Source organism: Podarcis muralis, chromosome 5 (genome assembly GCF_964188315.1).
Source record: "Podarcis muralis chromosome 5, rPodMur119.hap1.1, whole genome shotgun sequence".
Taxonomy (NCBI): domain Eukaryota; kingdom Metazoa; phylum Chordata; class Lepidosauria; order Squamata; family Lacertidae; genus Podarcis; species Podarcis muralis.
In genome coordinates this window covers 64,707,221-64,768,010 of record NC_135659.1, presented here as the reverse complement: position 1 = coordinate 64,768,010, position 60,790 = coordinate 64,707,221, and the positions used below count along the sequence as shown (strand labels likewise).

General features: G+C 42.7%; 3 protein-coding genes and 1 pseudogene across 3 annotated transcripts; 3 read left to right on the top strand and 1 right to left on the bottom strand.

Annotated features, from left to right (window-relative positions):
• The first annotated feature begins 974 nt into the window (after positions 1-974).
• CIMIP3 (ciliary microtubule inner protein 3) lies at positions 975-10,253 on the top strand. Its single transcript, XM_077929056.1, has 3 exons — positions 975-1,275; positions 4,437-4,506; positions 6,686-10,253. The coding sequence occupies exons 2-3, from the start codon at positions 4,492-4,494 to the stop codon at positions 7,079-7,081; spliced, it is 411 nt and encodes a 136-aa protein (XP_077785182.1). The 5' UTR covers positions 975-1,275; positions 4,437-4,491; the 3' UTR covers positions 7,082-10,253.
• A 2,639-nt stretch (positions 10,254-12,892) lies between these two features.
• On the top strand, positions 12,893-24,372 carry GUCA1A (guanylate cyclase activator 1A). Its single transcript, XM_028734478.2, has 4 exons — positions 12,893-13,946; positions 21,711-21,860; positions 22,180-22,270; positions 23,169-24,372. The coding sequence occupies exons 1-4, from the start codon at positions 13,749-13,751 to the stop codon at positions 23,318-23,320; spliced, it is 591 nt and encodes a 196-aa protein (XP_028590311.1). The 5' UTR covers positions 12,893-13,748; the 3' UTR covers positions 23,321-24,372.
• A 12,577-nt stretch (positions 24,373-36,949) lies between these two features.
• LOC114582511 (serine/threonine-protein phosphatase PP1-gamma catalytic subunit A pseudogene) lies at positions 36,950-38,861 on the top strand (annotated as a pseudogene).
• A 2,276-nt stretch (positions 38,862-41,137) lies between these two features.
• GUCA1B (guanylate cyclase activator 1B) lies at positions 41,138-57,030 on the bottom strand. Its single transcript, XM_028732039.2, has 4 exons — positions 56,603-57,030; positions 49,258-49,407; positions 43,447-43,561; positions 41,138-42,401 (listed from the first exon to the last, which is right to left on the bottom strand). Exons 1-4 carry the CDS (start codon positions 56,804-56,806, stop codon positions 42,280-42,282), a joined length of 591 nt encoding a protein of 196 aa, XP_028587872.2. The 5' UTR covers positions 56,807-57,030; the 3' UTR covers positions 41,138-42,279.
• Between the last annotated feature and the right edge of the window lie 3,760 nt (positions 57,031-60,790).

The window sequence follows — 60,790 nt, the reverse complement described above, 5'->3', positions numbered from 1 at the left end:
AGTTACATCTGTTATTAGACAGTAGTGTTGAGAACTGTACAGTGGTACCTCAGGTTAAGAACGTAATTCGTTCCGGAGGTCCGTTCTTAACCTGAAACTGTTCTTAACCTGAAGCACCACTTTAGCTAATGGGGCCTCCTGCTGCCGCCACGCCTTAGGCTTAGGTAGAAGACATTTTGCTGCCTGATGCAAGAGAAGATGGTGTCTCTCACCGCTTCCTGCCATTCCACCTACAAAAGCTGACAGGACTGGTAGCTTTAATCTCATTTCAACACTGGGAACCGGAGCATGTCCTGCAGCACACCTAAGGTCAGCTTTAGGCGCACACCCTGTTGTCCAGTGCTGCTCTCTGCCCATCTGTTCCCTTGTTCTGCCTAACAGTATTAGAAACATGAGGTAAGTGTTGCGTGGATGGCTGTGTGAATCTATTTCTCCCAGGTCCAAGTCCAGCAGCACGCATTCTATCCAATACATCGGACTCCTCGTGCAGTAACATGGAAGTTAGCGCAAAATGCCTCCTGATTCGAGCAAACACTCTTAAGGTGACTTAACGCCTCCAGCACGTTTGCTGCACGTAAGGAATGTCCTTTGACCGAGGCAAAAAGTTCATTAAGGGCTCGCCCAATGTACCCCTGCAGCTTCCCGCTGAATAGCGAGCTGCGTAGGAGCAAACACGTGGGCGCAACGTCACATTGCAAGCGAGCACCACTGCGCGGCATCCTAAGAGAACTACGGATTTGAGGGGGCGGGCAACGACGCCTGACTTGGCTTCAAACCCATCCATGGAGTAGGCTCAGACCAACTGGCCTTAGCTCTAGAATACGGTTTTTTCAAATAAAATAAAAAACTGTCTCTGAGCATGTCTGGAGTTTCTCATCGCATGCGCCGAGCCTGGAGTTGGGTCGCGCACGTGGCTTCCCCCAAGGCGAGGGCGCTTCTCCTCCCAAGCCCCGATCGGCCACGGGATCCCTCGCCCCAGGATCGCCCCGCCGCTCGCTTCCCTTTTAGGGATCGCCCGGCTCTGCGTGGCCGGCTGACGCCCTGCCCGAGTCACAATGAGCCGTCCCCGCAGGCCGCGGCGCCGCGCTCTCCCGGGCTGCAGAGGGTGGCGGCACCAGGCGGCGAAGGTCACCATGCGCCCGGGCGCAGCGGCCCAGCCTTCCCTCCTCCTCCCGGGCGGCGCTTTTCCCGGCGCTTAGGGAAATCGCGAGGTGGCGGAGGAGGAGCTGCCGAGTGACGCGACGGGAGAACACCGCGGGGAGGCTTCCCTCGAAGGTAGGCGGCGGCGGGGCTGCTGGGCTCCGAGGAGAGAGGGGCGGAGTCCCACGAGGGAGTCCCTGGAGCATCTTTCCAGGATTGGAGAGCGCCAACGCCGGTCCCTTGAAGGTGTCCAGTCCAGCAGCTTATCCGGAACACCAGCCGCTGCGGGACGTGGGCTACGTGCCTAACTCAAATCCACCTTATCTGGAATGCATAGGAAGGACGTTTGTCTTCCCATAGTGTAAAATGCCCAAACACAGAGAGGTTTTCTCTGGCAGCAAAAAAGGAAGCAGCTAGGCGCAGGATGGGAAAGAGGGGACCCCATAGGAGGGACTGTATTTAGAAGAGTTATTGGGTGGAGCTCAAGGAATGGTGCATTTGGATAGCTAGTGGCTCATAACCACCGTCTGTGTGTTTCTGAATGCCAGTTGCTGGAAACCCCAGAAAGAGAGAGATCTGATGCTCTCAGGTCTTTCTTGTTGGCTTCCCACAGACATCTGCTTGGCCAAAGTGAGAACAGGATTCTGGGCTATATGGATCACTGACCTGTCTGATCCAGCAGGCTCTCCGTATATCCATTCATACTTGTATGGAATTTTGGGAGTCACCAGGTGGTGGGAATTATGGAACTGTGTTGCCTTCATGGGGGAAAGATCCAGCTAGCAACAGTCTAGATAGCCACCAACTTATTGACTCAATATTTACAGCCACAGGCATTTTGGATCAAATAGTTGGTGGAAGGTCTATTTTGCCCTATACCCTCAACAAGGACCCTGCTTTTATGTACTGTGGCTGTAGTGCAGTTGGGGGGTGGGAGCATGTATAAATTTGAGTGTACATGTATAGATCCCTGTGCAAATGAAACCAAGATATATGAAGGTCAGGAGAAGTGCCAGTGTGGACGTGATATTGATCTCTCCAGGGATGGTTTTTCTTGGTCACAAAGATTCTGATCCATGCTGTCGAGCGGCATGTTTGTTTCCCATAAAGCAGGTGATGAAACAGTAAACCTAATACAGTGGTACCTCGGGTTAAGTACTTAATTCGTTCCGGAGGTCGGTACTTAACATGAAACTGTTCTTAACCTGAAGCACCACTTTAGCTAATGGGGCCTCCTGCTGCTGCCGCGCCACCGGAGCACGATTTCTGTTCTCATCCTGAAGCAAAGTTCTTAACCCGAGGTACTATTTCTGGTTTAGTGGAGTCTGTAACCTGAAGCGTCTGTAACCAAGGTACCACTGTATGAACCTAAACATTGTCTATAACAAGCACTTCAGCAGAGGCAGGCAAAGAACAAATGCAGGAACCGCGAGGAAAGAATATAGAACTCATCAATAATGTAAAATGATGAGATGGAGTCGAGAGAAGAGCGACCTGGAGGTGTAATTCAGGCTGTTTCTCAGCTTGATCTCTGCCCTCCCTTTGAACTCTGCCTGGAGGTTACTCTGGAAGCTAGGGAGCTGATGGTTTAAGAATGTCTAGAACCTCTCTGTTGCAATTCAACAAACTATCTGAAAAACGGAGGTGTCATTTAGCCGTACCAGCTTATAGCTCTTGACAGAGGTATCCTTCATGAAATTTTTCTGTCCTTCCTCAAAGCCTTCTGAGCTGGTAGCCATCAGAATCCCCTTGTGGGGGTGAATTCTATGTTAAATGTGCACTTGGTCAGAGGTCATCAAGACAGCATCTTGGGGCACCAGAACCAGTGTGCTCACCAGAATCTGCTGTGTCACCTGTGAAGGGTACCGTATTTTTCGCTCTATAAGACGCACCTAGTTTTTGGAGGAGGAAAACAAGAAAAAAAATATTCTGAATCTCAGAAGCCAGAACAGCAAGAGGGATCGCTGCACAGTGAAAGCAGCAATCCCTCTTGCTGTTCTGGCTTCTGGGATAGCTGCACAGCCTGCATTCGCTCCATAAGACGCACACACATTCCCCTTACTTTTTAGGAGGGAAAAAGTGAGTCTTATAGAGCAAAAAATACGGTATTTGCAAACATCCCCTCAGAAATCCACTGTGCATGGGAGACTGTTTGCTCTCTCTGCTCATTTTCTCTCTGCACTGGTTCAGCCTCTCCTTAAACATGCCCACATTTCATTGGACGGAAGAAGGGCACAGAGCTTCTCCCTGGGAGTGAGCACTGCACTAGCTGATATAGGTGCCTTTTCCAACACGCCTGTACCATTTTGTGGCCATCTCTTTTTCTACCCTTTAAGATATGGCAGCCATTTTGAGACTGGCACAAACACTCCAAATGTACCAACTGCATTAGGGCAGTTGCATGTGCGTTTGCAGGCGCAGGAGTGCACAGCGGGCCAGTAAAAAAGGTGACAGCCTTATTTATAATCCTGGTGTGGATCATTTCTTAGTTCCCATGACTTCATCCCTGTGTTTCTGGGAGGTTTGTTGCCCATGTCACTTCTTATGGGCACATTACTAGTTGCCGCAGGCGTTGAAAAGGGTTGACAAGACGGCTTTCTAGTTAATCTGGAAAATATGTCGTGTGAGGAAACACCCAATATTTTGCGCCTCTATGAGAAGCTTTAATGAATACAGGAAGGCTGAGAACCATTTCCTTTGCAATTGGGTCCTATGGAGCACTTTTAAAACAGAAACAAGGGAGGGGAAAATCTTTGAAATTTGGCTTTATTTTATTTTTGCTTTATTTATCTTCTTTATTAGCCGATCTCAGTGTTTCTTACTGGAGTGACTCAGCATTATTTTCGGTATCTGAACGTGGTTCCAGTTGGGTGCATGTGAGGGAAGCATAAGGTACACATCCCTCTCAGCTTATGGATTTTGAAATAATTCTTCAGAACGTTAAAATCATGGCATGCTATTCTACAGAGTGTAAGTGTTCTACTAGAGCTAGGGTGGGGAAACGTTTGCAGCCCAAGAGGCTATTTCCCTTCTGGTCCACTTTCCAAGAGCTTCATGCTAGTGATGGCAAAGCAGCTGAGACATCAAATTTAAAATTTGCATTTATATAGAAGACTTATTTCTAGAGTTGCCAGGTCAGGAAGACCCCAGCCTCTGAAACTTGATATCTTGGGATGGCCTCTGGAGACAGAGGTTAATTGGAATGGAAGAGTGTCTGTGCTATAATTTGAAGCAAACTTCTGAGGTGTGCAAGCTGCACACTTGGCCTTCTTAATTATTTTTATTTTTTATTGCAGGCACCCTTGCCCACCTAGAGATTCAAGCACTCCATTAGCCACCTGGATTTAAAAGATGCAAAGGCAGAAAGTAAGTGACCATTTGCTCTGGTATAGCATGCCCTGTCAAAAATAGGGGCATGCTTGCAATAATTCTATTTTCATAACAGAGACTACTGCCTAATACCCATTATTAGACATTGCTGGAGGTTTTGCTGTAGCCTGATTTAAAATATGCCGGTGTTTGTTCTTTCGGCTCAATAAACAGTCAAAAAGTAGAACTGTCCCACAGCAGTTGGTACCCTCCCAGCTGCAGCGTGTGAAGTTGCAGATTGTGCTTTAGTGCCCATGTACATACATTTGCTTGCACCAGAGAATAGATGAATCCTTCTCATAAAAACGTTATTCTACATGCCACCCCAAACTCCAAGTGGTGAGACTCCAGGGATACCAGCACTTTCCTGGGGCTCAGGTTCCTTGGAAAGACAGCAGGGACTATGGTCTCTTTAAGTTATATGGTTTTATTTACACATATATACAACCTGAGCATAGGATGGAGGGGCTTATAGCCCCAAAAGATCTTGCTTCCCCATTAGTCACAGCTTTGGATTCATTACAGAGCAAGACATGTCTATGTCCCCAGTTCTTGTAGCATCTCCCCTCCAGTTTTCAGCTAACTGTTCTCTAGCCCAGGCCCATTTTTTTTCTCTTTTGGTTGTTGCAGCTATTGCAACCCAGTTTATCCCTCTGGAAAGCCCATGAGGGCATGATGTGGCCAGTTGGTCTTCATATCCAAAGAAACTTTATTACTGGTTGCCCAGCTTCCCCCAAACACAGTGCTTTTTTCGGGGGGAGGGGTACACTCAGTACCAGCATCTCTTTTCTCTTGTTAAAAAGTGTGGCACTTACTGTAACAACTTTGTGGTGAGTACCGGCTTTTCTAGAGAAAAAGCACTGCCCAAATGTATAGCAATAAGAATAGGCCTGTTAAATCCGGCCAGTGACCAGTCTAGTCCAGTATCCTGTTTTCACAGTGGCCAACCAGGTGTCCATGTCACTCTCCCCTCCTACAGTTTCCGACAACTGGAATTCAGAAGCAGAATGTCTCCAACAGTGAAAGTAGAACCTAGGCATCATGTTTAGTAGCCACCTCCCCAATTAATGATTAAATTCTGGGGGAACTGGGCAGTAACACTAAAGAACGACTGCTCTTAGCATCTCACACTAAAAAAATTCCAATGGAACATTTCTGAAAAGGCAAATGGGGACAAAACAGCCAGTGATTCGGTTTCTCAGACACAGGTGCCACAAAAGAGGGTCTGTCTCCCAAAAAAAAAATAATAATAGAGGCAACTGGTGTGTTTTGATAGACAATGAAGCCCTACTGGGATAGCTGATTGTATCATGAGTGCACTTTTTATGAAACCGAAGAGCTTCCTTGCAAGAAGAAATCTGGATCCTATGTATCTGTTGCTTGGTAAACCATTTATCTAAAAAAGGCCGAAGGCTCTGTCCCCCTGTTTGGAAGAAACTGTTGGTTATTTCATTTCACTGACTCCCTTGGCGTCATAGACATTCAGTGATTTACATGAATGGTTGCCGATTCCCCTTGTTACAGGATTAATAGCTTTACAAGCCAATGGACAGAGCCAGATCTAGAGGCCTAAAATAATGCAGCCTAATGAGCTCAGAGCATCATGGAAAGTAGAAAGCCCGTTAACAGAGTTTAAAAATAAGCTCAAGTGCCGTCAAGAGTTTAAACAGGATAATCGACACAGGTTTCCATTCAACAATTACCTGGAGCACCGGTGTCACTGGCAATAAATAAAGCAGCTATATTGGAACTAGCTGGTTAAGTAACAATTAAAAAATAGTTCTCACACAAATATTTCTCTCCAAATGACTGGCACTAATAGAACCGGCACTTGAACTGAAGAAAGAGACAATTGGGTTATAGATTGCTGGCTATTGTTTATTTAAAAATCATGTATGCTTATGCACACTTATCATCAGAGGAATTTCCATACCTTCAGTTTGGAAAGATGCATTTTCTTCCTGTTATCTCTATTCTTTTTGTTGATGTTAAGTTCAAAATGCTTTTAAATCTTCATCTAATCCAATTGGATATGAATTAAGGATTGGGCCAGGGGAGAGGTGTTGATTTGTGGGGAGGGGGCAATTAGATATCCGGGGGGGGGGGGCTCATGCAGTTCCTTGTATAACAAATTGACTCAACATGTCCTTCTTCCATGTGGCTTTTTTCTTCACAGACCAAGGCACCCATGAAACCCAAAGTATGTATCTGTGCCTGCAAGATGTCACAGGAGAAGAATGCAGCCAAAGCTGCTGCAAACAAGCATCAGAAGCCATTCCCAGTAGCTCTGGGCTACAAGATGGAGCAGGCTTTAGTTTCTCAGTATGTCCCTGTTGTCCTCCATCCTGGAGGACACAAGCGTGAGTCTCTCAGATATGCTTTCTACAACCCTAACTACTCCAACACGTACACACCATTTTACACTTTGCAAAAACCCACCTGCGGTTATCGGTATTGTCGGGACACAGATCACACAAGGAAGGTGATGGATGTTGAAAGAGTGGATTTCTCAAAGTGGAAACCCATTTTTGGGAAGAAGCCAGGCTTGTCTGCAGCAAGCTCAAAACACTGAAATCGCCATGCAGTTAACCCGGGACTTCCATTCAGAGGCTTGAGCTCACTCATTTTCTAAGGCCACTCAGAAGGAGATTGTTGTAGGAACTTCAGAAGAAGCAGATCTGCCTTAACAAGAGCTTCTGGGATAATTTGCAACGAAGTCACCCAAGTGCCACTATAAAGCGGGTACCAAAACCCAGGTTTTAGTTGGCACTTTAAGCTAAGGCTCATCCTGGAGAGAAACAATAAAGGCACCTGGCTTTCCACCTTTTGACGTGAGTCAGCAGAATGCAAAAAGTAGCAAAGCAGATGATCAAAAACTGTGAATAAAACACCAAAATGCAAAGCCTGTTGAGGAGATTCCGTTTATCCTTGTGGCCTCATGCACTCTGTGTTTTTGTTCCCCACAGTAATGGTAAGGGCAGAAGCAGAAATAATTTATGCTGTACTTTCCTCAGTTTTGCTGTAACATGGGGTGTCAGTGGGGGCTTTTGGATCTCACGCATGGAGAGTTCTGTCTTCTGAGTTTCAAACAGCCACTGGAACAGGGAAGGTTGATACACAACTCTGTTATACCTTCTCCACTTTGGTATAGCATGTGAATGGACTTTCATGAGCTGAAGATGTCACTTCTAAGGCAGGTGAAGAAGGTAGGCAGCCAGTTTAGCGATCTGGAAATTTGCAAAGATGTTAAGGTGGAAGCATGAGAGGGAAACCCACAGTATCCTAAGCAAGCAGACAGGTCATTGCTGCAGCAGGGCTGTGTATCTCCACAGCTTTGTTATACAGTGGTGCCTCGCAAGACGAAATTAATCCGTTCCGTGAGTCTCTTCATCTTGTGGTTTTTTCGTCTCGCGAAGCACGGCTATTAGCGGCTTAGCGGCTATTAGCGGCTTTAAGAAAAAGGAAACAAACTCGCAAGAACTCGCAAGACGTTTTGTCTTGTGAAGCAAGCCCATAGGGAAATTCGTCTTGCGGAACGACTCAAAAAACGGAAAACCCTTTCGTCTAGCGAGTTTTTCGTCTAGCGAGGCATTCGTCTTGTGGGGCACCACTGTATAAGAAGTATCCACCATTCTCTTGAAACCTGGGGTGCACCTGAAATAAGGCTCTGCTGTAGTCTAGTGACACGTTGAGAACATTGGACTTTACACAACCTATTTGTGTGTATCAGAAACATCTTGGTTATCAGGGATGTTATTTGAGGGGCAGAATCAGTATGTGCTTACCACATTTGGATGTAAGTGAAATGATACAGATTACCATGTGAAGAGATTGTGTGTGTGTGTGTGTGTGTGTGTGAGAGAGAGAGAGAGAGAGAGAGAGCGCATTAAGCCCAGAGTCTAAAATTATTTGTGGGCCCACACAATTAGGACATCTTAAGTACTGCAGGGGGGAGGAAGACACAACAACACAAATGCCTGGGACCTCTAGGTGTGCACTCACTTTGTAGAGGATGAAACTGGAGTCAGGATGACTCCTGCTGGGGAAGTCTCCAGCTTCTATCCTCTTGCAAATGCTGAGCTATTTATTTTTCTGTTTGTTTTACAGTATGTGTGTTTTCCATCTGCTTTAACATGGCTGAAGATATTTTAGATGTTATGCTGATGCTGTGTTTCCTTCATGCAGATGTCATTGGGTTCCCACACATCCCTATTTGCAAGGAGGAAGTAGCACGAGAAAGCATCCATAGTTGGTTGCACTTTATCCAGGTCCAGTTATTTTAAGAAGTTCCACAAGGGCTGCCTGCTGCACACACTATAAAGTATGCATTTCAGTCCTGATACTTTATCTGCATGGACACAGGCAAGTTACATTCATGCATTGCTAACCGTTCTACGACAGCTCAGGAGTCTTACTAAGGAGCATTTGCCACACTTGTTCATTTTATGCCAGGCTAGGTTATGTAAGTGACCATTGCTGCTGGAATGTTTATTTTAGGGAAACTGAAATGATCCCAAAGCAAAAAACAACCCCGGCTGGACTCATTGCATGGAGCGAAATTTAAAACTGTCCCTATCTCTGAAAGAACAGGCTAAATGCCAAGGGGCTTTCTGAAAGAGATGAAGGCAGCCCAGGATGATCAGAAGTAAATCCTTAGATGTGTCAATGCAGAGGAGCTTCTAGCAAAAGCCAAATTTAGGTCAGGCTAACTAACTGCTGAATTTCAACACTTAGTGGGTCTGCAGCAGATAGGAGGGAATCCCCTGAAATCCTCTAATTGCGTAGGGGCTATCCCTGGTGCTTAGCAGACATGGTATTTCCTGTGCTATAAACAGGTGTTTCCTCCTCGTCCTTAATATTAATCCACTTACACAAGCTGCAGAAGTGTGTCACGAACTGCCTTGCACTGGGCTGCAACTGATTCCTTGATCTGACTTGCTCTTTCCAAAGACACAGTTTCTAGAAACATATAGAACAAACAACAGAGATCCAGGGTTTTGGGGGAGTGGGCGGAAGTGGCAAGACTCACCGAATTTAGAACTGCGTTGTTTTGCTCTGGCAACCCAGAAACTTCTTGGCAAAAGTTGGCTTCAGTTTTCATGGATTCTTGCAAGACCTGCTAGCTGAGATCTTCTATAATTTTATGTATTTGTCTCTTTAAGTTCTATGGGGTGCTGCTGGGAAAGCATTCCATGTGGGCATATAAGGCAATAAATGAAACAATGCGATCATTGGAAAATGTGGGTGACTTAATGGCACAATCCTATACATGTATACGCAGAAATATACATGTAAATCTCAGGAAAGTGTGCATAGGATTGCTCTTACGGTTGCTATTTTAATAATATTTCAATCAGATTCAGGGCAGGAGTTTTTCTAGGCACTTCAAGGATCCAGGCACAGGCCAGTGACACCAATGTGCATATCGTTTGCGTGTGCTAATGTATAAGTGAACCAATTCAGATGGCAAGTGCCAGGGCCTCACCAGCACTGTGCTTTTAAAAATGGAGAAAAATCAGGCAGGAGACTGGGCTGGTGCAAAAGATTCAGAGCTCGGACCTGCTAGGCCACCCTTTAAAGCATTCCTGATTCAGGGTAAACTGCAATGTAGTGAAGATAGAGACAAATGGGAAATGAGCAATGGAGATGAGTTTGGGAAGCAAAACTCTATGCTTTTTTTCTTTAAAAAATGTTTAGGAGTACTCTAATTTTCCTACTCATATTGAAATACTGCCCCTCAATGAGGCCAAACTCAGATTCACAAAATGTTTAGGGGTATGCGTCCCCCTGTGCAGTGGCGTAGCGTGGGTTGTCAGCACCCAGGGCAAGGCAAGTAATTTGCACCCCTAACCCGTGGATTTGCGCCCCCTAACCCGTGGATTTGCGCCCCCTAACCCATGGATTTGCCCTAACCCCAGATGTTGCGCCCGGTGCGGCCGGCACCCCCTGCACCCCCCATGCTATGCCACTGCCCCTGTGTCCCCCCAGGAAAAAAGCACTGGCAGAACTGATACAGAAGTGGTGAGGAGCATTAGGCAGGTGTGGCCTGAAGCAGATATGTGACAAAATGTGGAGGAAGGGCAGAATAGAAATAGAATAAGAAGAAAGTTGCAGGCCACCCACAATCTCTTAGCGGAATGAGATTCTAGGAGGTTCCAGGTACTTTACTCAGGGTCCGTGTCTCCTTTTGGAAATGTGGCGCAGCTGAGACTATGGTCTTTTTATGTTATATGGTTTATTCACAAATCTATACAACCTGAGCCTACAATGGAGGAGTTCATAGTGTCAGCACTCCAAGAGGGTCTTGTTTTCCCCAGAGGTGCACCCTAGGGTAGGACTCAAGCACAGCTGCTGCAGCTGCCTGCTGCTTTGCGTTTCAATCACATAACTCCTAACTCACATTGCTTCTAACTCTAACCTCTCTAAGCTCTGCTTTAAGGCTGTCCCAACCATTTGCCATCTCATACTGAGTCCCTCTGATCCTTTGTCCTCTTAATTGCTCATCCCCCATGCTAGCCCCTCACGAGAAAGTTAGCCTAGCTTAATTAGCTTTTAACATTTGCTGATTCCAGGGGTTAAAAGTGTCTGGCACAACTTAAAACACACTGCTCTGGCCTCCAGTTTTAACACTCCAAGCCTTGATTAAATTCTAACACCTACTGGTCCCAAAGAGTTTAGGGTGTCTAACACGCACAAATTCCTCATAATAATAAAGAGGAAAGCTGACATGTGGAAAGACATCTCCCTTTCACACTGGGTTGCTGGAAAAAATGGGGCTGTGCAGCTTAGTGTTTTTCCCTGTTGGATGGATACAAGTATGACTTGGGGAGATGAAGGCTATGTACACACTAGTAGCTTAAAACAGTGTTTCCCAACCGGTGTTCCGCGGCACACTAGTGTGCCGCCAGGCGTTGCCTGGTGTGCCGTGGGAGGGAGGTGGGCGAGTCGGCGGCGAGAGGCGGGGCGGCGGCGGCGAGGAGAGGCCGCCCAGCGTGGGGCTCTCGCCGTCTGCCTGCCTGGCTGCCTGCCTGACGCGCAAACCCCCGGCGCAGGCGCCCCGCTTGTTGACACGGGAGGGGAGGGGGGAGAGGAAACGCTGCTGGTGCCGCTGCTCCTCGGCGGCGGCTCCTCCTCTCAGCCCGCCCTGCCTATATTTGCGCCAATCCCCGTCCACTAAACTTTAGCATTCGCGCCTCCCAATGGGAAGCCTTGCCGGGCGGCGGGCGCTGCTGCCTGAGAGTTCTGAAGCCACGCCCACTTTCCCAGAGACTGGCGGTTCTGAGGGATTCAGGGCAGGGCCGGCGCGCGCGCTTCTTGCTGCCCGGGCGCTTGCTCTAATCCCGCCTTCCCTGGGAGGGAGGGACGGCGGTGGCCGCGAGCGTCCGGGGTGGGGCGCGCGCTGGCTCTCCCTGGCGGCCCCCGTGCCTGGCGTTCTATCAGTGCGCCTCCTCTCTCTTTCCCCACCCATCCTCCACGTGCTGCGCTCTAACCCGGAGTTAGAAGCGAATTAGAACACGCCCCCCGTGTGTGGTGTGTTTTTTTTTGCTGCTCCTCTTTTTTTAGGGCTTTTTGGCGGCTTTTGGGACGGCGTCGAGGAGTGGCGCCCACGCTCCTTGTGCGCCCGCCCCAGAGGCTCGCCCGCGCGGTAGTGCTAGAGGAGGAGAGAGGTGGGCATGGCGGCTGTTTTGGAGCTGTTGCTGCAGGACGAAGTGGCAGCCAGCGCTGTCGTGCGGTGGCTGAAGGCGAGCCAGAGCCCCTGCGCCGTGGAGGTAAAACGCGCAGCGCCGCCCTTGCTTCACCCAGCCCTCGGTTCGAACGGGAAGTATCCGGGAAAACGGAGTTGATGCCGGCCTTCAAAACTCTGCACTCCAAAAGGGAGGCGGGAGGGGGGAAAAACAGGTCGACCACTTGAGGTTTCCTCCTCTGGCGGGATGCTAAGTAGGAAGCTGCAGCCTTCAGGCCTGCGCTATGTGAACTCCTGAAGGGCTCTTGCGGTAGCTTTTCGGGAGCCCAGGTGTATATATGTGCCCCCCTGAGGGAGCCCTTCACTGAACCTGAGAACCCTGCTGTGGAGTTGGTGGGACTGAGTTGCTGTGCGCCCTTACGAATCCTTCCCAAATGCAGCTTTAATGATTCAGAAACAAGACCTACAGAATTCGTTGGAAGTTACTATTTTTTTATTTTTTTTTACATAAGTAAAAAGTGACCTTTCCCCATCTGGCATGGTGGTGTGCCTCGAGATTTTTTTCATGAAACTAGTGTGCCTTTGCCCAAAAAAGGTTGGGAAACACTGGCTTAAAATACAGCAAGGTCTACCCCCCCACACACACTGTGTTTCAAGTCTGTTTGCATGCTGCTGTACACACCAGAGAGGGGGCTGGGATGTCTTCTCCAGATGAGCATTCCCTGTTTGATTTCCCCTTCACTGAAGAAGAAGAAAACCCTCCCAACTCCTATTTGTGAAGCTATCACACACTGTCATCCATGTATATACCATGGCTGTCTCAAATGTACACACCTCCGCTTTACTGCAAAATGAATGTGGCTTATGTTTTCTTTTTGGACTGAAAACACATCAAATGGCAGTATTTCTCAAGAAAGTTGACAAGACTGAGGTGACATGATAGAAGTTCATAAAATTACTCATAGCCTGGAGGAAATGGACCAAGTAAAGTTTCTCTCATAACTTGTGGACACCCAATGATGCTGAATGTTAGAAGATTCAGGACAGATAAAGTACTTGTTCATACAGCACATAGTCAAAGTATGGAGCTCATTCTGTCCTGTATGCCATATCTGCACATGGCTGATAGAATCAAAAGAGAAGTGGATTAGAAGCTTACGATGTCTTCAGGTAAATCCTGCCATTTTAATCTCCTGGGTCCCATAATCTGCCAAACGCTTTCCCATTTTACCACCTTTCTATTTTTTGCCCTGAACTTCCCATGCCCCTTTTGGGATCCCATCATAGGACTCTTCTCTCATTGGCTGGAGGAGGATTTAGTGGGTACTTAAACATCAGGTGCTTCTTTGAAGAGGCTTTTGCAATTTTAAAACTCCATCAGAGTGTGAAATTTTCTCAGGAAGCTCCCCCAATCATCCCCGCTCTTTAGCAAGCCTTTTGCTGTTTTCTTTCCCTTATAAATCTCAAACCGCCTGCTTCTGAATTGTAACAAGGGGGAAGCCTCTAGAAGTCCTCTGCTGTTTTTGAGAGACGTGCTCACCTCTTTTGCTTTACAATGGGGAACATGGATGGAAAGTCTGTTGAGGAACTGAGCGCTACCGAGTGCCACCAGTGGTACAAGAAGTTCATGACAGAGTGTCCCTCCGGTCAGCTGACCTTGCATGAGTTCAAGCAGTTTTTTGGCTTGAAAAACCTGACTCCAGCATCAAATGAATACATCGAGCAGATGTTTGAAACATTCGACTTTAATAAGGTGGGTATTTAGCTGCGGTCAGACAACATTCTGTTTACATATGTAATGCCCATACATATAAGAACATGTGGTTCTTATCTAAAATACTATGAAATAACATCTATGAATAATCCTCACAGTGTTTATCTTTGCCGTTTATACTTTGCTTGGTATAGAACAGTAATTTCTGTCTGTCTTATGATATTGCACACTTTCTATTTTTTTGAATGGAATGTGCCTTTCTCAGTTTTGAATTGCTGCTTATGAACGTGCTGTATGTGTTGGATCTTTTTCAGAAGTAGTCTGGTTATTATGGCTAGTTTAATCATTTACCTTTACTGCGGGGTTAGATGGAAATTTCAAAGCCTGCGTTTTCAAAGTCCTGCACCCAGAACCCCATCACATGAGCATTTCTTAAGATTTGTAACAAAAAAACTCTTGTTACCTGCATCTGCAAAGCAAATTTCCTATTACTGCTGATGCTCTGAATATTCTGATCACGCAACACTCCTGAGGAGCTTCTAGTCTCATTTTAGTCTGGTGATCTTCTCCAAGCCTTTTTCAGGGGGAGCTGGAATATTGGTTACTGCTGCCCCATGAAAAATACTGCTATTCTGATTATGTGCCGACAGTGACCTGTTTAACATCAGTGGAGTTGATACAGGGTCATCACATGTGGAGTGCTGGCAAACCAGGAGCAAAGCTGCATAAGAAGCTTTCAGGACCTAGGGGCATGTAAAGCTTATTTTCTAGGCAAAAGGCCCTAGGGTCAATTCCTGCTGTCATTCAGCATGTGTTAAGTATAGAATTGATCTGCAGATGTCAAAGGAGGCAGCCCTGTCTTTACTCTTAAGTCAGATGTGTTCTAGATCCGTTTAACAGGGGAGCTGTAAGGATCCCAAATCTTTTTCTAAGTGCCCCAAATATTTCTGAATATAAAATGAATTTGAGGGAAATTGTGTTGTGGGGTGATCTGGGTTGGGGAAATCATTTAAGATGATTTCATCTGGAGATAATTTGGGGGATAATGAACGGGGTTTAGGCATGGTATGCTAAGGTGGGGTGTTGTTATTCACCTGTCCTCCTGACTGGCAGGGAAGCACTGGATTCATGGCAGCAAAGGCACACCCTCTAACATTTCGCTGATGAAAATAGGGACATCCTATTTAATAATGATGATGATGTTATTATTTATAACCTGTCCATCTGACTGGGTTGTCTCACTCTGGGTGGCTTCCAACATATGTAAAAACATAACAAAACATTAAATATTTTAAAAAACTTCCCTATACAGGGCAGCCTTCAGATGTCTTCTAAAGGTTGTGTAGTTACTTATTTCCTTGGCTCGGAGGTCGCATACTCTCCAACATTTACCTGCTGAAAATAAGGACATTCTACCATACCCTCCACTATTTTGTCTGATGAAAATAGGGACATCCTAAGGAAAAGTGGGACACTCCAAGATCAGATCAGAAACCGGAACGGCTTCTGTAAATGCAGGACTGTCCCTGGAAAATAGGGACACTTGGGGGGTCTGCAAAGGTGCTCTTTCAGGGTGTCTCCAATGAGGTTTTTTTAAAAGCCTTGTCACTAATGAGGCTCTTTCAGTGGATAGCCAAAGACAAATTGAGAATTGCTATTATTTTATTATTTATTAATTTGTATACCACTTATATGCCAAAATGACATATAAGGACTGAACCAGTAACTGAGCCAGAGAAGTGAAGGTTAGTTATAGAGACATGGATTATGATCAGTTATTCTGTAGCTCATTAAATTCTGAACCACAGAGTCTGTAAGCCTTTTCTATACCTCTCTGCACCACCCTAGTTATTTTAGAAAAACGGGGCAACAGTGTTCAGCAGTGTTCAACTGTGAAATATTTAGGACAAATATTAAATGATAGAAACATCCCGTGCTTGCAGAAAGTCGTTTTTAATTATTAGAGAGTATTTCGTAGGAGAGAGAGAGAGAGTGGGAGAGAGAACTTTGTCTGAAAAGTATCATCAGAGACAATGGATAAAGAGGTTATTTAACTGACCCCAAATGCTTCATACCTGTGTAAGAATGGCTCCCCCAGATATTAGTCTTCCCACAGATGAAAGATGAAAAAGATGTAGAGTGTGAGAGTGATCCAGCCAAAATTGAGTACTATATAGTCTTATTGATTTTACTGTAAAATACTTTAAGTAACTGCTTAACTTTCCCACTGACATCACTATGCAGCTAAAAGTGCCCAACTTTGGCTGAACCTGTGTGTGCACTTAAATGTGTGTTAAGTGTGCATCCTTGTATTAATTATAAAAGTTAAGTGTGTGTCTCTGTTAAAAGTGAGTGTTAGCTGTGTGCTTGTGTGTTCAGTGTGTGTCTGGGGTGTGTGTGTGTTCTCTGTAGTCATTAAAAAAACCTTGCTGTTTGGCACTTAAGCAGTCATCCCTTGTGTTTGTGCATAGGTTAGTGTGATCATGTGTGTGTGGCTGTGTGTGTTTCTGGTTCTGTCCACTTTGGGGCCTGGCCCACAAACCTTTGGAATGCTACCCCCAATTACTTTCCACCAGAGGACTGTAGCTCTCCGCCTGAAAATGCGAAACATCTATTCACTGTCCGCAGTCATTTGAAAGTATTAGGATTTGAGCTATTTATACAGAAGTCTACAGAGCAAAACTGACCTTACCTCAACTACTTTAGGCTAAAGGGTGCTGCTAAGGTCACGTGATATTAGAGATGCCGAACCAAAGTTTTGCCTTCCACCTCTCATTGTCTGCAGCCACTATGGCTAGTTGCCAAGGTTAATAGGAGCTATAGTCCAACAATAGCTAGAGGGCCACAGGTTCCCCATCTTTGTATAATATTTCCTGTTGAGGAGACCTGCTATTTAGTTTCAACAATTGGAGAATGTCCCAGGAAGGCAATGTTTTGTTCCATCTGCCTCCCATGAAATGTCACCCCAAATGAAAATTATTCCAGACTTTCTCTTTAGTCCCTCAATTGAGTTTTAACTTCAAAGCAAAAAGTTACGCAGGCAAAACGATTAAATGATATATTGTCTCGTTTTTGTTGTGGTAAGAGCTTGCCGGACATTGCTTCTAATAAAGATAGATTTTAATAACGACATTTCAATTTGGAAAAATGGTTCTATCCATTTCATCTTGTGGTACAGAGCTCATAATTATCAATTACAAATATTCAAACCGACAATGATAATTTTGTTTAAAAGAATGGCCTTATCATTAAATTCCTGCTTCAGTTTTCACAAAAAGCAACAATGAATTTTTAATCAGGCATTTGTTCTACTTGTGTCTAAGTAGAGATGGATGCGAAATTTCATTCTGTTTTCATTTTAATGTGAACCTAGCTTATTTGCACCTTCTAAATGTGCATATTAGGACAAAGGCATGCTAAAAGGCTGAGGAATTTTTAGGTGAATGTTAAAAAAAAAAAGTGCAACTAATGTGGAAATGTGGCAAATCGAATTTAAGATTTTTTTAAAAAAAGGAGAAACTGAAACTGACAGATTTGTCCATATCTAGGAACAGGCAAATCTGTTTGTTTCTCTCGGTTCCTCTTCTTTACAATCTTAAATTCTATTCTCCAGATTTCCATATAACTTTGTGATTAAAAAAATAATTCTCAGGAAAATTAATCAGTGCAGATTTCTCTTCAGATACATTTGTTTTTATGCAATTTTGCCTGTTAAACATAGCAATTTCCCCAATATAATCCATTATTACAAAGCAGTTTCCTCTAATATAATGCATTTTTGTATGTCATTTTCACAAATATATTAATTTTTATGAACATTTTGTCCTAATATATACATTTTTATACTGCACTGGAACATTCAGAGAATTTTCAGTTCTTGTATTGTTTCAGTCAGTCAGTGCAAATTAGGTAGATTCACCTTTAAATGCAAATTGAATTGCATTTCTCCTCCATCTCTGTTCATCTCTACATGTGAGCAAACATGTGAAGGTGAGGAGGGCGGATTCCACTAAGCCTCACCTTTCTACTATGTCACTATCCTCTGGTTTACAGCCCTCGTGAGTTTAAGGTACCTGGTCTAAAATGGGGAGCTTCAGCAATTTATGAAGGTTCCCTGTGTGATATAGAACCCAGTGCAAACATGTGAGGAATTTTTGTTTCAGCAGAGCGCTTTTCTTAAATTGCAGGACTTCGTTTGGAAATGAAATAGGTTAATATCCCATTTTGTATCCAACATTTTGTTTATTTTAGTAATGGTCTCCATTATTCTTGACAACAACTATATATCTTACAGGGCCAACAATAATTTACAAATGCCCAATATTTCTCACTCACCCTCTGCATATCTGAGAATTTATTTATGCATTGAATCGAGTATTCAGGATTATCTAATCCACAGTGTTTGATAAAACTTTCATTAGATGCTATCACTTACAACTACCAAATTGAGCAAGAATTTGTGGAATAGAGCTTTGGTTTGACTTGTTGTATAATGGGTCAAACTAATGCCTTCTAAGAAGCATGTTCTTAAGCATATTTATATACTGTAGAAGTCCCACACAGTTCAAAGGGACATAATCTCTGTTGGTACATTAAAGACTACAACCATAATTCCATATCAGATTATTTGTGTTTATGATTAAAGGATGCACGACTTGGCCTTTATTAATTTAATGAACTCCTAGGATTTGATGGATTAAGGAAGTGGTTGTGCAAAGTCATTGAGCACACATCCATGTGAATTTAGTTTTCATCCATGATTTCCTCAATGGATGTCTGCAGACGTTCATGCTCTTAAAGTTCATTGAAATAAATTGGACATAAAATGTATAGCTGGTTATAAAATAGTACAATCCCATTATTTTGAGAGAAGTTACAATGGAAATTCTTGGAGGCAAGGGATAGACAGTTGATCAAAATAAAGATTTGTTTCCTGTTCTTGCATAAGAATTAATCATGAATGACAGTGGTTGAAATGAGAAAATAACCAGTTTTTTTCCATATGAATGCTTCCTCATGCAGTGACACCTGCCAAACCATCTTTACCCTGTGATTAAACATTTGCACTCTGCCTGCATTGCCACGTGCAGTAATTTAATTATGCTTTCAGCATGGGGCAGTTTCATAACCATAGATCCAGCCTCCTACTCACAACGTCATAGGAATAATCAGCCTTGCAACTCACATTTAGAATTACCAGATCTTTTAATCTTCAGGCCTTGCCAAAGCAAAAATCTCATATAAAGCAAGTCTTGATTTCTCAATAAGAGTCTTTAAGATAAGAGAGAATTATGATGATGATGAAATAGAAGAAGAAATAGTATTATTATTATTATTATTATTAGTAGTAGTAGTAGTACCCTGGCCATCTGGCTGGGTTTCCCCAGCCACTCTGGGCGACTTCCAACAAATATTAAAATACAATAATTCACCACATATTAAAAGCTTCCCTAAACAGGGCTGCCTTCAGATGTCTTCTAAAAGTCAGATAGTTGTTTATTTCCTTGACATCTGATGAGAGGGCATTCTACAGGGCGGGCGCCACTACCGAGAAGGCCCTCTGCCTGGTTCCCTGTAACTTTACTTCTCACAGTGAGGGAACCGCCAGAAGGCCCTCAGTGCTGGACCTCGTGAAAGACACGACTAACATGCATACTCAAACATGGATATTTGTATGAAAATAAATTCCATGGCTTTTAATTTACTTCTTATCAATAGTTGCTGACTTAGGTTTCTGTTAGCAGAAGTTTTGTTTCTCCCTTTCAACAGATTAAAAGAAGAAAATGCAAGAAGTGTGCCAGGTTGACCAAAAATACACTAAATAAACTTTCAAAGTGGGATACAGAGCTGCTTTGTGCTTGGCCCAGTGGGGTTTTTTTACCCTTCTCCTTCATGAACAGCAGATGCCACCCCCATGCCATACCACCAACTTATTTTGAAAGTATCCTTGGTTACAAATGTGGCTATGACATGTGGGATAAATAACTGCTGTTTGAGCAACGCAAGTTGAAAGCCCCCTTGAGCTTGTGCAATTTAGCTGCATGGTTCTTTGAATCCCAGCCATGATGAATAAATCAACATGCAGGAAATCCAATCCGGTAATTGGGTTCAATGTTGTTAAACCTAATCTGACTTTTGCGCCTGTAGAATAAATCAGATTAGCTGTTTGTGATCTAGAGGGAAATAGTTTGAGTTGCTGTAAGAGAACATCCCACGGGAATCTATATTCCCCTTCAAATTGTACTGTTCTGTCATTGAAGCATAGAGATGAAACCATACAGCTATCTAGTGTAGTGGTTGTTGTTGTTTTCGTTTGTTTAGTTTTTAGCAGGTCCATACAGACATGATTTGAGCAGACTATTCCAGAATTTCCGAAATAGCACCTGCACTTACATCTTAGGTGTATAATGCATGCAAATGTACATTGATCCTGACACATAGCTTCTTAAAAAGCACCTTGAAAGTCCTGGCCAAGACATGAATCTCTAGGTAGCATGGCAACAGACAATCGCAAAACAAAATGAAGCACAAGGACGAAGATACAGATAATCAGGGCTCAAAATGAAATTAATCTCCATGGAGACAAATCTGGACAAATAATTTAGCTTGTCAAGTTATTCTTGCCAAGGATTGCAGCCTTAGGTTTCGGTTAGCAAATGTACAAAAGTCGCAGCCGCATGAATTTCAAAAGCACAGTTCTCTAGCATCCATCTATATATTCCTGATTGACATTGTGTTCCAAAATGCCATTGCACCAGTGATATTTAGAAGTGAATGGACCTATGGAACAGATTCAGCTCAAAGCACAGAGGATCCTTCAATTCTTTTTTTCATTTACCACTGCAGAAAAACTTGAAGAAATATGTAAATACAATAAATCTTTTTTTTATTTTGGAAGGTTTTTGTCCACCAGGGCCCCCCACCCCCACCCCATTTTTACATCAGCTGTTTTGTAGTAGAAATACAATCATTCCCTTAACTTTGCAGTGATTTGTCAACATTATTTTAACAGCAGCTTGAGAATCACAGAGGTACAGACAATATACATAAGCAGTCAATAAGCCCATGAAAGGCAGATCTCTAGGAAATCTTTGTTCCTATATAAAAGGAGGACACTAGAAAGTAGGTTCATCTGAGGTGGCAAAACCATCAGAAGCTTCATTCTTTTGGTGTGGTGCTTAATTGTGTGTTTTGAGACATCCCTGGTAGTTGATGTCTAAAAGTACCACCTCATTTATCTCCCAACTCTTCAGAGGAACTGTGAAAGGCAGCAAGTAGTGATCTTTCTATTTGTCTGAGAGCATCGTAAAATTCATATAAACAAAAACCATGTGGAAAAGGATGCCATACACAACATCAGCTTTCAGCTTAATTCACTGGAGAACTGGTGCTTGTGACCCATTTCAGTTCCTTTTCCTACTGTAAATGTTCTGTGTAATGCTGCAAACATTGACTATTACCTCTGTCCGGCTTTAAAGCAGGGTTGTAATTGCACTTGCATTACAAAAGTTGAGATATGTATTTGATAGGCACAGAAACAGTGCCTATGGGAAGCAATATAAATATCATAAAGGAGGTGTGCAGAAAAAGGACAGCGGATGAACGGTAGGATGAGGCTAAGGTCTCCAAGAGTGTGTTTTGGTAAGAGCAGTTCTCTTTGATAATTTTCATTGCAAATGTATTTTGCCAGGCTGTTTGTGTGCACCCTGTGGTTGATCCAATGTTTAAGGCACAAAAGCATTCAGCAAGAATGGCTGTGGCTTACTCATAGCATCTGACAAGCTGCCTCTTGTGTTTCAACAGGATGGCTACATTGATTTTATGGAGTATGTGGCAGCTCTAAGCTTGGTCCTGAAGGGAAAAGTGGAACAGAAGCTGAGATGGTACTTCAAACTGTATGATGTGGATGGAAACGGCTGTATTGACAGGGATGAGTTACTAAACATCATTAAGGTGAGTTATATTCCTTGGCTAATTGTTGTATTGATGGTGTTTGACAGAAGTTTGTGGAAGATTCCATGGCACAGTTGTCCTTTACTGTTTGAATACAGGAGGCAACCATTTTGCACGTGTCCAACTGACACATGACCACTGACATGTGGGGGCCTAAAGAGGGCAGGGTGGGGGTGGCCGTAATGGGGCAAAGCAGACTTATGTGTGCTCCACTGACGCACATAGGGGCCATGGGGGGGGGGGGGGAGTAATCCATCTACTGTATGCAAACACATAACTCTGCAACTTGAGCTCATTAAATGTTCTCAATTTCCTGCAGGCGATTCGCACCATCAACCCATGTAATGAAGTAATGACAGCTGAGGAATTCACAAACATGGTGTTTGATAAAATCGATATAAATGGAGATGGTAAGAATTTCTCTATGCACTCCAAAGTGTGGCCTGATATTTATAGGCCAAAAGTATAGACTGGGACCTATAGGACTCTTGTGTGAAGGTTTCAGATTGACATCAGTTTGCACTAGAGAAAATTCAGCGCAGGAGGGATGGCCGCCAGTGTTACATGCCAAAATTGATCAAAGAGAGGTGGGGTACTACCTCACATTTCTTTGGTAGGAAGAAATTAATTAGCTAAATAAATAAATAAATAAATAAATAAATAAATAAGACTACTTCTTTTCTGTTGGCCCTCTGACCATTATGCTTTTAAGGCAGACATAACTGACATTCCATTCCAAACATTCCACTTACTTTTCTGAATCTTTGAAACTATTCCCCCCTCACACTGCACTGCATGTTGGTCCTGAGAAATGCAACAAAATGTTAATGTGAGAGGGGAACAAACCTCCAATGCAGGTCTATGGAAAGACTGTGGAAAAGTCAGTTAACTAAGCCTGAGGTCTGCAAATCATGTACTCCACTGAGATGCTTAAGACATTTTGCTTATTCAGGAGAAGAAGTAATTTAATCAGGGTTGAGATTAGTCAAAAAGAGAGAAATCAATTGAGTAGAGAGATTTTAAATAGGAATTTAAAGGGGTGAAGATAACGGATTCAGATCTGATATGCTACAGACCTTGAAAGTAGGTTGATCAGCTATTGTGACATCTTGATGTAAGGAAGGGGGGGGTTCTCTCTTCTTTGGAAGTGAAACAAAATCCTGCAACTCCGACTTGGGCAGAAATGGTGGGCATGAAGCAGAAATAGCCAATTCGGTTTCCATGTCATCCCTTTGAAAAACAGATACCACACCATCCATTACATTAGGCTATACAGTACATGAATTGAGATCCTATGTGTTTTTGCAGGTGAGCTGTCTCTGGAGGAGTTCATGGACGGAGTACAGAAAGATGAGGTTCTACTTGACATCCTGACCCGTAGCCTGGACCTGACGCACATTGTTCGAATGATCCAGAATGATGGAAAGAATCCCGAGGAAGTGGCAGGAGCTGCTGAATAGACAGATTTGAATTTTTCAAGGGGAAAGGAAAAATGCTAAATATATGTAACACCGCATAAACAAAAATCAGGGATACAAATTGGAAAGGGTTCCAGGGGACTCTGCTTTAGAATAGTACCCTAAAGAGAAAAAAAAGTATCAGCTTTTAACCTTTTTCTGTGTAATCAGAAGACGTCATCTGTTGTGATCACAATGAATAATGGTTACTGGTACTTAAGATGTCCAGGTTGCTTGGGAAGTAGAGGCAACTGGCAACACATCTGCTGAAGGGAATGTGTTAAAATGTAAAAATAAGATGCTTTGTTGGCTGAACCCTCCAGGATCAGTGTCAGTAGAGGAGGCCAGCATGATGGAAATTTCTGAATGGTGCCACAAGAATCCCAGTGCCATCTTGACTGCCTCCGAAGGCTGTACGTTCTAGTGAGGGATATAATCTAGCTGGGAGAGAGCTGGATCATGTAAGATTGAAAAATATAACTTGAAAAATGCCTAGGTGCTGACCTCCTTAGATGCAGTGGAGCTCAATGATATCCAAGATCTTCTATGTGTTCCTGAGAATCTAAACTTGGTTCCACTGAAGTCAGAGACCAAAGTCTCATGGACTCAAATGGTTCTAGGGTCTAGTGATGACCCTTTCCGTATGTCAGACTTTACATAACTGTTTTGGTCCCATCAATGGCAAGTGGGAGCCTGGAAAATGCAAGCAAGGCACATAACGATTTGCCCCCAAATCAAAAGAAACACAAAATAAGTCATGTGTTATTTTAGTGAACCAGGCTGGTTGCCATTCAGTCTTTCAAAAATATATTTCACAGAATTCTGCTTCCAGTCTGATGCAGAGTTCTGCATATGTGATAGATGCAAAGATTTGCAGATAAGGTTTGGGCCAAAAAAAATATTATATCTCATTTTTGTTTGGAAATCATCAGGCAAAACTAAATATCTAGCTATTTCAGTTAAGAAAATTGAGACAGTTTTAGAATGTGTCTGAAGCAAACGGGCACTAAAATTCAGCCATACAGATAAAAGCCCTGGAGGCTTAATTCCTTCACAAAAGTGAAGCCACATTTACTTAGGATATCTGTATTAATGATACAGTTTGAACACACCTTCAGAAAGTATCCAACGTTAATTTTAGTAAAGAAGATTTTGAAATTTGTTTAACTTTGTTTGGAAAATGTTTATATATTTTTTGCAAAGAGTAACACAATGTAAGCACCAGTATACACACTTACATAGACTGGTTACACACTTAATAAAATGGTTCGTTGTCAAAATGACTGATCAGTGCTGATCAGATTTCACAAAATATTTGTGGCGGGGAGCTGTGCTGAGTTCGGCTTGCGGCCACTGGCCAGCCATTTCAGCATGGGACACTATGGCTACAAGACATTTGCACAAAATGAATCAAGACTGGATATCTCAAGAAGAATGAGCCCAAAGGCTCCCTCCACACACACTTCCTGAAAAAGCTAAGGACCAAGTGTGCATGTCACAGGGTTTGATAGTAGTACCATTTTTGTGGGGGAAATTGCTACCCTTCAAGCAACAGTCATAAAAGATGCAACGGGGTGTGAAAAGTATTTCAAGACCGTTGCTCAGAGTCAGAAATACACAATCTTGTCTGCATTCATTGATGAGATTCATGGTAATGGTGACACTGTTCATGTTTGAAAAATCACAGGGCCTAACGCCAGAGCTAGAGAAACTGAAAAACAACACCACTGACAACAGTGTTATTTACTCCCTCTTCCTTTCAAGTATTCAGCATGTGCCTTTAAACATGTACCAGCCTAATCAAAGCAGTTTCTGTGAGAGCCTCTTGTCGTTGCAGGAAGAATCTCTAAATGGCAACGCTGACATATTATGGCTCAAGAAGTTTTAGTAGAATATTTTCTGTATGTAACAAGAGCATAAGCTTCTTTTTTATTTGCTGGTCTTGACAGATTGTAAAATAGTAGCTATTTTTGTAAATTTAGAAAGGGTGGGTTTTTTTAATAGGCATTCGTGCTCCCTGCATTATTCTCTGACAAGTGAATATATAAGGCTGCAGTCCTGTACATGCTTATTTGGAAGAAGCCCAAATGAACTCTATGGGACTTCACTATAGATTTCTATAAAATTATACTGTTAGAGTGCGATTTGTAGCATAGAGGATTTTTTTTGACTATTTTTTTGCACATGATCACATTAACCAAATACCTGCAAAAAGAAAATTAAAAATCCTTTCCTTTGGTAGGATTTATTTTATTTTTTTAACTGAGCTGAGCTTTTAAAATGCTGGTACATCTTCACATAATCAAGGTGGCCAAAAATTTTAGGTCCATTATGACTTATGATAAGAATTGAATGATAAAAAGATAAGGCTTTGTATTGTGGTCTAGAGAGGCATACATTACAATTTTCCACAAGAAAGCTGCACTTTAACTCCAATGATCACACATTTTCCTGAAAACGCAAAGAGCTCTGTGTTGATGACTGTTTGTTCCACTGATGAAAGTGGATTATATATATTGTTAGTGTCATTAGCTCAATCATGTATATGGCTGTGATGTTTTGCAGGAACTCTGCAATATGTTCAGGTCCTCCATATCTCTACATCCCTGCCCATTTCTACAACTATGCACTCCCTATCTCTGTTAGTGATTACTGAATTAATTTTTCCCTCACCTGACAGGGACAGGAGACAGGTATGAGAGAGAGTCAGGTGATACTGGAAGCAATAACTTTATCAGCTTTTATCTATTGCACATTAGACATTTTCCATGTACACACTCTTTTTTATTTTCTGAAAATGTATATTTCCGTTCAAATGTAAACTTGTAAGTTTTATACTTTGGCTGTTACAATGTAATCAAAGGGCAAATTAAAGATAGTATTTTACAAAATCAGCTTTCTTTGGTATTTTTATTTACCTGTTTGAATAAATGCATATCTGTATCTTAGTTTTCCAGAGTGCTTGGCTTTAAAGAAAGATGGTTGCTGCTGCTGCAGCAGCAGCAAACGAATGAGTTTCAGAACCCACGCAGGGCGTAATAACGCCTCTTTGCAGTCATATGCCCAAATGTGAAAGAGATTCAGGATTTCTACCGATTAACAGCTAGACTGTAATGCAAGCAAAGATAAAAGAGGAATCCCTAGTATATCACATATCTGTATTGTGCTATGCTGGGTCCCCATATGTGGTTGGACTACAATTCCCATCACCTTAAGCTGGGCCTGGGGACCCAAGCTTGAAAAACACTTGTTCTAGGCAACTGCTGTTTCCGTCATCACACGTACAACTGCTCACTCAGGTGCAGAGCTAGACTTACCATGAAACAAAAACGAGATTCTAGTGGAGACAGCATTCTTTCTGTGTGTTTCATTAAAAACCATCTCCCATCCAGAATGTGGGTGGGGATGTGAGACTTATTTGACGTTCCACTCATGCAAAAGAATAAAAATAAAAAGTTACTCAGTCTGTGATGAAGAGAGAAAATTGACTTGTTTTTCATCTGATGAATTTTAAAGGTGAGTGCACAAGGACACATTCCACCTCTGGATCTGAATGTACTCTGTGTCAGTATCTGAGCATGAGCAGATAGTCATGTCTGCAAGCTCACAAACAAGAAGTTACTTATTTGGGAAACGAAAAAAGAAAGGCAAAAAGATCGGAAATATTTCACAGATCAAATACCGTAGCCTATCTGTTTTGTGTAGTCACTGGTTGGAAATGATACGGACCGGAATTAAGAGTTTAAGAGAAAAGGTTCTGTTCTTTGAAAACCTTCTTTCTTGTTGTTTCTCTTGCCAGTTCTTCATCTGAGAACCGGTGCTCCAGGAAGCAATTAAATTCTCAGGTCCAATTTCTCATCAACATTATTCAAAATAAATTAATGAAGATTAATTACTACTTAGCATAACTTAGATGCTTTTATAGTCACGCAAGCACCTGCTTGGTAGCTAAAGAGCGAAAAAATTGCTCTTTTCCCGCAATTCCTGGCATGCATGTGTTCTTGTTGAATAGAGCCTAACCTGGAGGAATTATTATGGTGAAATAATCCAAGGACATGATAGGCCTGCTAAATCCAAATCTGTGATTCTGGCTGCGTACACAGCATATATTTAAAGCATATTTAAAGCATATCCCCACCCACCCAAAGAATCCTGGGAACTGGGTGGAATCCATGAAGTGCCATCACTGCAAGGATTTCTCCTGGTGCAATGGAACATTCTCCCCTTCCCCTCTGCACCCCCTAAGTCAGTTCTGGGAGTTTCCCCAAGGTAGTGGAGCAGATTGGGAAGGGTGCAAGGTATGTGGTGGGTGAGGGCAAGAGTCCCATTGTACAAGCAGAAATCTTTGCTCTGATGGAACATGCTATTTGAACACTGCCCTGTAGCTTATACCTCACAGCCCTACAACTCCCAGCACCCTTTGCATCTACAGTTCTCAGGATCCTTTTTGGGGGGTGTATTCAAATGTATGGTCTGTATGCAGCCACTCCTGCTGCCCCTGGCTTCCAGATAAATAGGGTTGGTCACATAACTGTGATGAGAAAAGGATGGAAAGGATAAACGGCTGGTGTGGTGACGACCACAACGTTCTTTTCCAAGAGCACGAATTCTCTAGGTCTCCACTTCATGCAGCAAAAGTGTTGTGGGACCATGCTTTTAGTTGCACTCGCATGGTGCACAATCAGGGTTTCAGGATCTAGAGATGCCTCTGCACAGCAGGACTTTTTTATCCTATAAAGTGCAAGAGAAATCCCACCAGTGCCCTTTTAATTCTGCTTGGCCCTAGTTTGGGGAAAAGAAAATGCAGATTATGGGAGGGGACAGTGCTCTCGTGCTCATGTTCCGCTTGCTTGTTTCCCACAGACCTCTGGCTCTCCATTGTGAGAACAGGATGCTGGGCCATTGGCCTGATCCAGCAGGCTTTTCTTATGTTGTCAGGATTTGCCACCCTGTTTATGCTACCCATTTGGCTTAATTAGACCTGTTGCTTTCAGTAGATTCAAGGCTGTCAAGCTCTTGAATGCAGACTGGGGTGTGGAGTGGGAGAGGCATGAGAGAGGAGAGGGAGACTTCCAGGGCTTTGGAAGCCATTTTGACTAAGATATTCAGGAATGGAATTCAGGGCAGGCCCTGTCTACCTAGTTATTTTAAAGGGTGAGCCGCATTTACTTAATTATTATTATCTTGGGGTCTCTCAAATCCGCATGGAGGGCGGAGAATGCTTAAAATAAATTTGTGAGTGTTTTTAATTATAACTGTTGTTTCCGGAATATAATAGAAATAGTGAGTCAGGAATTCCATTTCCTATCTGGCTGCCCTGCTGAGTCTCTTCCCCTTGTTGGGAAGTAAAATATAGCAATGCTTGCAATAAGCAATAAGCCTGAATGAGGCAGGTAGCTTATTCTCTTTACAGATTCTTTTAGTAACTACTTATTGGTAAAGTAGATTACTTCCTTTCAGCCTTTACTTCCTTCCTGTTTCTTTGCAAAGTTCCCTATGAGTAGGAGCTAGCTAGCATGTGCTGCCGTTAACTTACTGGCTCCACGCTGCTTGCATGTGAAACCTATACTTAGAATGGCTGGTTCAGTTGCTGGTTGAAAAGATAAAGCTTACATTTTCGTTATGCTTTCAGCCAGCAGGCTTCGTAACTGACAGTCTAACAGCTGGTTAAGTATCAAATCAGACAGAGGACAATACTTGCCTGAAGGGAAACGATTTCCGGTTAGCGTACCTCAACAAAGATGGGGCTCTGCATGACAAAGCGTGAAGCCATGATGGCATAAAGGTTTTCATGATGGTTCAGGGCATTGGGAGACTATGATAATCAGTGCCAGATTTACGTATAAGCTAAGCAGGTTATAGCTTAAGGCTCCACTCTCTTGGGGCCCCAATTTTTTTTTAAAGGAAAATAAAAACTGGATGTACATTTCCAAAACATAAGATAAAAAACAAATAAAATAAAACCTACATACAGCAGCAATGTTTTGTGTTGTGTAGGCTCCTATGATGTAAGTAATGGGCCCCACCTGCTAACCTGCTCCCTAAAATACTACTGGTTTCCTCATTTCTATATATAGGGTGCCTACTCCCGTTGCTCGGTCCCTGCTCCTGCCAATCTAGCAGTTCGAAAGCATGTCAAAGTGCAAGTAGATAAATAGGTATCACTCCAACGGGAAGGTGAGCGGCATTTCCGTGTGCTGCCCTGGTTCGCCAGAAGCGGCTTAGTCATGCTGGCCACGTGACTGTACGCCAGCTCCCTCGGCCAGTAAAGCGAGATGAGCGCCGCAACCCCCGAGTCATCCACAACTGGACCTAATGGTCAGAGGTCCCTTTACCTTTACCTTTACCTTTACATTCTGCATGGACGTGGGTGGCGCTGTGGTCTAAACCACTGAGCCTCTTGGGCTTGCCAATCAGAAGGTCGGCGGTTCAAATCCCTGCAATGGGGTGAGCTCCCGTTGCTTGGTCCTAGCTCCTGCCAACCTAGCAGTTCAAAAGCACACCCAAAAGTGCAGGTAGATAAATAGGTACTGCTCCAGCAGGAAGGTAAACGGCGTTTCCATGCGCTGCTCTGGTTTCGCCAGAAGCGGCTTAGTCATGCTGGCCACATGACCCGGAAATAGTGTCTGCTGACAAACGCCGGCTCCCTCGGCCTGTAAAGCGAGATGAGCGCCACAACCCCAGAGTCGTCTGCGACTGGACTTAACTGTCAGGGGTCCTTCACCTTCACCTTTACCTTTACATTATGCATGGACTGGTTGCATGGCAACATGTGCAAATAGCTTTAGATACCTATTAGGTCCATAAATTACCATATAGCATATATTCAACACAAAAAAGTGACCATTTGTTGTTGACAAAGGACAGCTGGACATATAAAGGGCCCCATTACCTTCAGTAGCTTAAGACCTCATCAAACCTAAATCCAGCCCTGATGATAATGTAGTAGTCAGCTGGATCAGACCAATGGCCCATCTAGTTCAGCATTCTGTTCTCACAGTGGCCAACCATAGGCCTGTGGGAAACCAGCAAGCAGGATTTGAGTACAAGCGCACTTTCCCTCTTCTGCAGTTTCCAGCAACTACTTAGTCAGAAGCATTGCTGCCTCTGACTGCAGAGGTAGAGCATAGCTATCAGGCTAGTAGGCATTGACAAACCTAGACAGCATCTTAAAAAGCAGAGACATTACCTTGCCAACAAAGGCCCGTATAGTTCAAGCTATGGTTTTCCCAGTAGTGATGTATGGAAGTGAGAGCTGGACCATCAAGAAGGCTGGTCACCAAAGAATTGATGCTTTTGAATGATGGTGCTGGAGGAGACTCTTGAGAGTCCCAGGGACTGCAAGAAGATCAAACGTATCCATTCTTCAGGAAATCAGCCCTGAGTGCTCACTGGAAGGACAGATCCTGAAGCTGAGGCTCCAATACTTTGGCCACCTCATGAGAAGAGAAGACTCCCTGGAAAAGACCCTGATGTTGGGAAAGATGGAGGGCAAAAGGAGAAGGGGACTACAGAGGACGAGATAGTGGGACAGTGTTCTCGAAGCTACAAACATGAGTTTGACCAAACTGCAGGAGGCGGTGGAAGATAGGAGTGCCTGGCGTGCTCTGGCCCATGCGGTCACGAAGAGTCGGACATGACTGAACGACTAAGCAACAACAACATTTTTTTTTAAGCCATCCAAGTTGGTGACCAGTCCTGGGGGAATGAGTTTCATAGTTTGACTGCATGAAGATGTAGTTTCTTTTATCTGTCCTAAATCTTCCAATATTCAGCTTTATTGGATGTCCATGAATTCTAGCGTTATGAGAAAGGGAGAAAAACTTTTCACTATCCACTTTCTCCAACTTCTTGTGGCAACTATACTACTTCACAGATGTTTCTAGGATGGATATCATCACGCATCTGGTACTTCATTGCCTTCCACTCAGACACATGCTAAATAAAGACAGACCATTCATTGAACTGCAGGGCAGTCACGATGTTAAAAAACCTCATTTATAATGGTTCATCAGCAACTGTGTTTTGATTAAAGGGTTGCCACATTGGTCCAGAGACAATGTGGCATTGTGTTCAGTCATTGTGTTCTAGCTCTAGCCAGGGGAGAATCATAGCAGCTATCAAAATCTAAAAAATACAAGACGCTACAATCCACAACTTTTTTACAGGATTAGTAGAGTGCCCCTTACGTCATATGAATTATGAGCCTTTATAAACTACATTTCCTAACATTCCTTGGGACCAGCTAAGCAAACTTAAGCATCAATATAAGTATATGATATAATTACATGTTCAAGTCTCTGTTATCTCAGACTCACCAATACCAATTTGTTCATTGTCAGTTATAATGCAATAGTAATGTGCATTCACCATTTTGTTAAGAGAGTAGAAACAGGAGGGAGAAGAATACAAGAACCAAAGCTTGTTTCTTGGGTACGTGTGTTATATTTGGTAGCGTGTGACAATTCAAATTTAGGCTGCAATCCTAAACACATTTACTTGGGAGCAAGACCCATTAAAACAGTGGGAGTTACTTCTAAGTAAACATGAACAGGATTCGGCTGCAAGTAACAATTCCTAACCCAAAGTAGCTTTCCTGGGCCTGTTCACATAAAGGGCCTGGTGCCAAGACACTAAATTTGCCAGTTCAGCCCAATTCTGCCCATACACGACTCAAGGAAATTTAACTCCTAGTATAGGTGTGAGCATCCTAGAATAGCTGTGTGTGTCTTACATTACTCTACATTGTTGATATAGGATTATAGGTGCTCCTATAGTTAAGGTAAGTTGAAAAAACTGGCAGCTTCTTATGTTCCCACACCCTCTATTACATTTTCCAGAATTTTTATATAACTTGAATTTGAGTTGTGGAACCATATCTGGGAATGAAATTTTTTTTTTTTAAAGAGATGATAAATCTGACTTTCTCCAAGCAAATTTGAGTTGGAATAATTGTCTTTAATTTCTCCTAATTTGTTTCAACTTCATTTTGCAGTAAATTGGAATTCTTTCTGAGTTTTATAAATCTAGCATGCCACCATCTGGCCATTGCTGTAGTTACACTTCTTGTCTTAGCACTCTGCTGAGCAGGCTATTGTGTAATTCCATCTTTTTAATGCAATAGAAACTATTTGTCAGACATAAAATGCATTCTAGTTCCCTCCGATAATATAATGAAGCAAGAAGGGGTATGGGCGGGGGGCGGCAGCAAGAGAGCAGAGTTCTGGGCCCTGATCTGGTAAGTGACTGGAGGTGATAATGGGACTTTGGAGTTTTATTATTTTTTGTGACAGAGGAAATCAGAGTTTGGGGAAAATAAAGTTCTGGAAAGATATTTATTTCCTTTGATGGCATTCTTGTTTTATGCTAGTAGCTTAAATGGTAACCTTTATTTGCAAGGTTGTTTGCATTTTGAATTGAAAGCTTCAGGTTGAGCTTCAGCCTGCAACTGGAGATGTTTTGATAACGTGTGTTTTACAAGTTGAAAATATGCAGTTAGAAGTAAGCACCTCTGAATTCACCTGAGCCTACTCCCAGGTAACCATGAACAGGATTGCAGCCATGCCACAGTGTGAGAGCCAGTGTGGTGTAGTGGTTAAGAGCGGTAGTCTGCTAATCTGGGGAACCGGGTTCGCGTCTCCGCTCCTCCACACGCAGCTGCTGGGTGACCTTGGGCCAGTCACACTTCTCTGAAGTCTCTCAGCCCCACTCACCTCACAGAGTGTTTGTTGTGGGGGAGGAAGGGAAAGGAGATTGTTAGCCGCTTTGAGACTCCTTAAAAGGGAGTGAAAGGCGGGATATCAAATCCAAACTCTTCTTCTTCTTCTGATCAGGATTGTGAACCCAGCTCTTCCCAGCCAAATTCCAGGCTCTAACTGCTATACCAGAGGTGAGGAACCTCTGGCCAATGTGCCAAAGGAGACCTGACAGGCCTTGGAGTTGGTTGGCCACATGTGCTTCTGGGATTCTCTTTTCTTGCTTATGAGTTCACAGCTTTAACTGAAGCCAGGCTGCAAAGGAAAAACCTTCCTTTGCAAATGTGGCTCATATTCAAGCAGGAGATGCAGGTAAAGCTTGAATTCAAGCTGGGCTGAAAAGGGAATAAAAGAATTCAGAACAGCCTTACAGTTTTTCATTCTATAATTCTTATTAACTGTTGTTAATTCTTAATTTTAAATTGTTGTAACCTACATTGGGAACTGCTAATGAGGGGCAGGTAAATAGATAGATGATAGATAGATAGATAGATAGATAGATAGATAGATAGATAGATAGATAATATCCACAGCAGTAATTAGAGGAGAAATGACCACTGGGAGGAGCACAGAGAGAGTTTTCTAGCACAAAACTTTGGCATGGAACCAGAATTGGGGGTTCGTAGTCAAAAGAGCTTCAGACTACAATTGGTTGCATGGCATGTCTCTTCAGACAATTTTTTTTTAATGTATAAGTAGCCCTTCTTTCAATCAGTTTGGAAGTTCTGTGGGAAAGACATGTGTTTGTTCAGTATCCAACAGAACACAGAACTTTTACATATTCCTATGAAACACTATTACTGCACATTCTCGTCTCGATACAGCAGTCCATAATACTGTGCTCCAGGAGGTATACTGGGTCTCCTCCTTCTTTCCCCACGAATCTGTCTTCAAGCCTCTCTTATTTGGGGCAACATCACAAAGAAGCACCAGCTATGATGAGCTCGTAGCTTCAGCTGGGATTTGCTCCTCCTAAGCTTTTGAGGCCCACCTCCCTGTTTCCGAAATTAGCCTTATGAGAAATCGGATCAAGTCAATCCAATCTTAACTAGGCTATAGGTCTGGAAAATGGATTACAGAAAGTTTCTGACATCGTAAGTAGCACAGGGGTTAAATCAAATTGGAGCGAGGGGGTCAGTTTCCTTCTTAGAGAACTAATGGCAAGATTCAATAAGAAGAAAACATCTCTGAAAAGTGCACCCATAGATTCTTTTTTGCAGAATCCCTGTTTCATAAATGACTTTAAAAAGCTTTCAGCTGAGGCCCTTTCTTCTCTATTTTTAAATTTTATTTTATCCCACTTTCTTATGCCCCAATTCTGAGTGTCTCAAAAATAAACTTTTTTAAAAAAGGTGTTACTGTGTATATATGTTTGATGTCCAAAATGAATTAAAACAATTGTTTCAGTTCCACCCTACGGAGAAGCATTATTTTACAGTACTTGTTTCACTCCCAACAAATCACCATCTGTAGGCAAGGTTTGTTCTTCCTTTACTCACAGTAGTTTTTGGATCAAATCAAGCTATGATCTCTGGTTTGGATGTAACACAGAGGCAGGGATCATAGGCGGCTTCCTTTGCATGGGAGCCACGTAGCGTGGAGAGGAGCAAAGTAGGCAGTTTCACTGGTGCATGGGGTACCTCAGGGCCGGGAGCCAAATGTGGCCCTCCAAATCCCTCTGTCTGGCCCTCGGGACTCTCCTCAGGCCACACCTCTATCTCTCTAGGCCACACCCCTGACTGCCCGGTTCTGCATCTTCCTTGTGTGGTGTAGTGGTTAAGAGCAGTGGACTTGTAATCTGGTGAACCGGGTTCGCATCTCCGCTCCTCCACATGCAGCTGCTGGGTGACCGTGGGCCAGTCACACTTCTCTGAAGTCTCTCAGCCTCACCTCACAGAGTGTTTGTTGTGGGGGAGGAAGGGAAAGGAGAATGTTAGCCGCTTTGAGACTCCTTCGGGTAGTGATAAAGCGGGATATCAAATCCAAACTCTTCTTCTTCTTCTTGTTGAGTGATTTTCCTTGGCTGGAAAGTTTCCATGAACTACGATGGTGTCTTTTACTTGTTTGGATGGAGGATGACGAAAGAGGTGTATAGAAACTGACTTTTGTGTTGCCTCCTTCACAGAGTGAAGAGCCACATCCACTGCTCTGACCACTTTTGCCTCTGGCCTCACCTGACACTTGAACGTGGCCCCTGGAAGGTTGTCCATGAGGGAATGTAGCCCTCAGACGGCAAAGCCAAGTTTATGGTTTACCATGAAGTGTGGACATGGCCTTAGTGTCCTTCAAGAATATCCAGCTTCTTTTGTGCTATTCCCAGGCACAGAAGAAAGAGGTCCTTTTATCCCATATGTGCCCACTCAGCCACTTTGATCAGAGGAATTGGCACTTTTATAGGTGACACATAATACCTTTACCATATCTGTAAGAACTCAGTTGTCTAGGACAGTGGCACCAACACTTTGGAACTCCCTGCCTATTGATACCAGGCAGACATCTTCACTGTGCAATCGTACCTTGGAAGTTGAACAGAATCCGTTCTGGAAGTCCGTTTCACTTCCAAAACGTTTGGAAACCAAAGTGTGGCTTCTGATTGGCTGCAGGAAACTGCGCCGGACATTTGGCTTCTGAAAATCATTCAAAAACCAGAACACTCACTTCCAGGTTTTGATCATTCGGGAGCCAATCTTTTCGGAAGCCAAGGCGTTGGGGATCCAAGGTACGACTGTATTCTTTTTGGTGCCTGCTGAAGACATTCTTATTTAACCAAACCTACCCAGTTGTTCAGAGTTTGCATGTGTTTTATTTTAGTCTGCTCTATTGTGGTTTTAACTTTATGTTTTAATTAATGGTCGTAAATCTTTGGTGATAGTTATATTGTTTTATCATTTGTATAAATCACTTAGAGGCTTTCCCCCCTACACTGAAGCGGTACAGTGGTACCTCGGGTTACATACGCTTCAGGTTACAGACTCCGCTAACCCAGAAATAGTGCTTCAGGTTAAGAACTTTGCTTCAGGATAAGAACAGAAATCGTGCTGCGGCGGCGCGGCGGCAGCAGGAAGCCCCATTAGCTAAAGTGGTGCTTCAGGTTAAGAACAGTTTCAGGTTCAGTACAGATCTCCAGAACGAATTAAGTACTTAACCCGAGGTACTACTGTATAGAAGTTGTAACAACAAACAAACAAACAAATACAATGCCATTGGAAAAATCCTATATTGTAAAAAGTTTGTTTGGTTGCAAGTGAATGAAGATGAAGAAAGTTAACACTTTTAGTGACACTTTTCATAAAATATATATTTTCTTTGATAGTAGAGGCAAGCATATTAGAATGTAGAGATATGTCAATCACACTTGTACTGCATTGATGAAAACAATGATTTTATTTTACCCACCCATGTACCAACCCCAATGCCCCTAAATGTAAGAAAGCAAACCAAGTATGTAAAACTCAGACACTAAAGAGAAGCAAAGGGTTTATAACAAAAGGCCACAGAAATATATATACATATTATTCCAATCTTGTACAGAGCAGATTTTGTCTTATGAGTCTGAAGAATAAGAAAATGGCAAATAAAATACATTCAAGGTAAGGTGAGAAAATTATTATTCAGCTGGTTTAGTTTAGCATTTGGGTCGTCTTATTGTATCACACAATTCTACCAGAATATGATATCTCTGATAGATGTAACAGTCCCCCCCCCCCATAATTACATATCTATGAATATTCAAAAATATTGCCTATTTGACTTTATTTCTGGTGTTTCCACATGCCAGACCATTCCATGCTATTGCTATACCGTCCAGTGACTGGGGTCAACACCACCAGGCCATGGAAAGCGAGAGAGGGAGGAAAGGGGCCGCGCGGTAGGGCATTCAGGAGAAGGAAGGAGCCAGCTCGGGAGCGGGGGAAGAGCCGTGCGGGTCGACCCGGCGGGGTCCGGCTTCGCTCCCTCGCCCCGGCTGCTGAGAGGCGATGGTGGATATTGACAAGCTCGACATCGACAGCATCATCCAATGGCTGCTGGAGGTAAGAGGGTCAAAACCCGGTAAATATGTGCCACTTCAAGAGAACGAAATAAGAGGATTATGCTTGAAATCTCAAGAAATCTTTCTCAGTCAACCCATTCTGTTAGAACTTGAAGCACCGCTTAAAATATGTGGTGACATCCATGGACAATACTATGATTTACTTCAACTCTTTGAATATGGAGGTTGCCCACCAGAAAGCAACTATCTATTTCTTGGTGACTATGTTGATAGAGGGAAATAATCTTTAGAAACAATTTGTCTTTTACTGGCCTACAAGATAAAATACAGTACCCAGAGAATTTTTTCCTCCTTAGAGGGAACCATGAATGTGCCAGCCTTAATAGAATTTATGGCTTCTACGATGAATGTAAAAGAAGATACAACATCAAGCTGTGGAAAACCTTTACAGACTGCTTTAATTGTTTACCAATTGCAGCCATTGTGGATGAGAAAATATTCTGCTGTCATGGAGGCTTATTGCCAGACCTCCAATCAATTATGCGGCCTACTGATGTGCCAGATCAAGGCCTCCTTTGTGATCTGCTGTGGTCTGACCCTGACAAAGATGTCCTGGGATGGGGAGAAAATGACAGAGGAGTTTCTTTCACGTTTGGAGCTGATGTGGTTGCAAAGTTCCTTCATAAACATGATTTGGATCTTATATGCAGAGTTCATCAGGTGGTTGAGGATGGATATGAGTTCTTTGCAAAAAGGCAACTGGTAACTCTGTTTTCTGCCCCAAATTACTGTGGGGAGTTTGACAATGCGGGTGCCATGATGAGCGTGGATGAGACTCTAATGTAAGCCTGCCGAGAAGAAGAAGCCCAATGCTAGCCGGCCTGTAACACCACCCAGCAGTATGATCACAAAACAAGCAAAGAAATAATCACTCTTGGCCCTGCCTAGTTGGGACTTGTACTATAGTATATAATCATTTTTTAAAAACGGTAACTTGTATCTGTCAGCTTGCTAAGACTAGATTAATGTGTTTGTGGGTTTTTGTTTTTGTTTTCATTTTGATGGATGGCGTTTGCTGGTTGTAACAGCAAATGAGACTTTCTCCCTTCTCAAGAAGAGTTTTTTAAAATTCTTATGTTCATTTGAAGAGAGAAAAAAATGCTTTCCCCCCTTATTGTTCCAGCTGTATACTTCACAGCAACTTATCCTGTCATTCCGGGTAATTGTACAATTGACTCCTTGAACCTGTACAGACCAGGTGGTGTGTGATGCCTGCTTTTCTTTTAGGACTTAAGAGACACTAGTGTGCTGCAAGACTAGGAAACTGATTACTGTCGAATTGCATATTGTTTATACGAACCACTGTGAATGTCTTTGTCAGCGTTTTGAAACCACCCCATAACCTTTGCCAGCTTTCCTGGTATGATGTATATTTTAATTCAAGCACACTTCCCTCCCATATACTTCAAAATGACAATTAAAGCCATTATTTTAAAGGTTTGTGTCTCTTTTTGTGAAACCAAAGTGCATAGAGAAAACTTGTTGGCACGGCTCACAGGGATCCATTGGCAGTATCTAAGTCAGGGTTTTTCTTCTGCAGGAAAGACGACTGGAACTAGCAGAGAGTAATGCTGGGATCAGCTGGGATGCAGGATTAAAGCCTTTTGATACTTCCCCTATATTCAATGTCGAAGCTTGCTACTGTGCTATTTTAGCCACTTCAGAAAACTGCCACGTGTGGAGAGCTGTTCAGAGACTTGCCTGAGAATTAGAATTCCTTTTAGGGTTTGTTTGTTTGTTTGTTTGTTTGTTTGTTTGTTGCAGCTGAAGACTTATTCCACAAAGTTTAAAAAACAACCAGCTACAACAGTGAACACTGTTCACCTGTTTCTATGAATATAACACAGTATCCTGTGGTGTGTGGTTTTTTTTAATTAAAAAAACCTAATCTTTTCTCCAGAAGATTGGAGAAGATCAGTCTACATCCCAATCCCAAAGAAGGGCAGTGCCAAAGAATGCTCCAACTACCGCACAATTGCACTCATTTCACACGCTAGCAAGGTTATGCTTAAAATTCTACAAGGAAGGCTTAAGCAGTATGTGGATCGAGAACTCCCAGAAGTGCAAGCTGGATTTAGAAGAGGCAGAGGAACCAGAGACCAAATTGCAAACATGTGCTGGATTATGGAGAAAGCTAGAGAGTTCCAGAAAGACATCTACTTCTGCTTCATTGACTATGCAAAAGCCTTTGACTGTGTCGACCACAGCAAACTATGGCAAGTTCTTAAAGAAATGGGAGTGCCTGATCACCTCATCTGTCTCCTGAGAAATCTCTATGTGGGACAAGAAGCTACAGTTAGAACTGGATATGGAACAACTGATTGGTTCAAAATTGGGAAAGGAGTACGACAAAGCTGTATTTTGTCTCCCTGCTTATTTAATTTCTATGCAGAATACATCATGCGAAAGGCTGGGCTGGATGAATCCCAAACTGGAATTAAGATTGCCGGAAGAAATATCAACAACCTCAGATATGCAGATGACACAACCTTGATGGCAGAAAGTGAGGAGGAATTAAAGAACCTTTTAATGAGGGTGAAAGAGGAGAGCGCAAAATATGGTCTGAATCTCAACACCAAAAAAAACGAAGATCATGGTCACTGGTCCCATCACCTCCTGGCAAATAGAAGGGGAAGAAATGGAGGCAGTGAGAGATTTTTCTTTCTTGGGCTCCATGATCACTACAGGTGGTGACAGCAACCACGAAATTAAAAGACGCCTGCTTCTTGGGAGAAGGGCAATGACAGGCCTAGACAGCATCTTGAGAAGTAGAGACGTCACCTTGCCAACAAAGGTCCGTATAGTTAAAGCTATGGTTTTACCAGTAGTGATGTATGGAAGTGAGAGCTGGACCATAAAGAAGGCTGATCGCCGAAGAATTGATGCTTTTGAATTATGGTGCTGGAGGAGACTCTTGAGAGTCCCATGGACTGCAAGAAGATCAAACCTATCCATTCTTAAGGAAATCAGCCCTGAGTACTCACTGGAAGGACAGATTGTGAAGCTGAGGCTCCAGTACTTTGGCCACCTCATGGGAAGAGAAGACTCCCTGGAGAAGACACTGATGCTGGGAAAGATGGAGGGCACAAGGAGAAGGGGGCGACAGAGGACGAGATGGTTGGATAGTGTTTTCGAGGTTACCAGCATGAGTTTGACCAAGCTGCGGGAGGTAGTGGAGGACAGAGGTGCCTGACATGCTCTGGTCCATGGGGTCACGAAGAGTCGGACACGACTAAACGACTAAACAACAACAACAAAATCTTTTTGAACAGATGACAGTGTACAATACAATGTGGTAAAATGCTTATTAAATGAATAACTTGTTTGAAAAAAAAAAAAAAACACCACCAGGCCATTGCTAAGGACCTAAGCCCTCACTAAGGAAGCACCACCAAATTCTGATTTGGCCCCTGAGGCCGGTGGTCCTCTCAGCACTGGCTCCCGCATGGCTGTGGGTGGCTCCTGTCATTTTAACCCCCTCCCCCAGTGTCTCTGGGGCTCCAATATAGCATTGCTTGCTGGCTGGACCAGCTTTTTCTGTTGCTGGGCCTGCAGGTTATCAAGGCAAGAGGGGCACCTGGGCAGTGCCAAGTGCCCCACTAAGCCTGGCACTGATCCTGGCTTGTAGTCTCTGGGAAGCTTGAATGTAATGCAGGCCACTCAAACAAATGAGTTCTTCTGTATTTGAAGGGTTTTAATAAATATAATACAATGTCACCTATTTGCTAATGAGCACTTGTACCTAGTATTCACAATGTGCAATGGGCTCAGCAAATGAAGCCTCACCTTATTTATTCACTAATTCATCTGCAAACTTTTAGTGCAAATGTGACAGATCTGCACTGCTTATTTCACAATTAGCATCATTTCTCACCAGAACATGCTGCCCTGTCACCATCCTCATATTCAGGCCTGGGCAGACATCATGATCCAGTACTCCAAACCATGGTTTGGAAGTTTGGGAAGGTACCAAGTGTTCTCACACTTTCTCTTCCCCCTCTCACCTCCATTGATGCACACTGAGCCACTCCATTATCAGGTTTCCACCTGCGATGTCCAAAGAAGGCAAACTAAGGGTAATACTTGCCTGCAAACTATGCCTTGAGACCATAGGCTTGCAAATCATTGTTTGGAGTTAGTCCTGGTTATTGCTAATCACAGTTTGCCCAAGTCAATAATTATGGCAAACTATGGTTAGAAGAAATAAGGAAAGGTCTTGGGAACCGCCACAAGAAAATGCAAGAGAGAGACAGCTACTGCAAGCGCATGATCTTATGTCACCTTTCTGATTTTTCAAACTGTAGTCTGGAGGATCATCTTAACCAGACCAAAGTTTCCTCAATGACACTAAAATTCCTAGAAAAGGGTTCCGAAGAAGGATCTACCATGTAGAGGAATCTGCCCTAAGACAATCAGTGAGGTGACAGAGGGAAATAGACTCAGAACACAATAGGTGTATGATGCTACAAGTCCAGTATTCATAATGTTCTGCACTTGGTCTAGTAAGAGCCTGTACTCCCTGCAGTCTCATTGCATATAGTAAAAAGGTTCTTTTCCTGTTTCCAATTCCATATATGCTTGGCTGTGCGTTTGCAATGTTACAGAAAGTTGGAACATCTCACTTGCGATGAAACAGTCTCCAAATGGTTTAGGTTAGCAGCAGAATATTAACATCAAGTAAAACCCTTGGAACACACCAACTCAGAATCAGAACAGACTAACCAGCCATATTCTCAAACTCTGTTACCAAAGAACTTCCTCTGTTCCAGCAAGTTCATCTCTTTCTCCTCAGACATAAAATAGCAGACATACACCTAGAAAGAAAGCATTGTGACTCACTAATCAGTCCCTTTCTGCATCTGAGCATCAAATGACACTCAGTGTTCACTTTTGAGACTCTTCTAAGTCAGTCCCTTTTGATACCTGGACCAGCAAACAATATTTATGCATATGGTTATTTCCTAGCATGACTGGCCAGCCATGGCTCACATAGGTTAGTACCCGTGGTACTTTCAATACACATGCTTCACAGAGTTGCTGGAGAATGCTTTCGGTTAAGCAAATGATTCTAGAATGAAAGGAAGCACTCTCCATTTGGTTACAACTGGAAATGCAACACACTGAACCACCTGCTGCCCCACACCACATCCTTCCGGTCACAGAGATTTCCTCCTCTGCTGAACAATCCATCCTCCTGGGTTCACATCCATTTGTAGCATCTTCATCACCCACTTGTCTTTTCGGGCCCCGTCAATGAATTCATCCAGAGACAGCTGCCCTAAAGAATCAAAGCAAGAGAGACATTTATCAAAGATGGAAGGGAACAAAGGAAGCATGCCCTCAAAGCTCTACCTATTCTGTACATCTGCATGCCAGCACTTGGGTCACTGCACCTCTTTGCCACCATGTGCTATCAGAGACTCTCCTGCCACCTACCACCTGCCATTTTCATTGTGGGGAGAGAAGGGAATGGGTATCCTCATGCTAGTAGGTCCCAAATGGTGCTTCTGCACTTATTCATTGTAGGAAAACAAGTTATCAGAATGTTCCAATATAGTCGCTTCAGATTCTTACCAACCAGGACTATGAGTGTTGAGAGCATTTAAGTCAGCCAGAATCTCCGTAAGAGAGTTTCGGACACATTATTTGCTGAGTTTCCCCCACCCCACCCTGTGTGCTCTTCAAACATTTTCAAGGGAGTCGTGAAGTGCCTGAGCAAGTCTAAAAAGGGAAAGCCAAGAGTAGGTGCTCAGGTGCAAATCAAACATTCAGATTTGGCTCAGCACCAGCAATGATTGGATATGATGGTCCACAGAAAATCTGAGTAAAGGTTCAAAAATGTAGAAGCTTTTATGTAGACCAAGGGTGGTGGGACCTGTGGCACTTTGGATATTGTTGGACTCCCAGCTCCATCAATCAAAAGAAGATCAGTCTCAGGCAGCAGGGTCAAGGGGCAGAGATGATACGAGTTGTAGCCAAGCCATGTCTGGAGGACTACAGGATCCCCAACCCTGATCTAGGGAATCATAGAATCGTGGAACTATAGAGTTGGAAGGGACCATGAGGGTCTTCTAGTCCAGCCCCTGGAATGTAGGAATATTTTGCCCAACATGAGACTTGAACACACAACCCTGAGATCAAAAGCCTCATGATCTACCAAATGAGCCACCCAGTGCCCTTGCATTTTAAATGAGTTGACTTGGGCTGTACTAAAATGCATACAATGCTCCTTCCCGTGAGTTTTGGTGTAAACATTTATAATTGAAATGGCATAAGGATTACAGATCCAGACACAAATATCACCCAAGGTGTAAATTTCTTACCATCTCCATTCTCATCCACTAACTGAAATATCCTGTCCACAACTTCTTCTGGAGTGAGACGAGGTGTCCCTTGCTCTTCATCAGGCTGGCATACTTGCTTAAGCCTGTAAATAGACTGGAAGACAGAAAAACAACCATGTTTTTTTTTTAAAAAAACAAACACTTGCTGGTAAGAGAAGACCAGAAAAGAAAGCAACTTAAGTTTCCGAGACAGATGCAGAAAAATCTAATGAATATTTTGCTCACATTTGTAATCTGGGGAAATAATCTGTGCATGTCAGGATCTGAGACATCAGAAAATGGCACAGCAAGAGACAGCATGTCAGATGGGGTAGACATACACCTCCACCTCCTCAATTTCCTTTAGGTAAGTTTTGTTCATGGTCACTGAGTCAGAACCATCTTGAGGATTCGTATGTAAAGTCTCCCTGTCTGCTTTGCTGGGACTTCAGTGCAGTGTACTTTCTCCTGTTGGTTGCACAAGGAAACATGCACCTGGGATGCTCTGAACAGAAAAACAGCTAGGAGGTGCTATTTGTAGCAGGAAGGGAGTGGGCAGGGAGAGAGGTTAAGGATTTACCCCTTCTCTATCCATAGTTGCCCTTCCCAAAATGACTTTTCCAGATTGTGTGTGTTGTGTTTTTTTAACAAGACCACTAGGCTATTATGAGATGCAATCACATGTAATGTATACCATTTGACCCATGCTGGTCTAAATTATGATCTAAACAAAATGCATTGCAATGCTGTTCCTGAGCTCCTTTATTCAGTGCACTGGGGAGGAAACAAACCAAAGGCTTGCTTGCCATTATGTGCAAACCAATGCTCATGATTTGTTTTTCTCCCAAACAGCTACTTTGGAAAGCTATGGTTTGTTTTAGGCTTACCATCATGGTTTGTTAAGAGAGAAATGAACTATGAGTGCTGGTTCACACACAACAGCAAGCCAGCCTCTGTTTTTCTTCTTTCCCAGACGCAAAAGAAAGGAGCAGAGAGGAGAAGCATGCTGCTCATTCACATTAAACCACAACTTAATTTAAACAGTACAGTACTTTAATGTGGTGTGCAGATTGGTCTTTGAAAGCATGACAAGTTGATGGAGCTGTTGTGTGATTAAGGACTAAGCTCAATGGCCTTTGATCACTTCCAACTCTGTAATCACCCATCCTCCTCTAAACTGCATATTCTCTTTTTGAACACTACTTTTTCTTAGTCCTGTGCTTAGGATAGCAGTTCCGTTCAAATGTAAGTGAAAATATAACTTCTGTATAAAATAGAAATCGAATGTGTCATATGACAAAGAGGTTGATAAAGATAGTGAGGAGCTTGGGGAACAAGACCTAAGAGGAAAGGTTGAAGGGGTTAGGTATGTTTAGCCCATGAAAGAGATGATTAAGAGGCTTTATTTATGATGATCGTCATCAAATATTTGAAGGGCTATTGCATAGATGATAGAGCAAATTTATACTCTCTTGCTCCAGAAAGTACGAGTAGGTTAAAATTTAAATAAGGTATTTAGACTAAACATCATATGTTGTTCAAAAGTGGGACAAACTGCCTTAGAAAGTGCTGGGCTCTTCTTTGTTAGTGGTTTTTAAAGCCAAGGTTGGGTGGCCACTTATCAGGGGAGCTGGAGTAGTGGTTTTCCTGCCTTGGCAGGTGTTGGGAATCCATTTGAAATTCCTTCAAAATTCATGATTCTACATTATGATGGATTTGTGGGGTTTTTTTGTTTTTGTTTTTTGTTTTTTGCAGTTTTGGGGATTCTGAGTCATGGCCTCTCTTTTCCCTTCAGGCTTAAGAATTAGAATTCTCTTCTCCCCTCCTTGATTTTCTTTACATCTTTCAACAAGGGCCAGGCATCTCACCAGACTGTGGATTAGCCAGGGCATGACCCAGCTATGGCCAATTCTCTGCGGACCTTAAAACTGGGACTGTGAATCTGCCTAAAGCAGACCTCTTTGTTGGCACAGGTCATTGGCTGCTTATCTTCCTGATGCTTATGACTCACCAAAGGAATTATGGCTTTGTTTTACTTGAAGCAATTAACTACTGGATGCAGTTGGTCTTGGGAAAGAAAGAATGGCTAGTGTGATAAGTGCAATGGCTTAGTCCTGATTTCTCTCTCTATAATCCTTATTCTTACGTAATGCTAGCTGAAGCAAGAAATTTTTCCAATAAATTTCCAATCACTCCTTTACACTGTTTGCTCTTTGTTATGTACAGCATGCCGTGTGTGTAAAAAGAGCTCCTCAGATCACATAGCATTGCTTTTCTTTTCTGGTATATATTACCCTTCATCGTCTGTTTAACTCGTTGCTCGTTCCCCCTCCTTTTCTATTTTGTGGGAAGAAGGTTTTGTTGGCATAGTATGTAATGAATTTTAATATTTTTAACTATTGTAGTGTTGATGTTTGTGCACAGGCATGGTCCTCACAATAAACGGATTTGAGTTTGAGTTTGAGTATTTACCAAAAAAACAAAAAACAACCTAGCTGCATTTTCTCCATTTGGATTGCCACTGTTCTAATCTCCAGGGACCTTTACTTGTCCATTGTGAACATGAGAGTGCTGGATCACTTAAATGTACAAATTACTATTGGAACGGCATCTAAAAGATGAAGAAGTCAAATCAGTAATGATACATTAGGCTAAAGATATAGGACATAATATACCAATAGATGATTGGGGGAGGTTATGGAGAGAGGGAATAAATTTTACTGCCTGCAGTGCATTAAAAGAAAATATAATGAAAATGATGTATAGGTGGTACGTAACACCAGTGAAACTAGCTAAAATGTATAAAACAAAAAATAAATGTTGGAAATGTAAAGAAAAAAAGGGCACATTTTACCACATGTGGTGGGAATGCAAAAAAGAGAAAGACTTCTGGGAAATGATCTATAATGAAAGCAAAAAAATGCTGAAATATACATTTCCCAAAAAAACAGAAGCTCTTTTACTGGGTATGGTGGGTACAGAATTTCATTAAAATGATTTTTAAAAACTGTTTTTATATGTGACCACTGCAGCAAGAATACTATTAGCCCAAAGATGGAAGCAAGAAGAAATGCCAACAAAAGAAGAGTGGCAAATAAAATTGATGGACAACGTTGAGCTGGCAAGGCTTACAGGGAAAATTTGAAACCAGCGGGACCAGACTTTCCTAAAGGACTGGAAGAAATTTATATTGTATTTGAATTGTAGGATTGCAAGAAGTTTTGTAAGGAGAGCTATTCAAATTATTGTGAGAAGTATTAAGATCAGTTGACGTACCGTAGATTCTGGCGTATAAGATGACTTTTTAACCCCGGAAAAGAGGTTAAAAAGTCGGGGGTCGTCTTATACGCTGGGTATGGGTGGCAGGTGGCGGGCTCCACACCGGGAGAAAGACTGGGCTTATAAGACGAACCCCCAAAATGCAGCTGCCAATTTTGGGGGGTCGTCTAATACGCCCAGTCGCCTAATACGCCGGAATCTACGGTATGATTGGATTTAAAACAATAAGCATAGTAATAAAATGCACAATTAGAAAGGAATTCAGAAAACCATCAGAAGGGGTTGATGGAACCCCTACGTTATGATAGCCAAGGATTTGTTATGTAGTGCTGGAGATGTTGTGTTGAAAAATTGTGTAAAACTTAATAAAAATTGTATTTAAAAGAGAGAGAGAGAGAAAGTGCTGGATCAGTCCAATGTCCCATCTAGTCCAGCATCCTGTTCTCACCATGGTCAACCAGATGCCTATGGGAAGCCCACAAGCAGGCTCTGAGCACAACAGCACTCTTCCCACTTGTGAATAGAAACCCATTACCATCTCCTGCACTCTGTTCCTTCAGACTGTCTGGAATCCACTGCTATCTCTCAAGATTGTGTTGCCACCTTGTTCGAATACAGTGGTACCTTGGTTTGCAACCGCTTTGGATTACAACCATTTTGGATTACAACCCATTTTTTTTATTTTATTACAACCAATTTGGGGGGGAGGCCCCATTGGCGAAAGCACGCTTTGGGTTACAACCTGTTTTGGTTTACAATTGGACCTCCGGAACGGATTATGGTTGTAAACCAAGGTACCACTGTACCTTCATCATGATCAGAAGCATTACAGGAAAGCCACTGCATCACACCCAACTTGTCAGTCTTTGATAATTTAGAAGAAGCTGGATCCTTTCCTTGATACTGAAGCCCATTCCTTGTCACTACTCTTTCTGACCATGCACATAAAGTTAAGAAAGCATGACGTGTGCATATTAACATGATAGACAAAAAAAAGTTAAGATTTTTACTTTTTACTGTCAATAACATCATTTGGGAAACCTCAGTAAAAGTGAACAGAGCAGAGCAAAGGCACCATTAAAAAAAAAATCAGATTTCAAAATCCCAGTCCATTTCCAGGTCCAGTTAAAGTGCCAGTTTTAACCTTAAAGCCCTAGATGGGGTTGTCCAAAAGACCACATTCTCCCATGTGCATCTTCCCAAAAGCTTAACATTTTCATTGGAGGCTTTGCTCCTCCAGTCAGGGCCTTTTCAGTTGTGGCACCCTAGCTCTATAGTCTTTCCAGGGAGCCTTTCTGGCACCATCTTTGTGGTGTTTGGGGCACAAGAGGAAGATCGTTCTGTTCACCCAGGTATTTAAAACAATCTTTGTAGCCTGGATCAGGCTGAAATTCATACCCTGGGTGCTCCTACTGCAGCTTAATGGTGTGAGGGGGTCATTGCGGCATCTGCAGCCCTGATGCTCCCATGATGGGAGGAGGCAGACAAATTGTTTTGGATGATTGTATGATGGCTCTCTTTGGGAGTCCTCTGGGCAGCTGCTGCTGTCGCCCCTGATCTCTAAGCTTCCCTCCACCTCTGCTCCAAAGAGAGGCCTGTGAAGAGGATACCCCCAGCCTTAGTGGTCCAATGGAGAATAGCCAAAAGTGACCATGAGGCCAGCAGCTTACCTTGGGAGGCAGCAGTGGGCACTCAGTTCCCAGGCAGGCCTTGCACACAGCAAGCCCAAGAAAGGCCAAAGCAGCGCTTATCTGCCCAGCCTCCCAACAGCAAGGGCTGGTGGACTGGCTGGCTGGGCTCCCTTGCCTGCTTGCTTGTTTACTCCGAGGCCGCCTCAGCTTCTGGTAACCAGCACCCCCTGGTCAGCCCGAGAGGCACCATTCGCTTGCAGAGCTTATAGCCAGGGCTGCTGCAACAAACAGCTGTGCAAGCCTTTGGGAGGCAGAGACATGAGAGGGGATCAAAGGAGGGAGGGAAAGAAAGAGGGGCAGAGGCCAGTGTTGCCCGCGACACCACTGACCATCCTTCAAGGCACCCCAGGGTGCCACGGCACACTGGTTGAAAACCACTGCTGTAGGCAAAGACTGGCAGAATCAGGATACCCCCCCCTCCCAGCTAAATGGGCTTTGGATTATGGTGCCCATTTTTAAATCTGTGTTTTTACTTTGAGAGTACCGGTATTTCTTTATATGTACCTTTTGTTTTTATGATTTCATGTCCTAGGTTGCATTTAAATTATTTTGTTTTATGTATTGTAAAAAAAAAAGTTATACAAATGCTACAAATAAATGAAACAATTCAAGAGGGAAGGTGAGCGATCAACATTATAGGTCTCGCTCTCACAGCAGCAGATCCAGTGTCATGACAGTGCCGGACACTAGGTTTCACATATCTCTATGGATGGCTGAAATGTCCCATTTTTGAGAAACCCTGCAGCAGTTCTTCAAGCAGGACTGGGTTTATAGAAGCCTCCAAACTCAAGTTATGAAATCAGACAGAGTGTCTGGCAGCAAATACTAAATTCCTACTCACCTCAACTATTTCTAAGAGCTCAGGTTTGTCTATGCAGCCGTTGCCATCCTTATCATATATTTTGAACGTCCACCTCAGTTTGTGTTCCAACTTCCCTCGTAAAACAAGATTCAGAGCAGCCACATATTCTAGGAAATCAATGGTGTTGTCCTGTGGATTAAAAAACATGGAGGGGTTAATTTGGAAAGAGTGAAGCAAAATGTAGAGCGAACTTGTCAAAAAGATCTTAAACTAATGGAAATGGAGTTAGAATGATGGCTGCATGCCATAATTTCAATTCCCTGATGAAATCTAAACGTAGTCATTATGATATTTACTCATGTGCTATCTACTTTTGTTTTCTCCTATAACCTTTGGCTGACGTAATTACTCAATGTAATCTCAAAATCTCTTAGATTATCATTACCAACCAGTTGTGCCTTACGTCAGGTTTCTATATGTCCAAAAGGAATCCACTCTTCACTTAGTGCTTTGTCCCAGGAAGCATTTGTGCACCTTGAATCCTAATCGCAAGAAGTCTTTGTGGTAAAGTCCTTCCTGAGGCCAGATCCCATCTCCATTTCTGGAGGCAGAAGCTGCCCAAGATTTTGTAGCAAAAATACAGTTTATGTTATCAAGCACACTACCTTGTGCAGATTCCTGTTATCAAATGAAGTTATCAAGTACACTTCTTCATGCTTGGCACCATGTGTCTGCATGCACACACATTTATCCACACACCAGGTCTTATTATTGTGTCTAGCATATATTATCTTCTGACTTGTTTTCAGTCTTAGGATAGAGGGAGAAAGCTGGAACCCTTCACTATATTAAATGTAGCAGTAGGCCTATTTGGATGATTTGTAAAGGTCTCTGAGAGAGAGCTTATGTGGTCACCACCCCTGGTGTAACGTAAAAGATCATTCACATTTGAATCAGGGTGTCTTCTCACTTTGTGTGTGTGTGTTCTATATTCCAAATGATCAGCATGGCTACAAATACTTTGTCAGCTATTTAATGGCTGACAGAAGGCAATATTTATTGCCTTCCTACTGTGTTTCCTACTGAGAAGAGAAGACTCCCTGGAAAAGACCCTGGTGTTGGGAAAGATTGAGGGCACAAGGAGCAGGGGATGACAGAGAACAAGATGGTTGGACAGTGTTCTCGAAGCTACTAACATGAGTTTGACCAAACTGCAGGAGGCAGTGGAAGACAGGAGTGCCTGGTGTGCTCTGGTCCATGGGGTCATGAAGAGTTGGACACAACTAAACCACTAAACAACAACACTGTGTTTCACTCTCACAAGCTTCATTCTTGTCTAATGGTTTTATTGTTTTTTGTTAAAGACTATATATTGTTTGAAAACTTACTTTAAAAGGGGGGGACCTTTGGAATTGAAAGAGTAGTTTCTACTCTTCCCAGTGATCCTGTAATACAACCTATTTCAGGATAATCTAGTCTAAAGAGTTCCTTGGGTGTGGCAGTAACCCTGCAATGGGTGATCCAATGTCTAAGTATTTAAGTTTTAGATTCTAACAAGGATAATTTGAAGATCTTTTAAAATTGATTCTTATCACAAAACTCAGCTAATAAAAAGTGACTTTAATTACATTTGAATTTTGAAAATAGTTGCGGATTAGATCTTTAATCTCAGAACACAGCAGACACTAGTGGTTTCTGTGGAAGTGTGCAACGATTCCAAATGGTGCAATCGTCTTTTGTATATTTGAAACAACAGATGTGGACTTGGGCTATGTGCAAACTATACCTTAAAAGCACATTTGAGCACATTCTTTCCATTTAAAGAATTCTGGACACTACAGTTTTCTCTCACAGAGTGAAAATTCCTAGCAACCCTTAACAAACTACGATGCTCAGATTTCTTCTTCTTAAAAGTATAGTGTGTGGTACACAACCTTAGCATTTTTATACCATATTGTCACTGGCATTCTGTCCTCCTTGCTCCTGTGTGGCCGTGCTGAGGTCATGTTTCCATTGTTTATCTAATCCTATATGAAGCGTATAATCCCTGCTTACTCTTTTGACTTTCTTTTCCTTACTTGGCATATCTTCTTGACTTTTGACCCTGCACTATTGACACCTAGTTCCCTTGATCTATATAAACCTGATTTGACTTCACTATCTTGATCCTCTTCTGGTGCTGATACACAACTTTGCTTCCCATGTCTGACTTTCTGGCTCATATTTTTATGTCAGTTTCCACATCCCTCTCCCTACACAGAGTACCAAACACCTGACACCATATTCTATATTGACAAGTACATGAACTGCCTGCATGGATTAGTTGACCTGAATGGCTACATGAATGGAGAGTTATTCTCAAGAATCTTCTCCTCCAAAGGTTCCATTCAGACAGAAACTGAATCGGTTCATTCAGATGGCACTGAGTGCTGCAAAAAGGGGCACCCTATTTTTTAAAGCAAGACTATGGCGCCAATTTGAGTGCTGCTCTCTCTTGCACTCTCGCCCTGAAAAAGCACTTTTTTTTTCAGGGCAAGATTGCAATGCAGGTCACTTGACTCACCTGGGAGCATGTTGCAGAAGACGCGTGTCCTGGTTTTTGAAATGAAAAAGTTGGACGGCGTGCTGTGTTTTAGAAACACTTCGTACAATTATTTGTTTGTATTAACATGTTAGATAGAAATCACAGATTGCATATGCTATATTTAAAACCACAGGTTCTGCCATTGGAGGACACTATGTAAATACAATAGTACCTCTGGTTATGAACTTAATTCGTTCTGGAGGTCCATTCTTAAGCTGAAATCGTCCTTATCCTGAGGCGCGCTTTCGCTAATGGGGATTCCCGCTGCGCACGTGCCTCTGGCGCGCGATTTCCGTCCGCATCCTGGGGCAGAGCTCGCAACCAGAAGCAGCTACTTCTGGGTTAGTGGAGCTCGTAACCTGAAGCGTTCATAACAAGAGGTGTTCATAACCAGAGGTACCACTGTACAGAATATAGTGCCTTTTTCTTTGGTTTTAAAGAAGCACTGAAAGTTTGAAAACAAATGTATTTTTGCTTATTCTAAATCTTAATTCGCCCTCTGCTTGTCAGCTTCAAATGTAGCCTCCATTTTTGTTTGTCTTAATCCGGCCCCAAGCATTGGGAAAATATTGTAGAACTAATGATAAATCAAAATGAATCCATCACCAACGCACTATTATTTTGTCAAGGATATGTTGCAGAATACACCTGTAATAAAACTCCTAAAGATAGGAGGTGCCTACAATCTCTATGTCTGGCTTTCCTGTTCTTGTCCTGCATACCATTTAACTATACTGAACAGGAACAATGGACAGTATCCTCCTTCTCAAAGCCAGTCTTTGGCATCCTGACTGAAGAAGAGAGCAGGAATCATTCTTGACAGAATCAGGCTTTGTGAGATAAGGATTAGAATAAGTAGGGTAGGCAGTGTAGCTGCTGTAGCACCCTCCATAACTAGTCGTCAGACTGTTTTTGGTTTTAGTTTTTCATTACATCCACGCAGCTCTCTGTACGGCACAATCTTTATTTAAATTTGTATATGGTCAAATCTGATTGAAGCCAACTTCCCTCAAGAAAAAAAGTTATAGAAGCTTGCTTTTCCAGTTCTTAAGCGTTGTAGGAGCTTGCTCTTCCAGTTTCTTAATTGTGAGCCATGCAGTGATAGGTCTGCTATAGCTTCAATTAGCTGGGCTTGATCTTCCTGCCATTAAGATGTATGTGAACATATACTTATGCTAGGTAGACCATGATGTCCTGTCAGTCATACAATGTTCTCAAAATTGGAGCATACACCTAAGACAGTTGGGATTTTGCCAACCCCCAGAGCTTCCATGAGAAATAGCAGAAATCGGCCACTAACACCCTTAAGTGTCTTTACAAAGCTTAAAGTGATTGCCAGCCCAGTCTAATGGGTAAGGCTTAAGCTAGAGGGGTGCGAGCAATAAATTCCTCTGCAGTCCCCAAAGTGCATTTCATCATATTTCTTTAGATAGAATACACTGCTTTCATTGCTGTCAGCTTTGAGCAGTGCACCTCTGTGCTCTCCTTGATTCCTATGGGAATTTTTCTGCCTCTATTCCCCAAGCCAATGTCTCACGGCTGGCCCAGAGGCACTTAATACAGAACTGTATGGAAATTCTTGCACGGCAAGCCAGTTCGAGCTGATACCAACACTGAAACAATCAGATCAAATTCTACTACTCTTAAGAGTGGAGCACTTTTTTATAAGATCAGGCCATGCAAAAGCCTATACTGTACTCCCATTCATCTCTCTCTTGAAGTCTATTCACTTTTTATATTTCAGGCACAAACCCCCAAGAGGGCCTTCTCGGTAGTGGCGCCTGCCCTGTGGAACGCCCTCCCAGCAGATGTCAAGGCAATAAACAACTATTTTACTTTTAAAAGACAACTGAAGGCAGCCCTTTTTAGGGAAGTTTTTAATGTCTAATGCTGTATTGTTTTTAATATTCAGTTGGAAGCCGCCCAGAGTGGCTGGGGAAACCCAGCCAGATGGGCAGGATATAAATAATAAATTATTATTATTTATTATTATTATTATTATTATTATTATTATTATTATTATTATTATTAAGCTGGTATGAAGGATGACATCCAACAATGCAGCTCTGCAGGCACAACAGATTTCTATGAGCACACAGATCTTGCGCTCAGGTGTCACTTGAGAATCTGTTTGACTACTGTGAGGACAGGATTCTGGACTAGATGGGCCATTGGCCTGGTCCAGCAAGCTCTTCTTATTCTCTTAACGTCTTCTTCCTCTCCTCCAGCCTTTGTGCAGCCTCGAAATCAGCTCTGGAGAACTGGGGGCAACTAAGAAGCAACTCCTGCAGCCAAGCTGGTGCCAAACGTATTGCTCTGCTTTCCTTTGGAGCACATCAGCAAGGCCAAGAGGTGGGAGTCTTGTTGTCTGGACAGCTCAGGACCTCCACACACACTGCCCAGGCTTGTGCCTCAAGGAGGTCAGTTCAGTGCTGCTAATATAGCAAAAACAACGCAGGAGGCAGCAGTTACGAGTTACCAGTCTCTGCAGCCACAGCAGGTGCTGTGATTCTCCAGTGGTTTGATGTCACCTTGGAGGCACACTCCATTGTTTCCTGAGACGGGCAGCATAGCTGTCATCTTTTCCCTTTTCTTGCCAGGAATCCTATTCGGAATAAGGGAATTTCCCTTTAAAAAAGGGGAAAGTTGACAGCTATGACGGGCAGATGCCAACAAAAACAATCTATGGTATCCAATTGCATATGCATATTTCTTTCCCCTCTGCTCTTACCCTTGCTGTGAATTAGTTAAAGCTTGCATTCAGTATATGCAGTTGTACAATGTCAAACTAAAAAACACCCAACATACAAAATGCAAATCCTAGAATATTCTTCCTAAGGACATTTACCTCTCAACTGTGTTATCCATTTGAAACCTGTTGCCCTGAATTGATGCTTTCCTGCTGGAAATTTCCCTTGCCATCAAAGCATGTGATAATTATGTGTTGGAAGTAACAGGAGTTGGGCGTGGTCTCCCACTAAGCTTTACTCAGCGAGTAGACCCATTTAAATTAATGAACATGGCTGAGTTAGACCTATTAATTTCAGCAAGTCTACCCGGAGTAGAATTTAGTTGATGACTACACCTCATTTTTAATTAATTGAGCCGGTTTTGTGATTAGTTTAATTCACTCCCACACTGCAACTCAGCCCATCTAAGTTGAAACTTCTCAGAACGTGTTGAGTCACAACTTGGATACAAGCTGCATCTTTCATATGTCCAGTTCAACACAACGTACTCCTTCTATGTCTATATAGTGGTACCTTGGTTTAAGAACAGCTTAGTTTACGAACAACTTGGATTAAGAACGCTGCAAACCCGGAAGTAGGTGTTTTGGTTTGTGAACTTTGCCTTGGAAGCAGAACATGTTCCGCTTCCTGTTGAGTGTGTTCCATTTGTAAATTGAGTTCCCCGCTGCAATGGGGAAGCACGCCTTGGTTTAAGAATGCTTTGGTTTTAAGAACGGATTTCCAGAACAGATTAAGTTTGTAAACCAAGGTACCACTGTATAGTGCTTCTCTTCCTGGAACAGGGAAAATGAAGTTAAACTGATATGAATTACCATGACATTTACAAGAAGTGTGTAAGATAGGTATGGAGGTTGGTTAAAAAATATCTTCAATATTTGATCTGTACTTGAACAATAATAAAAATGTTTACAGGAATTTCAACAACAAAATGATGTTCTGGCAACCGATTCTTTGTTAGTTACAAAACAACTTGTCCTAGTGGTGCAGCAATAAAACCATTAGCAGATCTGCAAAGCTAAGCAGGGTCCAGTATGATTTCAAATTGGATGGGGGGGGCTGCGTGTTGATATTCCTGCATTGCAGGGGGTTGGACTAGATGACACATGGGGTCCCTTCCAACTCTACAATTCTATGATTTTATGATCTAAGGCCACTAAGTCGCTGATGTTTAGAACATAGTCAAGTGACATCTTATGTAACAATAGTCAGTGTGACCTTGCAGTGACTGCTATAAATCAGTGCACCAAAACCACTCTCCTTCCACTGTGCAGTGACAACAGGCTGTTTCATCAGAAAATCATTTCACTACCCAGATAAATGATTATCATAAAAATATTAAAGCTATATTAACGGCTACAATTGAGAGAACCCCTTTAAATGTGTCCAGCTGAAGGTTGTTCACTGTGTATCGTCTTGAATCTGATGTACATTTCACAAGTCTTTAGACAAGAGTGTAAAATGTAGGTTCCTAGAATCTGACAGATAAATCTAAGGTTCAAAGAACCCAATTTTGGGGTGGGGTTGGGCTGGAGGGAATACTGAACAAAATTAAATTTTATTGGTTAACTCTCTGTCAAGTTCTGGAAATTATTACCCACCTCCTGCAAGTTTGGCGCATCAGTAACTCCTCTGAACAAATAACACTTAACAAATAAGGTCTAATCCAAAGGAAAAATCCACATTTAAGGTGCTTCCAGAGTGTTGCAATTTTGGGGTGGGATGCAATCACATACCAGAAAATTCAGGTTGTGCAATTAAAGTTGATTTGGAGGTCTTGCGCAACATATCCACTTCCTAAAAAGATCTGAAAAGTGACAGGAAAATAAAATGGGGAGTGTGGAGTAAACCATGTGTGGTGCAATGAATGCTCAGTAAATATCCAACATTGTTTAACCTCCCTGAAAAGAAATCCAGAAGTTGGTTCAATAAGCAAGTTGTCTGGAAGCTGCCTCAGAAAAGAATGGAAAGTGACTTTTCTTCTTTCAATATAAATCTAAATTAAATTAAATCAAAAGCTTTTTAAAACAGCAAATGCTGGAATAATGCTTACCCCATTCTTATCAAAAGCTCTGAACATGTTCTCCACGTATTCCGCTGCCTCCTGATTATCCTGTACTCCGAAGAATCGCTTGAATTCATGCATGAAAAGAGTCCCGCTGGGACATTCCACCACAAACTTCTTATACCATTCCTGCAGTTCAGCCACATCAATCTCAACTTGTTCCCCCTCCTCATTTGTTAAGCGTTGTCCCATGTTGTTTCACGAAATGGAAGTGGTGGGATTTTCCCCTTTCTCCTCTTTCAGCTTGGTATTTTCTTTCTTGAATAACTTTTTTAAAAACTTACAATGTGAGTTTTCTTTTTCTTGCTTTGGTGAATATTGCACGATTATGCTGGGCTGCTTCTCCTTAGCATTTTTCCTCTTCTTTTTACCCGTCTTCCATGCAGCGGCTACTCAGCCTTCCAGTGTCATTCTCATACAAGCGCAACTGGGAGTGGATCCCCTGAGTTAATCCAGCACAAGATAAGAAAGTATAAGAACATTAGGAGATTCCCTCATACACGTCACAGAGACCTTCAGAGGTCTCAGGTCAATGTCTCATTTAGAAGTGTTTCCCAAGTAAGGTCACTGGGGTCTCTGATGCCAGTCTAAAGACCTGAAAGCTCCCTGTTAAGACTATTTATAACACTTTTCTGAATGATTCTGCGTTTGGAACATATCAAACCTATTGCAGGTGTTCTCAGTTGTCGTCACAAATACAGGTGAATGGGGTTGCTTCTCTCAAATCATATTAAGGTAAAGGTAAAGGTACCCCTGCCCGTACGGGCCAGTCTTGACAGACTCTAGGGTTGTGCGCTCATCTCACTCTATAGGCCGGGAGCCAGCGCTGTCCGCAGACACTTCCGGGTCACGTGGCCAGCGTGACAAGCTGCATCTGGCGAACCAGCGCAGCACACGGAACGCCGTTTACCTTCCCGCTAGTAAGCGGTCCCTATTTATCTACTTGCACCCGAGGGTGCTTTCGAACTGCTAGGTTGGCAAGTGCTGGGACCGAGTGACGGGAGCGCACCCCGCCGCGGGGATTCGAACCGCCGACCTTTCGATCGGCAAGCCCTAGGTGCTGAGGCTTTAACCCACAGCGCCACCCGCGTCCCATAATCATATTAAATCATATTAAATCATATTAAACAACAACAAAGAAAGAAAGAAAGAAAGAAAGAAAGAAAGAAAGAAAGAAAGAAAGAAAGAAAGAAAGAAAGAAAGATTAAATGTAAAACACCATTATCTATACGTGGACCCAACATTGCTGTGGATGCAAATTTATAGTGTATCTCCTACTGTCTCTGTTCTATGAATCACGATGTAACTATGTACTTCTGAAAATCAATTGTCATTTTCAAATGTATGCAAATCCCTTTTCGAGTGTATGTAAGTAAACTAAATAAAAAAACCAGAAACATTTTGCATTCTTCTTACAAATGAGCATTTTGCTTTGAGCTCCTTAGTAGAACTTCAGGGCTAAAAGTATTATCATACCTGACAGCTCTATGGATACAGAAATGACTCCCCTTCCCATAAAATCGCCTATATGCCTGAGTGAAACGAATCCTCGTCAAAGTAAAATCTGAATGGGTATATTTTATAGCAAACAAAAATCAAACTTTTATAGGGAAATATTACAAGTAGAAGAAGAAGAAGAAGAAGAAGAAGAGTTTGGATTTGATATCCCGCCTTTCACTCCCTTTAAGGAGTCTCAAAGCGGCTAACATTCTCCTTTCCCTTCCTCCCCCACAACAAACACTCTGTGAGGTGAGTGGGGCTGAGAGACTTCAGAGAAGTGTGACTGGCCCAAGGTCACCCAGCAGCTGCATGTGGAGGAGCGGAGACTCGAACCTGGTTTCCCAGATTATGAGACTACCGCTCTTAACCACTACACCACACTGGCTCTCTTAGCCAGTGCTAAGAGACACATTTACTGTTTTATTTATTCAGTATTTTTCATGTCATCCTTTCTCCAAGGAGTACAGCCTCCATGGCCCTCCTAATTTATTCTGATAACAACCCTGTGAGGGAGGTCGGGCTGATTTGTAATAGCTTGGCTGGCACGGTTTGCTTAGTGGATGAACAAGGATTCAAACTCAGGTCTCTGCAGTCCATGCCCAACACATTTTCCAATACACCATAGTGGCTTTAACAGTTGCTGTAAGGCCTTATCCACACGTATCTTTCCTCCACTCTTTCCAGACATGGCCCACAACTTAAAGCTCTGTGTCTCCATTTTGAGGAGCTTTCCCCACAAAAACCTGCTCTTAAAAGCTCACATGGAGCAAATGACAATCGAAGGAAACCTCGAATTGGTGTTTGCTTTGATTCAGCTTTAAAGAGCAGGTTTTCGCAGGGAAAGCTTGGGGCAAAAAGAAAAGCACTTGGGCACAGAGCGTTAAAGCCCGGACCTGTGTCTGGAAAGAGCAGGGCAAAAGATAAGTGTGGATAAGCCACAAGCCTGTGCAACTTTCTGACAACCTTATGCGGCATTTTGGATCTGTTGGTTTGCGTGAAATACTTCTGCGCAGCTTCTGCTCAGTTGTGTCTGCTCTGCTCCCAAATTCCTGAGGGTTTTGTCATAAAGTTGGGGGCTGCGGGAAGCCACATCAGATTTATAAAGACAATGATGACCAGGAATATGATTATTATTACTCTTATGAGTTTGTGGGTGGAGTAGGTTGAGATCCTTCTAACCCCTGGATCCAGCAAGTGTTAAAATAAATGAGATTCGCATATAAAAGATTTATCAAACACACATTTTTATTATTAAGTTCATGATTACTGTTACAAAGTGCTTAAAATGGTCAAGTGCTGTACAGATATTAAAAGAATCCTAATAATATGAACCTTAATGCAGAGAAATTTCAGAAATGAAAACAAAAAATGGGCAGTAGAGTATTAGTTCAAAGGAAAGGACCCCTGTTTCTATAAATGACCCTTTAAAAACAAAGCCATTGTTACTCTGGGTTATCCAAGACCAAATCTATGTTGTTATGTTATCTGGAAACAAATGACCTGTGGCTATAAATGTACTTGATCTCTCCTGATAAGCAGGCAGGATTCCATTCTAAGAGGATTGGTACAGTGTTAATAGGAAACAATAGTCTCCGCTGTAATAATAGTAAGGCACTGATGATTAAAAGGGGTCATCTACAGAGCAGGTCATTTTACATAAAAACAAGCTAATAAAAAACACCCTCTACAATCAATCAATCAATCAATCAATCATATCTACACAAATATGTGGCTAGTTAGATTACATCAGTATCAGGTAGCCGTGTTGGTCTGATGCAGTCGAACTAAGTTTCTTCTTGGTATAAGCTTTCGTGTGCATGTAAGTGGGTATCTTTGTAAGTGGGTATCTGAAGAAGTATGCATGCACACGGAAGCTTATACCAAGAACAAACTTAGTTGGTCTCTAAGGTGCTACTGGACAATTTTATTTATTTATTTTATATATTTCATCAGTATCAGGCATTTGCCTTTATAAATCATGTTAAACACAAACTGGGAAGGTGGGTGGTACAGATACTTTATAATAAATAAATGCTTAAACCAATTCTGCTCCTCCTGTTTTGTTCAGTTCTTTCTCCCTTCTCTACTCCTTCCTCCTTTGGGAGGAAAAGTGGGATAGAAATGTAAGAAGAAATAAATAAAAACCCAGCATATAAAGCTTGCTTGCTCGAGAATGTCCCTGGTGCTATCTGTGGAGAGCCTTCCTGTTCCCCAGTGCTGTGCTTCCTTCTCCCTTTTAAAGCTCTGATTCACTTCATAGAGCCAACTCTGCCTTATAAAGATCTGTGTCTGTGCAAATAATCCAAATGAGATGGGTCACACTCATGCCTTCATGACCCTCTCTCATGCAGATATGACCACAACATTAATACACTAATGTAGTAATATTTGAAGCCTCTCCACTGTTTTACTAGTAGTATAGCATTTGTTTAGTATTTTTGTTATCTTTACAAAACGGTGCACTGTAATTATATCAAGACTTTATAAGTGGATGGGATCAAAAATAGGGAGAGAGCGTACTGAGACCTGTTACTTTCTGCTGTTCTGTTGTCTGTGAAACTGCTGTGTTTTGAAATTTAGCTACTAAGAATGTGCAACAGGATTCCACATGCCCAGATTCTTATCGCATCACTTTGTTTTGCACCTCTCGGATTCTACTTATTTCTTCCCAGGTAG

Coding starts and splice junctions, on each gene's coding strand:
- GUCA1A (XM_028734478.2), top strand. CDS start 13,749: ATGGGGAACATGGATGGAAAGTCTGTTGAGGAACTGAGCGCTACCGAG. Junction 13,947..21,710: donor AAACATTCGACTTTAATAAG/GTGGGTATTTAG, acceptor GTGTTTCAACAG/GATGGCTACATTGATTTTAT. Junction 21,861..22,179: donor AGTTACTAAACATCATTAAG/GTGAGTTATATT, acceptor AATTTCCTGCAG/GCGATTCGCACCATCAACCC.
- GUCA1B (XM_028732039.2), bottom strand. CDS start 56,806: ATGGGACAACGCTTAACAAATGAGGAGGGGGAACAAGTTGAGATTGAT. Junction 49,408..56,602: donor GAGCTTTTGATAAGAATGGG/GTAAGCATTATT, acceptor TTTAATCCACAG/GACAACACCATTGATTTCCT. Junction 42,402..43,446: donor AGTGGATGAGAATGGAGATG/GTAAGAAATTTA, acceptor TTGATTCTTTAG/GGCAGCTGTCTCTGGATGAA.